A 72,089-nucleotide genomic window follows, 5' to 3' on the forward strand; every position below is an offset into this window, starting at 1 on the left:
AAAGGTCAGACAAAATGCTGAAAGGCATGAAAGAAGATGTTTCTACCCTTAGCCAGACTGTCACCTCCCATTCTGTTTCAATAAAGCAGTTGGAGACCCAAATGGATCATATATCGTCTCACCTCAATCCGAGACAGCAAGGGGGTTTGCCTAGTGATACTATGGCTAACCCCAAGAGTGAGGTTTGAAGGTGGACTTGCATCATGCCACGACGTTAACTAAGGCATTGTTTGGGAAGCAACCCAAAACCCCTTTAATTGCTTTCTTATTTCTTGATAAAATAATGGTGTTGATTGTGCAGATGGAGATGTGGAGAGTAAATGAAAAGTGCAAATTGGCGAGCAACAGGTCCAATCAATGGATCGCCGAATGGTTCAGCGACTCAGAACTAGACCACCGTTAGACTCAATACCATCCTGCATTAGAGTCTGTAAAACTCGGCGATCACAGGAACTTATTGGCGAACCCCCGACCGTGTCGGTGATCCTGATAGAGACCATCGTTTGGACCCCTTACAAACCAGAGGTCCTGTAAATTTTGGCAAAGAAGCTAAACAGTTAGCGTTCTACTGAGTGAGTAGGCGACCTGGACTACTGTCACTGAGTGTGCAAGAACTGGATGGTTTTTGCAAGCCAAATGTTTAAAAGTTTCAACTTCATTCACTTTTCCTCACTTTTTATCTTCCTAAACTCACACTTGCACTCTATTTTCAATATTCCTATACTTTTAGAGTATTTTAGTTATTGATTTGTGTTCGGGACTTGGATTACATTGCTGCCTAGCAAATCAATTACATTTTAGTCAGCACGAAAGGTTGATTCCCAAACTCTGAGCTCTTTCTATTGATTTTGGACTAAATGCAATGATATTACCTTGTTGATTTGTGTTGGGTTTCTCTGGTAGGATTAGAATATTTGTCTGCCTGTTAGATTTGCAAACTTTGCATGTACTAAGTCAAATAGTTGATTCTTGAAGGGTACGTTTTTAAACTGACTTAAAATTTGTGGGTTGAGCATGATTATCACTAGGTCTAAGCCTAATTTGGGTGGTGCATGCCTTAATTATGTTTTCAGAGGTCGCAGGGTCGAATTCGGGAAAGTGGGTCAAAAGCAGACATGTTGGGTCATTTGGCGAGTTGGGTCAAGCTCGTCGAACCACTCGGCGGTTCGACTACAATCCTCATCTCTCCTTTAATTAAAAGCTAATTATGATGTTACATTCTATAATTTTCAGCGAGACGCATGACGTCACTGAAAGCATTCGACGTTTCACCGAAAGACTTCTGGTTCGCCTTTTGTCTGCATCCTTGTATTCTCTACGCACTGCACTAGGCAAACCGCCTAAGTAATTGCACGCTTCGCCAACTATTTTGGTGAAGCGATCCCGCAATTAAACTGCATTGTTTTTCTTTTGTCTAAATACTTTCTAACTTTTTCTCGAAGATTTGCAGAAATGGCTAGACCAAAAGTAGCGGGAAGAGATATGACACCCCGACAAACAAGAGCAAAAAATTTTAGGAAAAATACAAAGGCAACAAATCCCCCCAAAATGGATAATGAGGGCAAGAAGCCCAGTGGCAACAAGGGAACAAAACCCCAAGACCCCACTATTCCCTCGTGGAAATGCGGATTCTTCACAGCCATCCACTTTTTTTTGGCGGCTCATGACTTGGACAATCTTAGTAAGTAAACTGCCACTGAATCTTCTGAAGAAGCTCCGAGGGCCATTATCAAATTTCGGGCTGACACATCGGGCACTGATGCCAGACAGATGGAGTGACGGTGTAGACAGGATTTTTACCTCCCTCTCTGGCTTTCTTTATTTTTAAAGTCTGGATATTTTGTGTTAATTGCATTTGAGGATAAATTGCTTTTATTTGTGGTGGGGTGAGTCCCACCTTTTGTGTGCTATTTGTGACCCATGTTTTTGCTTATGTATTTGGGCTTTGAGCTATTATTGTGTTAAATACTGCTTTATGTGGATGTTTGAGCTTGTGGCTCCTTTTGTTTTAAATTGCAAAACGATTTTGACCCTTCCAAAAAATTTTGAATTTTTCACACATTCTCGCCACCCAGCTCTTGAATTTGGCTATTTTTTTGCAAAAATTTGAGTCTTGGTTCCAATCAATACCGATGACTTGAATAGTGCTTACAATCGAACGAACATGAATGTGTGGCTATGATGAGGCCAAATGAAGTTGCATAGACAATATGTGAACTTTTTTCATCTCGTTATGACTAACCTAGTATCGAATTGAGTCTCTTGTGATGATCATTGCACACTAGCAAAATTGTGGATTCTTGTTTGACTTATAGTGTCGATGTCTAGTGTGATGAGCTTACTTGTGAACTATGCATGGTAGATCCTAGAATTTGCCCCGCTGGTCCAGTCAACTAAGTGATGATATCTCTTGATATGATCTTAGGCAACTTCGAAGAGTGTTAACCAATTTGACATATACCTCTTTTGTGACCTACCTTGTGAGCATGTGACTCTCTCTTGAACACCCCTTGAGCCTTACCTTTCTTTGGAAGAAACTTGATGAAAACTAGACCTTTCTTAATCCATTACCCATAATTCTCATGAAGTTATGGTTAGTTTAAATAGCCAACTTAGGCCAAAAGCCTAAGTTGGGGGTGTGGCGAAAAGAGAAGGCAAATCAAGAAGTGCAAGAAAGTCCCTCCTACCTATGCTTTTGAGGAAAATGGAACCCTTCCATATAATAATAAAAAAAGACAAAAAAGGAAAAGAAAAAGAATGAAAAGAAAAGTTGTGGAATAGAGTTGAAAAATGAAAGGGGTTTCCATACAATTCATGGAAAGTAAATAATAGGATGACTTATAAGCACTAATGAAAATGATGAAGGAAAAAGGGAAGCAAGTGTTGTGAGCACCACATCTCATGAGGATGAAAGTCACTTAGCCTAAATGACCATACATTTGCACTCAGCCCCATTACAAGCCTTGAAAAAGACCTTTTTTTATCTTGAGTGAGCTGAAGCAAATGTTGATTGGAAAATACGGGTAAACCAATGGGTAAAATTATGCATTATGTTCTTCTTTGTTAGTGTGAGAGTTGCATCTGATTCCAGAGCTTTAAATTGTGAAACCATTATGTGAATATGGAATCATTCTTTGTGTGAGGGCATTTGAACACTATAGTTGAGCTTGAACTTGCATTTGAAGCAAGTATTCTGAGCATGAGACTCGTTGATATTAGTGAGTCACAACTTGAATCTTTAAGTGCACATTTGATCTTTGCATAAGTAAATTGAGTCTTGGTGTGTGCATTCATGATTGAGCCTTGTGTAGCACTGTTCGACACACCCTTTTTGAATAGCTGAACTTGAGTTTGCTTGAGGACAAGCAAAAGTTTAAGTTGAGGGTGTTAATGAGTCCACAAATTAGACTCTTTCAGGGCTATATTTTAATAGAAATTGTGTCCTCAAATGCTTATTTTATCTCGATATCTGATGAAACCCTTAAGTTTCAGGTATTTTATGTTTTAAGGAAAGCATGGACACTACGTCGCAAAAAGGAACAAAAAGGCTGAAAAGAACGAAGAAATGAAGGCATGAGGATTGCCGAGTCCACTTGGCGAGGCGTCGAAGGGTCTTACTTCGCCTTTTGTTCTAGTGTGGTGAGCCCTAAAGAAAAGGATCAAGTCGGCAGAAAAAGGGAGCAGTCGGCGCATCACCAAGCAGTTCCGCGAAGTAGTACCATGCCGCCCAATGACCCAGAGCACGACGATGCTGAAGGTTGGTACAAGACAGCGATGAACTACACCAAAGGGCGAATCGCCGAGTTGATAGGCGATTCCGACTAATGACGCCAAACGACTGTAGCATAAATCTGTGATAAATATAAATACTAGTTAGAGTTTTAGTTTTAGTGTGGAACAATTATTATAATTTTCTCTTAGAGTTGAACAAGTGTGATAATTTTGAGAGAGAATAGTACTTTTTGAGGGTTTTGAAGACTTGAAGAAGAAGAGGGTTTCATCTCCAAGGATTTCGATTGGGGTCTCTTGGATTCTTCATTCGTGGCTTGTAACAAGACTTAAATCTTCATAATTTGAATGCAAGCTCATTTAGGTATAAATTTCTATCTCTTGATGTGTTGCTAAAACCCCAATTCTTGGGGTGTGATTTAGTGAATATGGGTTAAGATAATTATTGGGTCTTGCTTGCTGATAGTCTATTCATAGTTTAAATGTGATTTCGTTTAGTGGTTGTGGATGAATTTAATGAATTTGTAGTTGCAAATACAAGTCTATTTATGTGTTTTCGGCTTGCGAGAGAGAGAAGTCGTAAAACTAAAACCACTAAATTGATGGCCAGTGTGAGTGGGTCGACATGAGATTCAGCTCAAGAGAGTGAACCCTAGTCCCATGTCCACACACTCAGCTCGAGAGAGTGAGTGGGTTAAGGCGTAGACTGGTCTTCATGCGACAAGTGGGTGTTTGAGAGAAACGCATTTGAAATGGGGTAAGTTGCTCAAGAGAGAGCTTATCCCCCTTAAAGTCTAGCCTAGTCACAATTATTCTATGAATCTTCTATCGAAAGCATGTACCCAATAATCTAGATTAATCCGTATTCCCGTCACATCCCAAGGATCCCCTCTCATTATTTAGAAACTCTTATTTAGTTTGTTGTTTTTACTTATCAGTGACAAAACCCCCCATTGTTAATTGACACTCTTGTGTCGCCCCTTTAATTTACAATGTTTTTACTCGTTAATGTCTTTAGCTACGACTAGTTAGAACGAAATTTATTTTTTTCTATAAATTCTCAAAACCACTCTCTTGGGACGATCCCAACCCTTGGTTGGGTTATTATACTATTGCACGATCGTAGACACTTGCATCGAAAGTTGTGTCCTTGATTACGCAAACATCAATATTGTATATGACAATAAAATTTTGAGGTGTCTTTTATACTGTCAAATAATTGTTTCAGCAAATTTAGATTTACATTTTTTGAAATTATTTGGTTGTTCTATATTTGGAAATTTGTAAAGGGTTCATAATATGGATATTTATATTAAATTAAATACAGATGCATTGTTCATATGATTCCCTTGTTTTTCAATTAATTAGGTAGGCTTTATTAAGCTAAGGATTTTAGGAAACATCTTATCTCTCTATATTTTCTTCATAATTCACTTGTGAAATTACATTAAGTATATTATTGTTGTTACAATATTAGAGGATATTTAGTATTTATTTTTCGATGAGAAATTGTAACTATTTCTATAGGTTATCATGGTTTGGTATGATATTGTCACGACCCAGGGGTACCCCCTAGATGTAACACGGTGTACTCGACCCTGAAGGGGTCTCATACAAGCCTCATAGCATATCATGACATAAGAACATAGGAAAATAGTGTGGAATTTAAAACTTTTATTTACAATCAAAGTCTTTTATAAAATGAGAGGGAGTCTACAACACTATGTCTCAAACCATCTATAACACTTGAATACAATCTTTGGGACATGGCCCTTACAGAAGTTTAAAACATAAAAGAAAGACCTAAAGGGAAAAGTGGGTTTATACTCGAAGCTATGAGGACTCACCAAATCTTCAACTCCTTGTTCCTTAGAAACCTATCTTCCAAGAATGGAACTCAAGTCTCCAAACCCTACACTTTGTGAAAAAAGTAGAAGAAATATGGGTTAGCACAAAAATGTACCAAGTATGGAAGCCATGCATAAAAATCCTTAAAACATGCAAAAAGGGACATTTTAGTTGAAACCATGCTATATGCCAATTTTAAACATCATCTTTGAAATATTTGGAGAATGTAGCTCATAAGACAACTGTTGCACAATTCATCATAGCATAAAGGATATCATCATAATCACAAGCATAGTCTCCAACATAAACATAAGGCATATCCCAAGCTTCACAAGACATAATTCACACACATAGTTAACTACCAAGATCATCTCATCATAATAGACTCATCACATAAGTAACCCTAAGTTATACTCATGCAATGCATAGATAAGATCCCATAATCTCATCTACACTAAGTATCACTTTTAGGCCACCATGCTCATACTTATCATTCTTTGACCTCATCCATAGTTAATACTCATAGACAAGTAAACATTCATGTTCAATAACTCATATCAAGGAAAGCCACTCTTAGCAACAACCCATATCATAAGTGCATAAAGTCATGCATTTTCATAGCATAAGAAAGCCACACCATGACCCCTTTCATGGTCTACTTGTGCAATGCATAAGTGAAGTCCCATACCCCCACTCACACTAAGTAAAACTCATTAAGAAGTCATAAGTATAGTTCATGATCATGTTCATAATTCATGTAAAGCATGCATTAACTCATAAATCATCATATCATAAGAGAAACATACCACAATCACTCCTAAAGTCTACTTGTGAAATGCATAAGTGAAGTCCCATACCCCCACTCATACTAAGTAGAACCTTTTGAGGAACCATACTACATAACTCATGTTCTTGTTTATATTCTTGTTCATTGAGGGAAATTAGCCTTAATCGACATAGACCATGTGAGCTACATGAAATCTGGTGTACTGCCCCACACCAAAAAGAGGTGTCCTACTTGCCTAAGATAGAACTAAATGTATTAGCTTTTAGGTGGATCCACTAGCTAAAGACCTATGTGGGCACATAGTTATGGGATAGGGAGATTGCTTCTAGAAACCCCAAACCTATTGTATTGACGGGGGAGCTTCCATCTCATGAGATTATCTTTGGAGAACCCGGCCTTATTGACGGAAGGGCCTCTACCTCATTTTCCATATCCACTCGGTGCTAAGCATTATTTCCCAAAATTTCATGTTTAGTCTTGAATTGAATTTACATGCATGAAGGAGTGTCTAAACCCTCTACCCAACACAATTCATAAAATAGCTCATGGATTCAATTAGGTGAGAACTAACTTTCAATCTAGAATTATCAATATGTGAGGAATAATTTCACATTAAAATCATGTGTTTTCATGAGAATAGACTTTCAATCAACACAAGAAGATCATCATAGTCCTAGACATTTCATGCATAGTCATGTGTAAGGGTATGGGGATAATGATCTTTCAACAATAACACAATTATATAATAGTCATAGGATCTTCACTTTCTAAGTGAATCATGAGTTCATACCCAATTCTTATCAATCATGTACAAACCCTCATAATTTTCCCTCAAAGGGGTATGAATCAAACACAACCCAAACATCTAGAATTACTACATTAGATTAGGGGAATATCATGATTCAATAATACAATCAATACCTTAGTCACATCATAGTCATGTTCATAAATGGGGGGTGTGTGTGATTGTCCTTTCAATGATACAACAACAACATTATCATCATAGACACTTCACTCTCAAAGTGTTCATAAAACATGCACATAATATCACAACCATGCATAATTCTCATAACTTGCATTCAAGGATCATAGATCACATCAAATCAACATATCTAGCATTCATTATATTAGACATAGATATAGCCACAATTCAAGTAGTTCATTCATTGCATGCATAAGCTCATGTGCTCATATTGTAGGTCATGTGGGTAAAGTCCTTCCACAATAACACCATACATAATTCAACATGAATAATAGCTTCCTTCTTAAAGCCTCAACATTCATAGCTCCTTCATTTTAGCTTTTACTCTTTAAGCCTTAGAAGTCATCTTCATACTACAAGCATTACTCTCAAGAAATAGCTCACATGGTCATCATGTAAACCTAACTCTCAAGGTAAACTAACCACATGCTTCATTCTTAACCAATTATAGTCATATAGCATCAAGTAGACTCAATCTCAATACTACTCAACCATGATCCATCATATAAGCCCTAACCTAATTCATTCATGTCTACAAGTTTTACTCATAAGCAATTCATGTTTAGGTCATCCAATCTATGGCAATTCATAAAGAAGTTCATCAATCTTAGAAGGTCATATCTAAACCCTCAATTTGCCTTTTTCATGACATTACACTAGACTATATTAATTTCACCCTAGAATCTTAGGTTAATCAAGAATACATGTATAGTCATACTTAAATCATGTAATTACACCATAAACAATCATTATTTACTCAATTGGGCCATTATGCAACATTACCCACACTTAAGATCCAAGTTGAAAACATTGGGGATTTCATGGGTTCTTGGGGGAATTCATCATTAACCAGTAACAATTCATCAATTCAATCATAATTTATCATAATTCAACCATTTAAAATGTTTTGGAAGTGAACCCATGACTTAGATTGAAACCCTAGCTTTTGGGGAAAATTGGAAGTTTTGAAATCAAGTTTTGAAGGGACTCTATGGGTGAAAGCTACCCATAGATGAAAATCTACCATACCTTATGAATATTTCCTCACGAAATTGAAGAGAAAAGGCTGCTCCTTCACCTCTAGACTTGACCTTGTTCTTCTTCTTCAATGGAGTTTCTAGAGAGAGAATATTTGGAGAGGAGGTGGTTTCTATTTTTGGGTTTGGGAATTATGAGTTGTAAAAGGGTATTTAATATTTTAAAAAGCCTTAAATAAGTCTAAATAATCAATATAAACATATCCCTAACTTAACTAACCACCCTAGGAATTTACCAAGTTGCCCCTCCCTTAGCCGAGATTGGGCAGTCTACAGGTGCCACTCACGCCCACCTGACCCACGGACCGTGAGTGGAGTCACGCCCCGTCCTGCAGGTACGTGGGTGGTGGCTGCAACTCTTCATTTGGGTTCTTGACCTACGGGGCGTGGATGGACCTACGCTAGTAGGTCCCATCCGTAGGTCCTAAGTTTTTGATAACTTTTTGGTTCTTGGGGTTAGACTTTAGGGTCCTCCTCAAGGACCCTTGTTTGGTCCTTGGGGAGTCTTACCTTGATGTTTAACCCCTCAACCTAAGCTCGGGAAACCATTTTACAACATAAAACCCCACATCAATCTCAACAACACACTCATAAGGCTCTAGTTTCACCTACTAGTTTTCCGAGTCGTTACAGATATAGGTGCTCTAATTGTGGGGACATGTAGGAGGAGCAGACATGGAAAAGGTTCTTGCAGAAGCATCTTTTCAACTGAATATTCTCATCTATCACCCAAAATAATAATAAAAAAATTGTTGAATTATAAATAGATGTTTAAATGAAATATTATATCAATATTGTAATTGATTGATTTATTAGTTTCATTATTCATGCATATTAGAAGGTTTGGTTTTATTTTTTGGAAAATAATATTAATTTTTTTAATTATAATGTTAAGAAATATTGATTGTTGAATTCAAACTATTATATTTTCAAAACTTACTTCCAAATGAAAATGTGTTAACTATATGTTCAAATAATTTTAAGCGCGGAAGCTTATTTTGTTACTATTAGAATAGAATAGTTAACACGAATTTATCAATAAATTAACAAGAAGTCTTGACTAAAATTGTACTTAATAATTTTAAACTTAACAAGTATAAGGAGCTTTGAATTTAAAATTGTGTTAAGATTCGGATTCTCTTTTATTGACATATAGTCTTAGATAAATTTTAATATTTTACTTAATTAATATGTCATATTCCTCTTGCTAAAATATATTAAGTGGATATTTTAATTTTTAGAAGGGTTGTAAAAAATTTTATATACATGTTACTTTTAAAATCTTTAGTAAACTTATTGACTTGTGCTAAGTAGTTATATCAATCTATATACAACAATAAAGTTAGGAAGAGAAAAAGTGAGGGTGATATTTTTCTTTGGTCAAGAAATAGAATTATATTTTATTTTTTAGATTTTTTCTTATTTATGTGCTATATTAAAAGAACTAAAAAAATATTTAATTATGTTAATTATATTAAATAAGCAATGCAAAGAAATTAAAAAGACATTCTTAGAATATATGTTTAATATAAAACTTAATTGGTTTTTATTTTCATTAATTACTCCCACACAACTTTTTATTATCATGACCTATAAAAAAAATTAATAGTCATATTCATCATATTATTTGGTGTTTCATATTGTAGCTCTATGAATAAAATCATTATAATTTTTTATAGAAGATCACATAGCTTTTTAGGTTGTTCTATTTTTGGTGCTTATTATATTCATATTTTAATTTGATTTGAATAATAAGATGAAGGATGGTGATCAACTTGTGGGAGTGGACGTCTATAAGAACTCAGAAGACATGTGTACTGATTTCATATTTTTCCTTCTATTTCCTAATGAGTAGGGAATTAAGAATGATGTTGCATTTTTATTGGTATGATTTCTCTTTGTTTTGTATCTTATGTGAATTTCTTATTGCAATTTTTTTTGTTCAAAATAGTAAGAAAACTTATAACTTTATTGGAAGTCTATTAAGTACTAATGTAACGACCCGAGCCGTCATTATTTAGAAAAGGAAAAACGTCGGGAGAAACTAGGTCCCTCCTCCCGATAGAGCGGGATAAGTGCTGCTAAGGAGGCGGCGCTCCAGCAGGAAAAGGAGCGCCAGAGCGGAAAGGTCAAAGACAGAACTTAAATGACATGAAAGCTTATTTTCTCATTTTTCCAAAAAAAAAGGAGAGGATCACCCCCAAAAACCTTCAAAAGGCTACTCTACGCTTGGGAAAGAAGGAGGAAGAGAATTCTAGTGCTAGGATGTCGATAGTTTGAGGATTTCAGGTCAAAATCCACCATTTCGAGGTTCGAAAACTAGGATTGGAGTTATAATCTCGTCCAGCTGCTTGGCGCCCAGGTAGGCTAGGTTTTATTAATTGAGTAGTATTAAATTTGTGTTCACTGCGTAGTATATTGTTAATTGACGGTAGAATTCATGTGTAGGCCTTCGTGCACCAAGAAAATGGTGGTTATACATGTATGTCTAGTGGTTACGTGAGATGTGTATTACAGGGAGAAACCTCATCATGTGATCTAGGTATAAGTGATGGTTGATTTCTTGTTGTATGATATATGCTTGTAATTGCCCGTTGTATGCATACATGTATGAGAATAAGGAATATAAACCGAGGCTAATGCAATGAGTATATGTATATGAATAATTACATGCCATGAACCCATTACTTGATTGTATGATTATGAGTATTGTTCGTTATGGGTGTGATTATGATTATGGTTGTCCTGATTAGATCGGGTGACACGTTCTGACATATATACTGGAACAGGTGTCACGTTCCGACACATACATTGGATCGGGTGTCACGTTTCAACACACTAACAGTTTTGGCATGGGTTCCATGAGAGGACCATTGTGATTATTCGTTTATGTCTACTTGTCATTGATAATTAAAGACAGTATGTTGCTCTAAAATGATATATGATCTATGTATTCTGTTTATGTGTGTTATTAAGTCGTGTTTACCTGTTATATATATCTCGTTATTGAATGAACTATGAATGGTCAGTCCCAAATCGGGGTGTGTTATGGTGAGTAGAGGATGAGTTTCCAAGTGTTACCATGTATTCTGTTAGCGAGGTTATCAGTGTTCTTAAAAGTGAAAAGTGGGGAGGTGTTCGTGTCGTGAACGTTAAGTAGCTAGGTCTTACCTTGGAAGGGGATTCTTATTAAACAGTTAGCGAGCTTTGATAGAATGTACTATGGGGTCAAGGATTAAGTGGTGATATGGCAGAAGTAAGGGTATGTCGTGAGTGATCGGTCGGGTTAGTAGTGGTTACATCCGGAAACTCCTCAATGTGATAGAATGGTTAAGCTATGTTCAAGAAATAAGTGAGTAAGGGGGTTATAGTCATGTGTACAAGTATAGGTTAAAATATACGAAAATGGTAAGGGCAGGAAAATATAAAGGTGGAGAAATGAACGGTATTACTGCATGTTTCCTACTAGTTGATTCCTTATATTATGTGGTGGGTATAGGGTTGACCGATGATGCCTATCAGTACGTATGGTTTGTACTGATACTACTCTTGCTATGCCTTTTTGTCATAGTCTGGTTGTAGGGTCAGTGATGCTTCATAAGGTGAAGACGAAGACAATCTCCAACAGCTCCTAGTTTCCTACCATCTGGTGGGAGCTGCGTCATTTGTTAATATGTTAAATGCTTTGTAAATCTTAGAAGCTCTTGTACTTTACAAGTCTTAACTTGAATCATTGAAAAGCTCTTTATTTTATAAAATTTTCATAAATCTTATTTATTCTCAGGTTTTCTTAATTTTCTGCATGTCATTAACTGCTTGGGAATCGAGGGTCCTCCTACTTAGGAGTTAGAGTAGGTGCCCGCACGGCCCGATGGGTTGGGTCGTGACAAATTAGTATCAAAGCCCAGGTTACCGGTCTCCCAGTACAAGAGCAAATGTGAAATAGACTCTTGCGGATTGGTGTGTTGACGTCCACATCTAATCTTTTGGAAGCTATGAAACATTTTAGGAAGTCATTCCATTTCTTCTCTCCTTTCGTGCGAGTTGTCACTTGTGATATGAGTTGATTCCACTTGGTATCTCCCGATCCCAATTAGTATCTCAACAAAGTGGACTGGACATCGTAGTCACGGCTGAGAGGACACAAGCAAAGTAAATTGGAACTGAGAAGGTTCTAATATGTATCTGGCCTTAAGGGCAGTATAAAAGCATGGATGATCCGTAATGATCATCTATGGAGAGAACTAATCAATAATTTTGACTTGTTTGTGAGTTGTAGTTTGAAACTGTGAATGTGTGCATATTGTTGTCTAAAATAATTGTTGGTGTGAAAGGTGCAATTACTTGGATGCTATGATATGACTATGTGTACGGTATGCTTGTCTGGATTTCAATGTGTGCAATATACTACCCTAAATGTTCAAAACTGTGTGAGTCGTAATTGTCTGAGTTTTGTGAACTTGTTGTCGAAAAGAGAGTCGTCAGTGGGCTAGATCCAAGGGTCTAGATAAACTATGATGTGATTCGTAAGTAAAATCTGGATGTATGTTACTACCGACTATAACCATGTGAGTGTATGGGCACATGTTGGCATGTGCGTGTTTGTGGTGTTGGAGTAATGGAAAAGGGATTCTGGAGTATGTACCGTTGGGCTGACTCGAGGTAGGCAATGACTATCCTAGCTAAGAATATTATCCTAAATGCTTAGTTATAGCCGAGGAATCAATGAAAAACTTTAGAAAATGGGAAGAACCCCAGGAAATTGTTGACCTGGGTACTATTTCGTCGGAGCCGCTGGAACGGGATTATTTCCGCCAGATAGGGACAGGGCGAGACAGAATCTCAACCCTGTCTCCCCTATTTTTCCTAAGTCCCCCATATGGACCCCGAATCGTGCATGGACTAAATTTCACAATCTAATCAGTACTCAGCAATAGAACATGAAGTTATAAGCACCAAGCATTTAAATATTAGCTGTGAAAAATCAGCAAAAACCAGCATCCATGTGCTTACAAAAATGTAACAAAAAACAAAAGAAAAATAGAAATTTGTTCTTTACATGCCCAAGAGGGGAAAAACCAAATCAGGATCCCTGGGAATGGGAAGTGTCGCTACCGAACTCTAGGTACTCTGGGCCGTCTCGCTAACCCACGCCTCGCTCAACCAGGGGAACTCCCGAAAGTCCTCCAGCTCGAGCCTAAGAAGTTCCCTCTGGGGGGCGATGCAAGAGAAAATGATATTTATGGCCTTCCATATCCGGCCTATCAAACGATCCCTCTCTAGACCCTTCTTCCTCTCAAATAGCAGCTGGCGGCGGAGCATCTCAACCTTGAGGGCAGTGGAGGGTGGAACTGGAGTCGAGGAACTAGGGTAAGAACCTCTCAATCTCCTCCGGATGGCCGCCAGGTCCTTCTCCACATGAGCACCAGATAGTGGGGGCTGGAACTGGGTAGGGAGAGTACCGTCGGCCTCGTCATCTTCCCCTCCTTCATCATCCACCTCAGCAACCGCTTGACCGCTACTAGCCCTGTCAATCTTCCTCCTCTTACTCCCGAAGGTGGAAGCCTTCCTAATTAAAATAGGGTGAAAAGGGGATCCATGGAAAGTACCTCATCGTTGTCCAAGAGTGGCACCGCTGCCCGCTTGCACATCCTTATCACCAGTACAGGCAGGAAGAACTCCTTCTTGTTGCCCAGGTAGAACACCTTCCACTCAGAAATGATTTGTGCGCCCACATTCAGTCCAATTCCCTGTATAGCACAAGCCACCACCAAAGACCAGGGAAAGGTCACATCGGTGCAATAGTCCGACGGGCGGATCCTCCTAGAAACCAAGTGCAGCCACCTCGTAGTATCTGGTGACCAGTTAGTGCTGGAGATGCCCTCAGTGGTAGCCCGATAAATTCAGTCCCGGCGCATAGGCTCAACCTGTGTATCTCGAGCCCATCCCAAATCCATTTCCTACAGCTTGTCCTCGTACTCTACATTAGGAGCCTCTGGCACCTCGAGCACCTCATTGATGAATTGAGTTCTCAGGGGGATGTCAACTCCTCGGATGCAAATAGTAGAGTGAGGGTCATCGGAGCGAACAGTAGGAAGTATGGCGTAGAACTCCCTCACCTAGCCGGAGCGTGTAGTAGGGGGAGTCTCTATAAGCAGACTTCACTGAACTCCATCATTCAGGCATGAAAATCGAGGGCTTTCTCCTCTAATCCCAATGAAAGAAAACCCCTCTCGCACAAGAGTTTAGTGTTCTGATTATGGTGGTGCCTCTCCCGACTTGCAGCATCTGGAAACCAGGCGAAAGGTAGATTCTCTTCGTTAATACCAGCCATAGTAGACAAGCTTGCAAAATTTATGAAGGGTACATGTTAGAACTCCATGGAATTAGTGAATATCTGGCTAAGGAAAAAACAAAGATTTCTAATTGGAGTGGCAAGGGGCCACTGCCCTACTGAATCCTGCCACAACGGCCTAAATCCCCCCGAAGCGGGATGAAGGAGGCTGTCACAGTGGGATGGAGGCCGCTCTTCATCTGGGATGAACTCCAGGTGCTATCATGGCTCCCCTTCACCCCCAAAAACCTTGTTTTTAACAGAATTTCAACAAATCAGAGTCTATAAAGTACCCTAGTACCTAAATATGCAATTATTCGAGGAAAATAACCCCAAAATGTTGTTCAAAATTCAAGTTTTACACCAAGAAACTATTCAACTTCCCCCACCCATTCGGAACCATTTCGACCGGATTTTCACGAAATCCTTATGCTTAGAACGTTGTAGAGACGTTGTGAGCGTAAGAGAAGTATCCATGCTATGTTTTTCTTACAAATCAAGCAATTTATTTTAAATTCAAAAAGAAACTACCCTGAGGCCTTTCTAATCAGTCGTTTATCACCATGCAATAGTAGTTAAGTAACTAACGAAGTAAAGAGAGTAAGGAGCAAGAGCATTACCTTGACTTCAACGTTCGGAGCAAAGTGGTTGAGATATTTTCAAGAATTTTTGAGTTAGAGAAGGAGGAAATGGGGAAACCATTCCCCTTTTCCCCTTAAACTGTTTCTGATCCCCCACTACAGCGGAAGTATCCTCGCCTCAATGGGAACGATGTCGCTCTATAGGCTATGAAATTGGACGCATCTTTGTCTCTGTGTGTTGTTTCGTTTCCTTAACTGGTCCCTTGAGTAAAGACCATCTTCCGTACCTAGAATTTGAAAAATCACCCTTCTTCATAGTTACGTAAATGGGCCGTGCCATTAGTTTAATAATACTCCAAAAAAGGCGCATGTTTATCCCTTCGCTAGTCGTTCGAGGACGAACAAAGGGTAAATTGGTATCTATTGTAACAACCTGAACCATTGTTATTTAGGAAAGGAAAAATGTCGGAGAAACTGGGGCCCTCCTCCCGCCAGAGCGGAATAAGTGCCGCTAGGGCGGCGGCGCTCCAGCGGAACAAGGAGCGCTAGAGAGGGAAGGTCAGAGACAGAACTTAAATGACGTTAAACCTTATTTTCTCCTTTTTCCCAAAAAGAGGCGAGGATCACCCTAGAAACCCTCAAAAGGCTGCTCTAGGCTTGGGAAAGAAGGAGGAAGAGATTTCTAGCGCTAGGATGTCAATAACTAGAGGATTTCTGGTCAAAATACACCATCTCGAAGTCCGAAAACCAGGATTGGATCTATAATCCCGTGCAGCTGCTTGGCTCCCATGTAGGCTAAGTTTTATTAATTTAGTAGTCTTAAAGCTGTGTTCACTACATAGTATATTGTTAATTGATGGTAGAATTCATGCGTAGGCCTTCGTGCATAGAAAAAGGGGTGGTTATACATATATGCCTAGTGGTTACATGAGATGTGTATCATAGGGAGAAGCCCCGTCCTGTGATCTAGGTATAAGTGATGGTTGATTTCCTTTTGTGTGGTATATTGTTGTACCCTTGCATGTATGAAAATAAGGAATATAAACAGAGGCTAATGCAATGAGTATGTGTATATGAATAATTACATGTCATGAACCCATTACTTGCTTGTATGATTATGAGTATTGTTCATTATGGGTGTGATTGTGATTGTGGTTGTGTTGATTGGATCAGGTGTCACGTTCCGGCACATATACTAGAACGGGTGTCACGTTTCGATACATACATTGGATCGGGTGTCACGTTTTGACACACTAAAAATTTGGCCATGGGTTCCATAAGAGGACCATTTTAATTGTTCATTTATGTCTACTTGTCATTGATAATAGAAGATGGTATGTTGCTTTAAAATGATATATGATTTATGCATTATGTTTATGTGTGTTATTAAGTTGTGTTTACCTGTTATATATATCTCGTTACTGAATAAACTATGGATGGTCAGGCCCAAATCAGGGTGTGGTATGGTGAGTAGAGGTTGAGTTTCCAAGTGTTACCCTGTATTCCGTTAGCGAGGTTATCGATGTTATTAAAAGTGGAAAGTGGGGAGGTGTTCGTGTCGTGAACATTAAGTTGCTAGGTCTTACCTTGGAAGGGGACTATTATTGAACGGTTAGCGATCCTTGATAGAATGTACTATGGGGTCAAGGATTGAGTGGTGATGTGGCAGAAGTAAGGTTATGTCGTGACTGGTCGGTCGAGTTGGTAGTGGTTACATCCGAAAACTCCTCAATGTGATAGAATGGTTAAGATATGTTCAAGAAAGAAGCGAGTAAGGGGGTTATAGTAAAGTGTACTAGTATAGGTTAAAATATCCGAAAATGGTAAGGGAAGGAAAATATAAAGGTGGAGGAATGAACAGTCTTATTGCATGTTTCCTACTAGTCGATTCTTTATATTATGTGGTGGGTATCGGGTTGACCGATGATGCCTATCAGTACGTGTGGTTTGTACTGATACTACTCTTGCTATGCCTTTTTGGCATAGTCTGGTGTTGGGTCAGTGATGTTTCATAGGTGAAGATGAAGACAATCTCCAACAACTCCTAGTTTCCTTCAATGTGGTGGGAGCTGCGTCATTTGTTAATATGTTAAATGCCTTGTAAATCTTAGAAGCTCTTGTACCTATTTAGACTAGATCCCTGGGTGTTAATTACTTTGCAAGTCTTAACTTGAATCGTTGAAAAGCTCTTTATTTTATAAAATCTTCATAAATCTTATTTATTCTCCAGTTTTCTTAATTTTCCGCATGTCTTTAACTGCTTGGGAATCGAGGGTCCTCCTACTTAAGAGTTAGAGTGGGTGCCCGCACAGCCTAGTGGGTTGGGTCATGACAACTTACCAACCATTTTTCTCTTACATCAATATTACATTTAATAAAATTATCAAAATTTTATCACCATTTATAATCGCGCGAAGCGCAAACAAATTCACTAGTTTTAAGATAATCCTCAATTGAGCCCAATTTAATCTCCAATTTTAACCCTTTTAAAACTTTTTATTTGCATTGACGTAATGTATGTTCCTATATTGAATGTATGAATTACTATCTATTTTTAAAAATTTAGGATTTATCTATCCATTTGTAACATCTTTCTTAAAATTCTCTTAAGTTGAAATTCAAAATGTGTTTATAAAACTTAAATAACAATATAGTAAAATTATTGAGATTAAGCAGGTCAAATTAGTCAGGTCAAAACCCAACCCGTTTTAAGCCCATATGAGTCAAACCTATTTGAACCCAAAGTAAACTTGAGCGGGTCAAGACCCAACTCAATTTTTATTTCAACTCATTCTAATATCTTTAATTTCAACTCAACTCTCTCATTTGACACCTCTAGACTAATACATATACAATCTCGGTTTCTCTCATTCCAATTTAGTTTTGTTCTATTATTCTTCCTGTCCATTTAAGTTTGTTACTTTTAGTTATTTTATAACAATTTTCATTTTTTCATTTTCGCTATTGTTATTGCAAATTATTGGATCATTTGTGTGTTTTGGATTGTATTTCTTTTGTTTCCAAACGATATACTGTGTGTAGAGAGGGAAACTTTTGAGGCTAACAATTATATGCTATAGCCTTATTCCCTCTATTTTTCTCTGTCTCTCCATATGTTCACTGTTTTTTGGTAAGTCTACCCTTTTTTATTTATCTGCATGTTAGTTTTTACTTATATGCATTTATTTTGAAAAAAAAATTATTTGTATAAATAAATATTTGAAACTAAATGTAGACATAACGTATATATCTTTATCAATATACAATAAGAAAAAAATTATATTCAATTTTCAAAATTGTAGAAGAAAATGTGTTTTACAACCACGCATAAGTGCGGATCTTTTCACTAGCTATAACATAAAATAATATTCTCAACGTAATACAGAATATTGGTGTTTCATAATATGACCCCTTATCTCATTTCCTTCATCATCGTAGATGTTTGAATTACTATGTACATATGAATAGTTTATATTTAAAAAGATGTTAAAATATTTCTATTTTATAGATTGAAAAAAGATGTGTGTATGTGTGTGTATATATATATATATATATACTAGTTTTTTTGCACGTGTGTTACACATGATTACCAATTCAGAAAATATATATTATAGTAAATAGTATTGTTTATTTAAGCGAAAATTTGAATAATAAGTTTTGCACAAAATAATATTGCAGATTTTTTTGTGAATGTTTAATGTGGATCATTATATATATCTCTTATTCACGCGAACCTATGAAGATGGTCGATGAAAATTTTTATTAGCTAAATGCATATATTTATTTCAATTTGTCGAGGTTCAATCATGTAATTGGCCGTATCTCAATAATATTACCTTATAGACGATATTTGTTGTGCATTATTCTTGTCATCTAACCAGATGTGTTTGCACGTGTATTTCACGTTAAACTGTTCAAATGTCATATGAACATGTGAAGAGAACAACTATATTTTATTTTTTAGAACTAATTTAAAATAATATATTTTGAAGTTAGAATTAAATAATATATTTTAAAGTTAGAAGATCTTGTTAACTTGATAATACATTTGTGACATATATAAAACTTTAATTTAAATACAAATATCTATCCAAATATATATATATATATATATATATATATATATATATATATATATATATATATGAGCTTTTCTTCGTCTAAAATATTGTAATATTAAGAAATAGTAAATAAGTAAAACAAAAAGGCAATGTTTATATAGTAATAACTATTTTGAAGCAAACTTCCTAACATTATAAATCACATTGATAAATAAAGTCATTATTTTGTCTTGAACATCAAAAGAACAAATTGTGACCATTCTCTATCTCTTGAGAAGTTTAATAATTTTGAAAAAATATGTTCAAAAACATATATTTACATCACATGAGAAATTGTTAAAAAAAATAAAATAAATTTAGACTACATCATGTTAACTTTATATATTGGAACATTACATACTAATGTATTATATTATGCAAATTGATGGTCTTTCGATAGTGTCAATCTAGAAGTTCATCAGTCAACAACTCTGAGGAAACAAAACAAGGCAGTTTACTCAACTAGCAAAGATCACTATGAAAAGGGGAGGTAAAGACAACCCCGTTTTGACAATAATAATGACGGTGTGTTCCTTCACAAACAGTTAAAAAAGAAGAGAAAATGTGAAGGTACAAAATGCAACGTAGAGACACCAGATAAATATTGAGTGGAAGGAAAAGGATAGATACATTTCCTGTAATCCCCATAATAAAATTTCTCCTCTTTTTGCTTAATTCTTCTATTGTTGGTAGAACATTGAAGCATATCATCAAAGGGGAGTTAACACCACAACCATGTAATTAGCAAGTTACAAATGGACCACTATTAGCAATTGATTTAATTTTGATATGATATATTATTGCAGAAAAGGCAGCACCAGGCTGTCATACAACTAATGACACAAGTAATACACCGACGAAAATGTACATTTTCTTTTTTCACCAAAAACAATTTTTTTCTTTCCACTCACAAACTCGACACTGATCAGCATATACTAAGAGCAAAGGAATCACTTACAGCCTTATTCGAACTAACTCAATGACAATAAATCTCATGAAATCTTTTAAAATGCAAGAAGAAGAATAAGAGTAGAAGATTAAAAAAAATTGTGGTTGAAAAAAATGAGAGGAAGCCCCTATTTATAGTCAACAAAGGGTGGTATGAATAAGTATTTTTGTGTCTTATCGAAAAAGTCATGACCTTTTGAGAAGTCACAACTCTTTGGAAAAGTCACAACTTATTGAAAAAGTCACAATTCTTTGGAAAAGTCACAACTCATCGAAAAATCACAACCCTTGGAAAAATGTCACAACTTATCAGAAAAGTCACAACTCATCGAATAAGTCACAACCTAAGTTAGGAATATAATAGTAATTTAACATTTAAGTTAGGATTTCATGCTTTTAAGGTAATATAGATAAGACTATATAAATTTATTAATTTCGCACAGATGATTTCATTAGTATTGGAAATAGTCTGAATAATGCCAAGTAAGCCTGTTAAGGTTTAACGGTAAACAATTTCCTACTAAAAAGTGTTATATTCACGTTCCTAAATCACTCGAGATCTTTAATCATAGGTAAGAACTGATAGAGACGAATTTAAAATTTAAACTTAGTGAATTAAAAAATAATAATTTTCACAAATTATTGAATTGGAATCGTGGTAAATTTTCACATGTTAGGGTCAAAAAACTATTAGTTGGGTTTAATATAGGCGAGTAAATGAAGTTCAAATTATGTACCAAAAAAGAAAAAGTGGGTTCCTTTGGAAAAATTTTATCATGATAGAAGCACAACCAACAAAAGGTGTGTGAAGCTCCATTTACTTTTTGACACACGGATAACTGGGTCATGTACTTTAAACCTAAACTAAAATAACAAAAAGTAAAATAATATTTATAATTTATATATATCTTATCAGATATAATACAATTCAATGAATAATTATAAAAATATAATAAAAAATGACTGTAGGGTCCACATTGTATACTTGTTGAAAGCTCATTTAATCAATTCTTTGTAACGTTGTTTCTTAAAGCAAATCATGGTCTTGTTAATTTTATTAAAATTCAAAATTACATATTTTGATGTTCAAACTGAATGTGTATTTTTTTAATAAAAAATTAACATTTTCGTTGATGTTTAAAAAAAGTTGACATCCTCGTTGATGTTGAAAAGAAATAAAAAAAATTAGTTTTTCAGATCTTGATTCATTTTTTATATCTAGCCATTTTTAATTAAAATAACTTGTTATTTCACAAATTTAATAATAATCATACAATATTTTTTTAAAATTAAAATAAACAAAATGTACTTGAGAGAATATTTTAAATACTATTTTATTAAAAAAATTAATGATCAAATTGTAATGATGATAAAAATAAAATATAAACTATATTAAATTGTACATTCTACATCAACTGAAATTTTACACAAATTGAACTGAAAAAATGTTATTAGGATAACGATACTTTTTAAAAATTATTTCTTTGTGTAGTGATACTTTGTTTTAAACTATATCTCCACAATAATAATATAATTAACCTTTTTTTTTACTTTTCTTCAAAAGGTCTAAGGTAACAATCAACATTTAGATCGTAACAATTAAAATAAAATGACTACATTTTAAATTCACAATAATCATGAAAGAATTTTTTTTTTTAAAAAAAAACACAACATGAATACACAAAAAAAATATCATATCAAAATAAATTTGTCAAACCAGCATACAACTACAACAACAATAATATATTTGGTATAATCCCACAAAGTAATATAATATTAATAATGATTAAAATAAAAAGTAGCAAACACAAATTTTCTTGCATTTTTTATATTTGTTCACCTCAATTTATGTGTAAATATATTTTCTCTGTATTGTTAATTGTAGAAAGTTCTTGCTTTAAAGTAAAAAAGCACATAAATGGCCCACTTATCCATGTGTCAAAAAGTAAATAGAGCCTCACACACCTTTTGTTGGTTCCAACTCTACAATGATAAAAAAATTCACTTCGCAAGTGATATACTCACAACACAAACATTCTATTTTTCAATTTATTTGACACATGGACTGTGTCAAAAGCGATTGTTATTACCGAACACATAAAGAATAGCCTAGATCCGAACACCACTGCATTACTATTTCTCACGGAGACCAAATCAACACCATGTTACTACTTGGACGCTAAGTTTGTGTCAAACATCCAGTGTGCTATGAAATTATACCACATAAACGATCTGTGTATTATTCCGTGATATAGTTTACATTGATAATTATGACAATGTCTTCCTAGATCGCATCAAAGATATCATACATTTCTCGTCAACTTAAGAGCATACTATCACACAAAGCACTGTTCCAAACAATGGTGTTATTTCATTTCCAAATGAGAACAGAATCTGCTAGAATGTACATATAAAATGGAATAGAAGTCTAAAACCTACACCTCAGAAAAATCTTCCCCCATCTCCCTCCTGTTAAAACCCCCAAAGAAATCAACAAGAAATCAATTTGCTACTGTTGGAGGACTACACCAAAACTCATGCCTCCAAGCATCATGTACTTCTAAATGGAGCACATCACTGATGTACTGGAACTCCAATACAGTATTAACTTCTAGTCCTGGCATCTTAGGTATGATCTCTAACTTCTATAGATGCTGTTACAAATTTGTTTTGGTTCTTGCTACTTGTGTCATTTACCTGCCTTCCTGCATACTGTACATGTTAGTGTTACCTGTAAGTATTTACATTCACAAGTGCTGCCTTAACCTGCTACTGCTTCTTCTGCCACTATTACTACTCTTCATTCCACTACCCCAATCTTCATCGTCTTCATAGTCTTCATCATCACCACCCATCATTCGACCAGATTTCCTGTTTCTTCTTGGAGCAGGGCGTTTCCTTTTAATGTTCGCCGTGTAGATTGCATAGTCCACTGTATCTTCCTTCAAGGCATTCTTGAATTCCTACCAAAAAAGGAAAATAAAGATGAAATAAATGTCAAAAATGGAAGGTGGCCACTTCAGTTAAGCTGCAAATTGATCTCCTTTCCGGCATGAATAGTCATAATAGCTAAACAAGCAATAACTTGCTCATATATTAATTCCTGTTTCTTCCTACAAGTGCAAAAGAAATTCCCTTCTTGTTTTCAAGTAAAGAAATATTTATTGATATTGTCATGTGTCAGCCTGAAGAACTACAAAACTGAAGTGCAAAAGAAATCCCTCATGACCATAGTTAAAATATATGGGCAATATCACATTCTTAGAAAGGGGCGACCAATGTCACATGATCAGATAAATGTCAACTCCAGCTCATCTATTTGAATAAGCTAAATTACAAACTGCATGCCCTTGATATGCAATCACAATGTAACACCAGCAAGAAACAAATAAATGCATATACAAAATAGAGTGCAGAAATGAAAGAGAAGTCTCACATATTTAACCATGACAGCTTCAAAAGTATAGGGTGACAAATCATAAATGTGTGAATAATTTGTCAAGGCATAATATAGCAACACATAATGGAATATGTTTGTTCTCAAGATCAGAAAACTATCAGAGAGAATCAAATATGACCGTTGGTGGAGTAGACATATAGAATATGTTACTGCACTCAAATTACCTGGTATCTCCGGACAAAGTCTTCATAATTCTTTGGGTGCTCAATGTTAATTTCATTCACACTGAAAGGAAGACTTTGCTTTGAAAGACTTTCCCCAGGTTTTAGGGGATCATTTGGAGAATATGCCTGATGAAACCAACCAATATGAGATAAGTATCATGAGATGCCGCCAAGGGTTCATTTACATAGTCTCATGCACAACTAACAGCCAATTCAGAAAGCCAAACCTGGCAACGGGCATCATTTAGATCATACAGAATCTTGAGGTGCCTCTTTAGCCTCAGAAGCAACTGTAAAGCACCAGCTGCCAGACACTCCACCTGTATAATACTCATATTTGTTAAACAGAAGAATCCAAAAAGAGACTTAACCAAAAAAGAACTCATCAGCTATCAGTAGTGAAAGTTAGGAGGGACATGTGACCCCTATAAAAAAGACAACAGTTAAGCTTGTGACATAGCTCATGTGCTCTGCATGCAACACTACACCATGCTCATAAGACTCAGTTTGATGGAGAGAGCATACCTGGATCATCTGCAAATCAGCATTTGATATGCCATGTGGATTTAATGATGCCAAATGGGGCATATATGGCTCCACTGATCCATAATCTACACCAACATGGTCACCTTCTAACCCTTCCTCAATTTTTGTGCTGGCAACCATTGTTTCAGTCTGACACCTAATAGGTTGATTAGGCTCTGTTTGAATGCCCCCGCTTACATTTAATTTTTGATAGCCTGCTTGTAAAAATTGTAAAAATCCCTTCATATTTGCCTCCACCGTGCCAGCCCTAACTTGAATAATCCGATTTATAGAATAGATCAAATAAAGGGGCTCATCAGGCGACGTGAATGGAAGCGAAGCAAGAATTTCGGTGCAGTATCTGGAAGAGGAAAAATACAATTCAGGATCAATAGTCCAGATTAGTACAAACAAAGTAAATATTGAAACAGTAACCAACTTCAGGTTTAGTACTCCAGATTGGTGCATACATCAAAAATGGGCCCACCAAATCACCCCAGCTTGGCGTATCAAATTTGCGCACAACTGAGGCCATAAATTTGTTCCTTGAAATACGATTTCCACGGATGAGCTTGTAGATTCGAGATACCCCGAGCCTTGCATGGGTAAATGAGCCAGGCTCTGACTTTCCTGACATGATACCTGGAGCTTTGGATTGGGGTTTTAAACTTTGAGAATCACCTTTATTCATGGCTTGTATGAACATAAATGACATTTGTAGACCATCACCAAGACGGCTCTCAAAGAAGGATGGATACCTGGAAAAAAAAAAAAAAAAACCAGCAACGTTAACATAAACTCATCAATATCAAGAGGTAATTCTATAATTCTAACAACAAAGAGAGTGTACTTCTCATTCATGTTCATCAACAAATGATGAGCCAGCTTTGAGTTCACCTCCTGCGGATCTGTTTCAAGAGCTATCAAAGAGGGAACACAGGTAATAGGATGAACAAGACCTTGACGCAGTACAACTTCCACAATCTGTTTGAACAAAATCAGAGGTTGATTAGAGCAGGAATCTACCCTATAGTTCGAATGGGTAAAAGGATTGACATAACTTTGAGAATAAATATTCCATGCTTTAGAAATTAGCATCGCATACAATTTCCAAATAAATGAGGATCGCGTAGTCAGGTAAATGAACACCAGCAGTAAACTGACCGGCTCTTACACTAAAATGTCCTCTAAGTGGGAGTGAGTGCAATCCATAAGACCAGCTTAATTAATCATTTTTTACAGGAAAAGAAGATTAAAAAATTAGGGAATTACCTTAAGAGAAGACTGACGCACTTGTTCATTCACATCCAGGCATCTTTCTAAGATTTTAGCCCAATACAACTGCACTATTCCCCCACAAATGTTGGTATCACCAGCCCCTGCAGCAACAGGCACACTAGGGCCACCAACTGGTGTATTAGCAACTTCATTCTCGCTTGCATTATTTGTTCCCATTTGACTTTCAGCATCAAGAAGATACTCATACATGTTTTGCAGTGATTGCATCTGGCCGACAAATGATTCAGTATACAGCATATCTTAAGTGTGAAACAAGAAAAGAAGTTACCTTGAGCCGTGTATCAGTATTAGAAGAAAGTGTGGCCTCTAAAATTCTCCCTACATCCTTTTCCAGCATACATTCAGGGCGAGCAATAAAAACATAGCCCAGTGCCTGAAAGTTACATAATTGCATAGGTGATGATTATGACATACATGCAGGACTTGAAGGAAATAGGAAGTCTCACCTGCAATGAGCGGACCTTGATAACAAAGTCTTCGGCCTGAAGATATTTCTTAAATAGGTTGAGGCTGCTAGAAACATGTAAGTTGTTACTGGAAACAGATGCATGCAATAATGAGCTACTGTAACGTATTAGCAAACCCAGGCAGAAAAGAGACCGGCCCACTTGCTGAAAGTGCTGAAAAAGAAATAAAGTAAGCAATAATGCCATACAGATCTTATAACAAAATACGAAGAGAAACATCTGTTTTTTCCTAGTAATGACCAGAACGGGTTTCACATACCTGGTTGTTACTGAAACCTAGGGCATCAAGGCGTTTGAAGAATAACTGGATAAGGTGTTCAACAATAGTTGAGCCTCTTCCAGCAACATTACTTACAGAGCAGAGGCACCTGTAATTTTGTAAGCAAAAGCTTATAAGGAAAAAAGTGAAGCATGGAATATGAAGTTGTGAAAAATTTATGAAGGGAAATGGCTAGTCCCAATTTATAGAGAAGAGGGTATTAATGAAAGAGTAGATACTTGATGCAAGCATGGACAACTGTCAAGAAAGAATGCCGAACAATCATTTGCTTCAGATCTTGTTCAAGTTCTTCAGCAACACTTTGAGGAAGCTTCCTTAGTAAAGGCAAAACAGAATCAATCACAAAGATTATACTCTCCAAAAGCTGGGCTGCAACTCGATTATCAGCCTAACAGAAGCCATAAGAACAAAGTATATCATAAATTGTTTGGAGTATTTAACATTTACAAGTACAGCAAATGAAAAGGAGGAATCAGGTGGCCGTGCAGTAGCAGTGACTATAGTCAACAAGCAAGTACAGTGACAACCTGGATAAATAGCTTTAGTATAGAGGTACATCCACACACTAATGCATACACTCCAGACTGATATATTCAAAGCTCTTAGTAGGACATGGTCGAACCATCTCGTGCCACATCTCATTTTTATCCTCTATGTGTGTTACTTGAACCATATTAATAATCATTTCTAATCTAATCCAATTTTGAATGATTGTACAACATAGTTGAACCATCTCATGTGAACTCACTTTATCCTCTATGGTTGTTACTTGAACCATATTAATAATCATTTCTAATCACGTCCAACTTTGAATGATTGCACATTCATCTCAACATTGCATTTCCACGACACCTCTCTTCAGGATTTGTTGCACCCACATAACATTGTTGGTCTCACAATCGTGCTACGAGACTTTCCTTCAAAGTGCATTCCTGTAACACACTCCCACTTAAGTTACCTTATCTTGATTCTAAGGAATTCATCTTTCCCTGTCATTCTGTTTTCCAAGAAGATTAAGCCTGTACATTTAAACTATATGCATTTAGGCAGCATAATCTCATACAAATCAATTCAGTTTCGTTCATTCAATGAAGGCTAAACTTGCATTGCATATATTCTCTTGTCATAAAACTTTATTCTCTAGAGTGTTTCTCATTATCTCCATGAGTCCAAATTTGATAGAATCCCCACTACAATTTCGTCTAGTAGTGCAACATCTTTTGCAAATGGCATACATTACCTCACCCTATGTACAATCAGTTAAGTTATCAATAACTAAGGCAAACAAATATGGCTGAAAGAATATCTCTAGTGTAACCCACAATGATGGGGAACTCCCTTGTATCTCCTCCTATTCTCACACTTATGATCACTCACTTAGTTACTTGTACATACTCTTTCTGTTATTTTTATATATGAATTTGTTTCTTCTTTTTTTCCATCGATAATTTTTTCTTCTCAAGCACCCAAAAAAGAGTTTGTTCATACATCAATTATATACTTTTTTAGGTACTATCAACATTCAGCAAAATGTAACCTTTGTAGTAGATTTACCATGCATAAATCCCAATTAGTTTTCTGTCACCATTGCAACAACTGTATGTTTATGCTCTTATCATTCTTCCCAAAGATTCATTTGCATGAATCAAAAGTTCATTACCACTACAATTTACATAGTTTTGAATATCCATTGTGTTCTAATATTATCTGAACCAAGATATTCTGTCTTCACTCATTTGACAGTTTTCCACTTCTTAACATAAGATTCTATAGCTTGGTTTCAGAAAATAGTACAAAACATGGTTGGTATTAAATGATAAAACACCAGTCTTCCCTGTGCTTCTTTATAAACCAATCGATAGGTGCATTGTGCTTGAACGTTGAAACCCAAGAGCTATTTGTACGATACCTTTCAAGTTAGCACATAGACAAAAACACGCATTAACCAGTATTTTGTGCTTGAAACCCAAATGAGCCTCATGTACTATATCCATTTCAAGTTTGCTAATATACAAGCTTAGTAGTGCATGCACCAGACACATGCATGCACACAAAGTGCGCACCAAATTCCATCAGTAGAAAAGCAATTTTTTGTTCTTGGTTAAATAGAAAAGCAAATTTTCTCACATAGAAGAGAATAACCTAGAATCATTGTGGAGTGCCTTAAAAGCAATGTTGCTCAGACTCTTAAAAAATGTCAATAGGTGCGTGTCGGATTCGCCAAAAGTAGTGTGTTTTTGGAGAATCCGACACAGGTGCGGCATCAAAAGTGAAGAGTCCGCGCAACTAAGCTTAAAACCAAATAGATGCACAACCTGACTCTTCAAATAAGGTTGTAGCGTGATCACAAACTGGGAAGGATCAGAAGCTGGTGCACATAGAGTAGGATCAACAACACAAAAGGCATGCAAGAGCCTCATGTATGGTAGCATAAGCACCTCTCCTTCTCCCGTATTCATCTCTGTCACCTGGAAGAAGAAGATACTTGAACATTCTATTTACAAAAAAGAAGTCTAAACATTTAAGAGGCACCATCCTACAAATCAAATACCTGCAGTATTTTCTCAAGTAAGCACTTGCACATCAACTCACAGCGCCTACGGACTGAGGCAAGGGACGCGGGGTTGATACCGACAGCTTTAGCAGATTGTGAAAAGAAATCAAGGGCTAAGTTGCGTTTAATCACAGTTACAAGAAGTTGAAGACTGGGCATCCTTCTCAGCATCTGAACAATTTGCTCTGTTTTCTTAGCCACCTCAAGTGGAACAGAACTTCCATCTCCGAAATAATGATGTTGTGAACCAGAAGGTTCTTCAAACCAAAACTCATAAAATGTCTTGCAGACCAGGTCCTATATGTAAGAAAATAAAACAGAATCTAAGGATTCCTTGTATGCTTCTGGACTCTGACCAAATAAAATTTTGTCCACATCAAGATATAGAAAGGTGTCATTCTTTTCTGCTATACACAAAAGGTTGTCATATAAAATGGAACATGAAGTAATAATCTGAGGTTCTAATTTCACACTAATATAACCCAAGCTTTTACTTAACCTTCAACTGTTACTATATTAAAGATTTTTGTATATTTTCGATTGTATTTTTCCAAAGTAAATCTTCAATATTACACTTCTTCAGTCCTCAACTCTAAAATAAGTTTAAATACTTGAATCTTGTTAAATACCCAGTCCATCCAACTGGAGCCTTTGTGGGCAGGACTGGGCCCCTACCCCATGCAGAATGACTGGCTTGGGACTGGCCTATGAATCGCACCAAGAATCGTGTGCCTTGTTCTAAGTCAGCCACTTGTCAGGTCTAAAGTGTAACGATGATTATGGTCGATCATCATACGAACCTTGCACGTTCTACATTCATCTGGGGCAGATATTGTTATGGTCAGGGTGCTTGTATCACTATTTAACCAAGGAGAGGACAGAGGACCAAAGAGAATCAGCTCAAATGTTAAAATGGTAAGGAAATTGATTTGACTACTTCTACCTGTACACTGGATTCCTCATCATTTACTCGGGAAATAATTTCAACGCAAGCAGTAGTTAACTCTGAGAAGTTAGAATTTGAAGTGCACATGTCCCGTATGATTTTGATAGCACGCTTTCGCACGCTTACTCCAGTATCCTTTATTCTCTCCGCCAACTTCTCAAAGTACTGCACAACCAAAAGATGCGTTAGGAGGACAAATATAGCCATCCTGAAAAAGGTGTCACCACAAGCATGTTGGATCAATAGATCTAAATTCAATACCTTCAGACCAACATCAGGATATGAAGCAATATGCCTGCCTACAAGTTCCAACGCAGCTTCTCGGGCAGATATAGCAGAGTCACAAAACCTCCCTTCCACTGCTGTTTGGACGAGCTTATCACCCAAAACCTCTGGATCAGCCTCAACAATGATACTAACCTGCTCTCATTATGACACAAACAAGTAGAGCAGAAACTAAGTACTCCAGAAGTTGGAACAGAAGAAATCAAAATTTTAGAATGTCTATGCAACCCACTTACTGCTCGCAATGCCTTTGCACGAATGATTGGAGAGTTCTCCCGCAAACTTGCCTGTAAAGCATCTTATAATGAGTATAAAAATCTATGTGCTCGAGTAAAAGTGGGGAGGTGTTATTTTACCAACCAGAAGCACTTGCAGAATCTTGTCAAATCCTCTAGAGAAAGAACTATTTTGTCCCAATGCTAAAGTTATCTTTTTTGCCGACTCTCTTGTCATCAGCGAAGAAAGAGAACCAGAGTCACGCACAATTGCTTGTGACTTCAATCGTGCAACATAATACATGAACTTTTGCTCTGAATTAGGGTCATCTTTGTACCAAAGACAAAGATAGAACCTGCAATTGTTTTTCTTGGCAGGGTTATCAAAAACAGAAAGAAAAAAACTAACAGCATTAAAATATCAATTTCACAGAAGCACTGACCAGCGAGTAAATAGATGTAAATCATCCACAGTTGCAGCATCATGGAGATAATTCAGTAGTAGCTGCTGAACAATCTCCAAATTTGTGATTGCCTCAGTAACTTGTGATGTTTTTCCTGAGTTAGTACGGTTATTTTGCCCAGCATCATTGGACTGAGACTCGCATAGTGATTTCAGTACAAGAAGTTGCTTCTTGGAAAAACACATCTGGCAATAAAAGCCGCGATTCGGAATATCATGACCCCTGATTCCAGTACAGTTAAGATGAAATAGTCCCTGACAACCATGGCATTGAACAAGTGATTTTTCAATCCTGGTATCCGAACAAACAGAACATGCATCCTTGGGAGGATTCCGGTCAATCAATTCCCCACTTCTCAACTCCTTTACTATCCAGAATTTCTCCTCCCTACAGCGGACTGCATCTTGTTTCAGCCTTGCAGCAATTGTGCCAAGAAGGTCAATGGCCATCGAACGAACAGAAATATCTTTAGATTTCAACCCAGCATTTTGAAGGAGTAAAACACAAAGAACCTGCATATAAGTGTCTTTAATATATAGCCAATAAAGAGGATTCAGAAATATAACCACATCTCTAATACCTCCAGAAGAGGAGCAGAGGCTGGATATTCAGGCAAATTCAAAGTAGTTAACAGATCAATGACAAGATTCTCAATCATTGTCTTCAACTCAGCTGCCTCCTGATTTTTTGTGTTTGTTAGACGTTGAAGAACACGACTCCAGAAAAGACAGCAAGCTTCCGTGACTGATTCAAAAGATTTGGTAGGGTAACTGGCATCAATTGAAACTTCTAGAGAAGGACTGTCAGCTGATTCCCTCAAAACATCTGGAAGGTTTGAACTGCTGTGAACTATTTGAATTAAAAGAGCAGTGATGAACTGGATTTGCCTCTGCTCTTCATCGGGTAGAGGATAAGTTCTGGGCATGCGCTTAGAAGAGGGTAATTTCAAAAGAATCTGAAGTGCCTCATCCATTATAGAAACACGATGCTGTGTGTATGCATAAAATATCTGCAATCTCAACAACATATACACAACTAAGTTCCACAGTAGTTATGATTCATTTAAACTAAAAGGACAAACTTCAAGTAAATGAAGCTTCATTACCCCACTTATTAAGCTTATTGATTTCATTTGCAAAAGCTGGATGTTTTCAACCACAAATGTTGTGAAACAAGTCTTAATAAGTTGAATAATGCAACTGTCTGGTAGACGCTCTATAGTGCACAACTCCTTAAGAAAACCAAGAATCACATCAAGCTTCTGAAGTATATTACTAACAGCAGAAGAAACCCTACAAAGTTGATAATACCAGCATGAGGTTATAGGACCATTTCATATAAGAGACAAAAAACACATTATCAAGGACACCAATATACAATCATACTTGTTTGATGTTGATTTCCTTGGTTTCACACTCCTAGTAGATCTCTTCTTCCTATTTGGTGAAACAAAATCCCCATTGACCTCTTCATCTTCTTCACCTGGAAGCATAGATATACTCTAAGTAAAGGACTGGACTATGTCTAGCATATACAAAAATAGGTTTAATTTATAAGCCAATTAACAGAGACGAAACTGAACCCTTATACCTATCAGACAAATGGGAATCAGAATTCACAGTTTGAAAACTACAAGATAGAACAGTGTCATAGAAGAATAGAAAAAGAAGGGAGTATAGTAATTGATAAAGCTAAAATGTTTTACTACCCCAGTGATGATCCAAGCCATACTGAAGCAATAAACATTAGAACTATTCCACAGGTTAACCCCTTCATATCTTCGCAATTTTAGACTATAAGTCTACAACAACTAAGCCTTGGTCCCAAACAAGTTGGGCACAGGAACGAATGGTCACTATTCCATTTAAGCTCAACTCATGTCATCATTACACCAAATAAAAATAAAAGAGAAATAATAGGTTAAATATATTTAAATGGGAAAAGGGACTGAAAAATACTCCAACTTTGGTCGAAATTGTTGTTACGATACCAAACTTTGGAAAGGACCTTTTACCCCCTGTACTATTTAATAGTGTATTTTAAAGATATATATGCGCCTACGTGGACATCATAAATATTGCATCATTTTAAATAGTAATGTGTCCACGTGGGCACATATATGCCTTTAAAATACACTATTAAATAGTGCCGGGGGGTAAAAGGTCTTCCATAAAGTTTGGTATCGTAACAGCAATTTCGGCCAAAGTTGGAGTATTTTTCAAACCCTTTTCCCAAATAAATATAACAATAATGTAATAATATTAGAGGTCCTCTAAAAGACTAAAACCTATTCTCAACTAGTGGATATCATCTATCTGGATCTTTTTCCTTGGTTGTGCCCTATCTTTACCTAAGTTTACATTAATTCCAAGAAACTAAGCCAATTTTAGACTGATCTAATTAAATACTCATCAACACAAAACAATTCCAGAACCATCGGATAGTTGTCACTTTCTTAGAAAGATTTTTTTTTTTGAAAATGACTTTCTTAGAAAGATTGTGAACAGTGAAAGCAAAGATTGGAAAGGTAGATTGATGAGAGAAAAGTACCAGCAATAGTTATGGGCAGCATAGAAGTTCAAAATATGGACTGAAGGAGAGGTAAAATACTTCAGACTGAGGATTGATGGTTAGATCTAATTAAATATACTGTATCTCCATCCTTTTTTAAGTTAGGAAAACTTCAAAACTCCTTTCTAGAGTTCCCAACCTATTTTTCAGCTCTGCAGAAGATTCTTTAAACGATCTCCAATTAACACAAAGGCAAACAATTTAATTCTAGACACCACCGAGAAGTTTCAAAATCTTAAGATACCATTACACTAACATTAGCTTCAACTTTCCTACATTTAGTATTTTGTTCAACAAGAACGCCTATGGGTAAACACTTCTAAATTCTACTTCCTATGTATTCTGCAAGCTATAGAATCTCTCCATGTCATTTTTTAATTCAATCTGATTCTTTCGTTTACCTGACTTCGCAATCATCGAGAAGTCAATTTTCTAATGACTTCAATAAATGTTCAAATAGAGTCCTAGTACACTAATAATCAATAATCTAGTACTCAGAATTCTACCTTCAGGAATCCCTATCTCGGGTGGTTTGTGCAGTGCACGGTACACGGGATCACTACCAAAGATAACATCCATAACTTGGTGCCGGGAGAACTCCACGATTCTTTCAATGATCTGGTACCAAAGACCAAGGTCAGCTTAAAAGTTAACAAACTAAAAGGAGACGTGCAAAGATACCAACACAAGAATCAAAATGAAATCTGTATTTGTAATTTACAAGATATATTCAGTAAAGGAAAAAACAAAAAAGAATGAAGAGCATACTTCTTCTTTATACAATTGCTTAGGCATCCCATTGTAAGCCATTATAGCTAAAGCTGCATGAATGGACTCTAAAGCACAGAAAATCGATGACACAACCTCTGCATCCATCTGCATAATATGGGAAAACCAAAATCTTATTATTGACTATGGCCATGACAATGTTATTACTATCGTTAACAAATTTAGAAGTGTGGCATGTTGACAAGAGCCATGATTTCCAGACAGTGGCGTGACCCACTTCCCACCCATAGGTAACAAACAGAAAAAGGTCAGTTACAAGAAAATAATGGAAGCCAAAGTCGGTACTTGCAATCTTTAACTGGAAAGAGAAAATTATATAAGAAAACTAAAGAGGCATTATCTGTACTGTAAGTCTAAAGAATAACATGAAATGCATAATTGCTAACTTACATGTTCACAATCATTAATTGATAAACCTTCTGCTCGATGAATCTGGTGATCTAAGACCCTAAGAAATCTCACTAGATTATCAACTGGAATCGAATTCAGTGCTTTCTTTGCTCGGATAGATGTGATCTCCCTCAGAACAACTTTAAGATCTGCCAGAGACACTGCTAAAAATTCTCTTTCCTCCCGCTCATCACTAAAAATTTCTGCCCTGCCACAAAAATCTTCCAACATCTCACAAAAACCTGCTGCAACTGCATCTAATGACAGGAAATATTCCCAATTCATTGAATAGCCATCTAGAGGTAAGGAAAAAAAAAGTGCAGTGACGAAAAGGGAACCTTGACATTCAGAAGCATCAGGGCCACTTGATAGTAAGGTGCTCTCCCTTCCTTTCTTCTTGACTTTTGATTTCCTAGAAGATGCAGTAACATCCTGCAATCAATTGCTTGATTTTAGTTAACACAATGACTTAGCCACTGGATCGGCCGTTTTCAAACTTACACTAATAACATGGTCGTGCTGATAATTGGGGATCTCTACAGTGCCTTGTTGTGGAAGTTGGACAGCAGGTATACTCTCAAGAGAATTTGAATTAGCCTTGCGACTTCGTGCAGTCTCCTTAATGGGGCCTGAGAAACTTGAACAATGTGCTATATAGTAAACCCAAGTAACATCAAACACTTAATGAAACATATCACTCAAATGCAGAAATAGAGAAACACTTCTACAGAACCCAAGACAATAACATGTTCTAAAGTAAATCCCATGAATAGCTTTTCTCTGGATGCTGATTATCTGTTTACCAGTGTTGGAACAACCACAATTGGAATGTAAACTTTAGAAGACAATTCTTTGACTAGGAAATACAATGGCCAAGCTGCGTCATATTTTGGAAGAAGTGTCTTTGAATAGTGAAACTACAGATTCTCTGTTAGGAGGGACAAATACAGGAAGCTTTATCTGTTAAGTCTTGCTACATATGGCTAAGCAGAGAAGAAACAATTCCCAGAATTGGTTTGGATGAAAATATGCAAATCAAAAGCACCACCACACAAAGTGGCAGTTTTTGCGGGAATTGGCACATGACTCTTGCTTCATGAGGGGAATCACATTATGCGATAGATGCTACTTATGCAGCAATCAGGAACAAAAGGAAGCCACTTTTCCTACACTGTTGGGTTGCCAATCAACTTTGGAGTATGTTCCCAAGTCTGTTCAAAGTGAATTTTCTGATGCCTCACTCTGTAATGAGCTACTGCTATGTTGACGCTCAAAGGAAGAAACAAATCACTGAGAGTATTATGGAAGACTATACCAGTTGGCATGGATGGGTACTATGGAGAGAGGAACTCCAGATGCTTGACGGAAAGGCAACTACTGTACTGGACCTGAAATTCAGATGTTTATGTATGCTGGCACCATGGTGTAAGCTCCAAGATGTGGATGATAGATACAAAATGCTAGATTTCGTTACTTCATCATGGTACTAGAACCAACTTTTTACAGAGGTTTTCCCTCCTTTCTTTTGGGCAGGGGACTACTACTCTTATAAATCACCATCCTGGTGTCTGAGTCCTGATACTGTTAATAAGATCTCTCGCTTACTGATCAAAACAAAAAGGTAAATCCCAGGAGTAAAAGTTAAAATCAAAATCTTGTTACTGAGAAAGAATTCAAACAACCAAGCCAAAACTTTAAGGCAATGGGTGGATCTATATAAATCGTTTTGGAAACAGTTACACTTTCATGAGATACTAACATTCAATGGAAACGTGATGACTTCAGATGGGAGTCTATCATTATGAGCAAGGAAGCACGAAGTATCAAATTGATTTCAACATAGGATTTCAAACATTCTTGTCACCAAATACAACACAATTTTCTTCAAGTACAAACTCAAATCATCTAAAACAAGTAAACAACTTGACCAGAAACAAGATTTAGCCCTTGCAAGAGAATGAAGAAAAATATGGGTAAATATTAGTTGGTGCGACAAATCGGATTAGCAAAAGGATGCTTGTACCATAAGCACAGTCAAAATGTTATGTAATTCAAATAAGAGAAAAGACTTGTACTTCTGCACAGAATTCAATCGAGCCAATTGGACATGTAAAAATCCAACACATAAGATAGAAAACAATGAAATCAGCTTTATAGACCTTGTTTACCTGCATTTATTAGAGCAAAGGCTTCAGAGTTACATGTAAGAACTTCATTATGCAGGTCAAGGTGTCCCACAAAGCCATGAGATTGAGGACTTGCATCAGCTCTAAGGTTCCTGCATATAAGGATTGATAAAGTCAAAGATACACAGTGGAAAGTTTTTTCCTTCTATGGTCTACTTTTAAGGTGGGAAGGTGTGGAGTACACAAATTAGGGTAGAAGGTTACTACTCCCTCTGTCCCTAATTACTTGTCCATTTTGACAAATCAAGAAAGGACAAACTTTTTTACCTATTATACCCTCAATTAATTACTTTGAAAAAGGTAGAACTTTTTGAAAATCTTAAGTTTTTTTTTAGAAGGTTAACTGGTATTATAAGCAAAAGGAGTACACCAATAGTGTGCTCCTACATAATTACATCAAAAGTATGAAGGAACAGCCCAAAACAAAATCTATCACCTATATCCCTTATAAACTGTCTAAAAATAGGGTAATGTCCCCTATATCCTTAGGTACAGAGCGGATACACCAAAAGTAAGGTTGCTAAATAGTTCATCTTTATACTTTGGAAGGGAATGCTCTTGTTCTCAAAACATCTCTGGTTTCTCTCCTTCCAAATTGTCCACTAGATGCAAGCAGGGACAATCTTCCATCTCTCCTTGTGTCCTGGAGAAGATGGGATTTGGGCTTAAGTGGATCAACTGGATAAAATTTTGTATATCTTCAGTAAAATTCTCTGTTTTGATTAATGGTGCTCCAACAGGATTCTTTGGAGCTCAAAAAGGGGCCTCAGGCAGGGGGATCCTCTGTCCCCTTTCCTTTTTTGCTAGTTATGAAGGGACTCAACAACATGCTCAAATAGCTAATACAAATGGCTGGTTGAGAGGTTTTGATGTGGCCAGAGATGAAAGGGAAAGTTTAGAAGTGACTTATCACACTGATCTTTTGTGGGGCAGAAGAAGAACAACTCAGATATCTGAGAGTAATATTGGTCCTGTTTGAAGGAATCTCTGGGTTACATTAATTGGAGCAAGAGTTTTCTTTATCCCATTAATGAAGTAAATAACATGGAGACACTGAACACTATCCTAGGTGGACAAGTTGGGGCTCTCCCAACTACATACCTTGAGATGCCTTTGGGTGCTAAATCAATGTCAAAAGAGATATGGAACAATGTAATAGAGAAATGTGAGAAGAAACTGGCTAGATGGAAGGGGCAATACTTGTCTCTTGGAGGAAGAGTAACTCTTATCAACTCAGTTTTAGATGCTATGCCTACGTACATGATGTCTTTATTTCCCATTCCAGCAGGGGTTACTGACAGATTGGACAGGATCAGAAGGAAGTTCCTATGGCAGGGAAACAAGGACAGGAAAGGTTATAATCTGGTAAAGTGGACAGATCCTATAATAGAAAAAAAGTATGGGGTTCTGGGTATTAAAAATTTGTAGAATCATCGTAAGGCTCTCAGAATGAAGTGGTTATGGAAGTATGCTAATGACAAACAACTGCTATGGGGAAAGGGCATAAAAGCCAAGTATGAGGGAGAAAATAGATGGATGACAAAGGAAGTAATCTCCCCATATGGAGTGAATCTGTGGAGATCAATAAGGGGTCTTGTGGGATGACTTCAAGATCAATACCAAGGTTAAAGTCAAGAATGGGGAAAAGACAAGCTTTTGGGAAGATGACTGGCATGAAATGGGGGTTCTAAGGAATATCTATCCAGACATCCACAATTTAATGCTAAATCAGCAAAGAACAATTGCTGAATTGTGGAAGCCTGATGGGTGGGAAATCAATTTCAGAAGGCAAGTAAATGACTGGGAAATCACAAGAGTTGCAGAATTCTTAAACACTATTGGACAGTTTAAAGGAACACAAGAAGGGGAAGATGAGCTTTGGTGGAAGGGCAGGGACAAAGGAATATTCAAGGTTGGCAATGCATACAGATGGTTGAATAATCACAATCTGTAGAATGTCAACTGGCCTTGGAAAACTATATGGAAGGTGAACATACCCTACAAGGTAGCATGTTTCACTTGGCTCCTATCTAAGGAAGTTGTCCTTACACAAGATAATCTGATGAAAAAGGGGATAACTTTATGCCCCAGATGTGTTTTTTTGTGGAGACAAGCAGAGACTGTTAGACATTTGTTCCTCCACTGCAAGTTCACAGACCAGCTTTGGAGGCTATTCTTAAACCTTAAAGGTTTCTCTTGGTCTATGCCAGGAAAGGTTATAGAGACCCTGCAAAGCTGGGAAGAAGTTGGGGTTCAAGCAAGAAGCAGAAGTAGGTGGAGAATTATACCAGCCAGCATATGGTGGACAATTTGGAAGGAGAGAAATGCTAGGTGTTTTGAGAGCATAGAGAATAGTATAGAGCAGATCAAATTGAATTGTATCTTGATTCTATGTTTTTGGTGTAATCAGATATGGTCTAATGATCCTGTATCTATTATTGATGTGTTAGACTCATTATAGACACAGGATCATAGGTTCTGGAATTACTTGTAAATATGGCCCTAGTACAGCCCATGTACTGATCTGTTCATATCAATATACACAAAGTTACCAATTTCAAAAAAAAAAAAAAAATTCCCACTCAAGGACCTTCAAGTTTTTGGACGTCTCACATTTTCAGTCCAGCTAAAAAGACGCAGTTTTTAATAAGTATTCCTTTGCAGCCATCAAAAAAAGGGTTTAGAAAAAATAAATTCTACTTCATCTGCAACTAGTTCTCCCACCTTTTAACCTGGTCGTGAAATCTTTCTGGACAACATAAGTGGATGGGAAAATAGAGAAACTGAGTTGAGCAACCCAAACTAAATACAACTTGGCAAGAAGAAGAGTTGCTCAAACAAGGAAAATTAACTAACTTGATCATTTGCTCATAATTATCAAATGATACGGCAGAGCATCTTGATACTTCAGATAAAGAAAGCTTACAGATATAATAAACTACCTACAGACCAAATACCTTTCCGGCTATGCATGAATCCTAAAATGAGGTCAAAATTTGTTTGTTAAGTGACAGAACATGCAAGGCATTTGGTTTTTCATTTTTAGAATTAGGGTGTGTTTGGGTTGAAGGAAAATATTCTCCATGGAAAAAAATGTTCTCCATACCGAACACACCCTTAATATAGAAGAAAAGCACACTAGGAAGTTAAATATGAGGTCCATCAACTATTTGTAATGCAATTCCATTTCTGCCTATTGGCCAATTCCTGTAACTCCATTTCCTATTTTCTCTGATTGTAAAATGATCGATTTACCACAAAATATTTAAGAAATTGACATCACTTCCTAATTGCAACCCTGTAAGTTAGGATGTGAAAGTGCCAAACGCTCCAAAAGTTATATGAAGAACCTGAACTAATTAATTCCTTAAAAGGCGGAGTCGTTCAAACTTTGAGATTTTAGATGAATAATTCTAGAGGAGTGTCACATAGATCATTTTACAGCTACTGACAACGAAGATTGAAGAAATTCATCTGCACGTTAATTATCACTAGTCACACAAACTGAGTTTGTACATGATAGGCAATCAATTTATTACATATCCATCATCTGCAACACTTATAACACGTAATTCTATCAAGACAATGTGGCAAAGCCTAAAAAACCCCAAATTGATCAACCCATAGAATAGAATAGAATCAACTTGACTGAATTGGGCCAAATGAAAAAACACAACGTGTAATTCTACCAAGTCAATGCTGCAAGGCCTAAAATTAAGCAATTTCTCAAGCCAGAGAAAAGAAGAAGCGTTGAGCATGAGTAAAATTTAGACCAAAAATATCGTCAGAACATATGTATACAAGACTTGTATTGTGTAATTAAACTAGGTCAATATTCCAAAAAGTAAATAAATTTATCAAAAAGAAAAAAAATTACTCACAAATAAGAAACGTCTGTATTGTGAAGCAGATCAGCAATTTTGTTAGCGTGAATGAGTATGTCACTCCGATTCAACGATCTGGATTCACTCCGCTCGTCGAACAACCTAAGTTCGTGATCGAGTGCGCCGCAGAAGACAGGAAGTGACGGCAAAGGCAAAGACGGGGCAATTTCAGAGTGCACTGTATTCGACAAACTTATACCTTGAGGAACACCACTATTGCCACTTGAATTCGCCATTAGAATCAATCACCGCAAACACGGCTTTCACACAGTTATGTAACAGTCAAGTTGTAGAGAACTGAAAATCGGAGAAATTGAGATTTGAGAGTATGAATCTAAGGTTTTTTCAAATTTGAGGAAAAGCAGAAAGCCCTAATCGGATAAACAAATGGCGGGGAAAGAGAATAGTAGAAAATTTTGGGATTTTTTCAGCTCAAGTAGTAGTATACAAGAAGAAAAAATAGTCTAGATTGTCAAGTTACGAAAATACCCTTTCGGTGTACACATAAACGTTATTACTGTGTTTGGTACCATTTCTTTTCCTTTCACGGAATTTTTGTACTAATTTGTTGGCAAAAAGGACTTTTGCAGTAGTAAATTAGTAATTACAATATTAATATCCGTTCGATCAAAGGAAAAAGTACAGTGCAGATTTGGAAACAAAAATTGCTTGTGTTTGGATGGTCTTTACCCATTCTATCTATGGTTCGGTAACACCAAAAATCTTATTTTGTGTAATATATAGTTCATTTAGTTTGAGGCGAAATGGTCTGGTGAACCCTTCTACTTGTATCAGTTTGTATTATGAACCGTTCTACTTACCTCTTTGTCATCTGGACCCTTAAACTCAATTAAATTGAGACTTTTAAGTCCCTCCAATTATGTGTGTAGCTCACTCTCCTTTATATAATTGATATGTCATATTCACGTCAAATATATTAATGCCATATCATAATTATTTCATAATTATTTTTTAAAATTATTAACCAAAATTATTTAATATAAGGTAAAATAATAACATTTTAATTTATTTTGGCATTTTTTAAAGTGAAATTCCATACATCCAATTCTCCTTATTTTCACTGTTTCACGACCAAAATCGACCGGAGAAAGTCATCGTCGCCGTCGTCGCCATTTTTGCTAGCGAAATCACATATATTTTCTCCCTCACCCGTCTTCATCTCCGCCACACACCATCACTATTATTCTTTCCTCCTCCAACCTCCATAAAAACAACAACCTAAGCCACCGCACCGCCAATCTGGCCGAAAAACCTCTTCACCGCCATGACCGCACCCTCACCCGCCTCGTTCTCCTCTCCACTAGCCAGTGTCGCCTCTCTCTCACACTCTACTACGAAACAGTCGTGGCGTGCACCACTAGCGCCACTTCTCTCTCTCACTCCACTGTGATTCAATGGTCTCCAGCGAGCGTTGGTCCGCTTTCTCCCTCTGCAATGAATCATTGGCCAAGCTAAATAGATGTTAATAAATTGTGGAGAAGAAAAAAAGAAGTTTGGTCAGGCGATGAAAATGGCCAAAAAGAAGGGGTAGTGGGGGAAGAAAGGACTTTTTAATTAATTGTTTTTTTAAAAAAAATATTTCTTTTATAATTTTAATATATTTTTAACCTAGAAAAGTTATTCACTCGCCTTACAGTGCGTAAAGTCACACACTTTTGCCAACTCGGCCATCTTAAAGACATATAAGCTTGGTCAATGGTTAGAGAGATTTGTTAGATTGTGTTTTATTGAGTTTAAGGTCCAGATGACAAAGGGGTAAGTAGAAGGGTTCACAATACAAACTGATACAAGTATAAGGGTCCACCACACCATTTCGCCTAAGTTTGATCATGTCTTTAATTTATATTTTCTTTTCATTTTGTCTTTATTTACTTCCTCTGTTTCAAAAAAATGGTCTAGTTTCCTTTTTAGCCTATTTCAAAAAGAATGATCCATTTCTTTTTTTGACAACACTTTAACTTCAACTTTCCACGTGACATGTTTAAGACCACAAGATTAAAGGACATTTTGGTACATTTGACATAACTTTTATTTAGAACCACAAGATTAAAAAATATTTTTTCTTTTCTTAAACTTTGTTCTAAGTCAAACTAGGTCATCCTTTTTTAAACGAAGGAAGTACTTAATAATCTTATTTTGTTATTTCCTCTCTCTTTTTTATATTAGTTCTACTTCATACCCTACTTTTCTCAATAATTTATCATTTACATTGTTGATTTTTAACATTATGTAACGTAACGAAAGAACAATACAATATCTCCAATTATTATATTCATTAAAACATTACAGTACAATATGGTACGATACATCATAAGATAATATGTAACAACCATCCAAACATAGTGTTAAAATTTTTTAAGAAATTAAAGGATTGGGGAGGTTAAATTGTAGTAATGAGAACAATGACGATTAAGTTCACACTTTTCATGTTAGAAAACTTTCACCAATATTATTAAATAAATTATATGATTTAATGGTATGTATAAATTATGCAACTCTTATTTTTTGAAAAATATTTTTAAATCAAAATATGCTTAAAATGAATATAATCGGTAAAATTTCATATAATTGGATCAAGCTTGCTTGGATTTAAGGCATAATAATTATTATTTTATGTAAATTGATTATTCAAAAGTAAGTAGGTCAACATAATACCACAGTTATCTTATTTACACCGTGAACGTCAAACTATTTATCTTTAAAATTTATAGACATGATTCAAGGACACATATATTAAGATGATCAAAATACGAGGTTTGTATATACTAACTTATTTTGTAAATGCAAATAAGATTAAAAATAGTAAATACAATATTAAAGTAAAAAAATAAGATAGGCAAATAGAATGAGTCAGATCAGTCCAATATTAATAGTTGACGGTGTCACGAAAAAAGTTTGGTTTTATTACTCTTTAGAACTCGTGATCTTAGAAGATCACAAAATACGAATAGTGGAAATCATATGGTTTACAACAACTAAATGAAATTTTATTTATAATTAAATCCTGGGATCATCATTCGGAAAAAAATAGGCCCCACAAAGACCTATATTTACTTACGTATGTGTTTGTTACATAATGGCTGAGGAAGATAATGCAAAATCGATCAATTACGACAAACACTACTGGATATTGCGTTAAAAACAACTTGGTGAAATCATTTGGATAAGAAATATAAAAATGAATGTTTTTCAAATCAACTCATTTTTCCTCAAATTTAAGGAAAATGACTTTTCTTCAAAACTTAAAGAAAACATTTTCTAAAACTCTCTTCCAACTTCAAATTACAATGTTTTTTTTTGTTGAAAAAATTAATATATTTTGTCCCTACCCTCAAACCCCCCTCCCCAACCATACCCCTCCCCCAAAAAAAAAAAATTAAGCTTGTTTTTAAAAAATGTTTTTAACTTCAATTTTTTACCCCACCCTCACCCCTACCCAAAAAAAATTAAGCTTGTTTTTAAAAAATGTTTTTAACTTCAATTTTTTACCCCACCCTCACCCCTACCCCCTAGCCCCCTACCGCCCCCTGAAGTTTATCGTGACCGACGACACTAACCTACAATACGAGTGTCTACGATCGTCAATAATATAGTAACCCAACCAAGGGTTAGGGTCGTGTCCCAAGGGAGTGATTTTGAGAATTAGTAGAAAAATAAAATTAAGTTCAAACTAGTCGTAGCTAAAGACATTAACAATTAAAAACATTATAAATAAAAAGGGGGTGACACAAAAGTATCAATTAACAAATGGGGGTTTTGTCACAAGTGCAATAAAAACAACAAAATATAAGGAAAATCAAGTATAGGGAGAAGTTCTTGGGGTGTGACCGCAATACAAGTTGAGATAAATCATTGGGTACATTCTTTCGATAGGAAATTTGCAAGATAATAGTGACTAGGCTAAGCTTTAGATGGAAATAAGTTCCCTTTCGAGCAACTTACCCCGTTTCAAATGCGTTCCTCTCGAACACCCATTTGTCGCATGAAGGTCAACCTACACCTTACCCCACTCACTCTCTCAAGCTGAGTGTTAGGATATGGGACTAGGGCTCACCCTTTTGGGCTGAACCTCATGTCGACCCACTCCTTAGGCCATCAGTCTAGCGGTCTTGGTTTCGCGGCCTCCCTCTCGGGCAAGCCGAAAACACGTGGGTGGTTTTGTATTTGCAACTACAAACCCATTAAATTAAACCACAATCACTAGGTGAAATCACCATTAAAATACATCTATCATATCAGCAAGCAAGACCCAACAACAATATAACACATACTTGCTAAATCACACCCCAAGAATGAGAGTTTTTAACCACACATCAAGAAATAACAAAATACACCTAAAATGATACTAAAATCAAATGGGTATAAAGAATTAAACCTTGATTTAAGCAAAGGAAGAAGAATGGAGAAGACCCACTTTCAACTTGGGAAGATGAAATCCTTCTTTCTTCAAGTCTCCCAAAAACCCTCTCCAAACTTGAGAGAAAATATCCCAAAATGTACTATTCTATTGTGAAAATTAAACTAAATGTTCAACTCTCTAAAAATTAATAACAAGTTTAGTATTTATAGACTTCAGAAAATAGTGCTGGCGGATCTTTCAGTGAGGTTAGTCGGAATCGCCGATTGACTCGGTGATTCGTCCTTTGGTGTAGTTCGTCGTCGTCTTGCACTAGCCTTCAGCATGGTCGTGCTCCGTGTCATTGGGCGAGATAGTACTGCTCCTTTCATCGTCTTTTTGATCTTGCTCCTTTAGGACTTCGCGTACTGGAACAAAGGGCGGAGTGCGTCCCTTCGGCGAATCGCCAAGTGTGCTTGGCGATGCTCAGGCTTCAGCTTCTTTGTTCTTTTCAGCCTTTTTGTTCCTTTTTGCGCCTAAGTGTCCATGCTTCCACTAAAACTTCAAATACCTGAAACTTAAGAGTTTTCATCAGATATTGAGACAAAATAAGCATTTGGGGGGCACTATTCCTATCAAAATAAATCCCTAAATGAGTCCAATTTGTGGACTCATCAACACCCCCAACTTAAACTTTTGCTTGTCCTCAAGCAAACTCAAGTTCAGTCGTTCAACAAGGTGTCTCAAATAGTGCTACACAAGACTAAATCATGAATGCACACAACCAGACTTAAATTTACTTATGCAAGGATCAATTGTGTACTCAAAGATTCAAGTTGTGACACACCATTACCAAAGATTCTCATGCTCGCAATACTTACTACTTGTGCAATCAAGCTCAACAGAAAGTATCTAAGTGCCCTCACATAAAGAATGATTCCATATTCACACACAAAGGTTAATCAATTCAAGATCAGGAATCAGATGCAACGCTCACACTAAAAAAGAGGAATGCAATGCATGTTTTTACCCATAGGTTTGCCCTTATTTTCCAATCGACTTCCGATTCGGCCTACTCAAGATAAAAAAGGTCTTTCTAAGACTTGTAATGGGGATGAGTGCAAAGATATGGTCATTTAGGCTCGGTGACCTTTCATCCTCGTGAGATGTGGTGTTCTCAAGGCATGCCTTTCTTTTTCTTTATCAATTCTTTTTCTAGTGCTTCTAAGTCATCTTTTTATTCACCTCCATGGATTGCTTGGAAACCCGATTTCTTTGGTACTTTATTCCACAAATATGTTTTTTTTGGGTTTCCATTATTCTGCAACACTAGGGGTTAAGGGGATCTTTCCTTGCACTTCTTAACTTCTCCTTTTCCTTTTTACCACACCCCCAACTTAGGCTTTTGGCCTAAGTTGGCTATTCGCTAAACCACAAATCAAGAGGATTATAGGTAGTGGATCAAGTAAGGTCTAGGGTTCATCAAGGTTCTTTCAAAGAAAGGTAAGGGTCAAAGGGTGTTCAAAAGAGTTTCACACGCTCACGGGTATGCCACAAAAGAGGTATATGTCAAATTTAGCTCACACTCTTTAAAGTTGCCTAAGATCATTTCAAGAGCACACCTTTCTAAATCAATCAAACTAACAAGGCAAATTCTAGGTTTATTCATGCAAGGTTCAAGGCAAGCTAATCACAAAAGGCATCGACACTTAAGTCAAACAAGACCACACACTTTCGCTAGTGTGCAACAGTCATTACAAGAGAATTAATTCGATAAATGGCTAATCATAACGAGATGCAAAGAGTTTACATATTGTCTAGGCAACGTCATTTGGTCTCGTTGTAGCCGTAATTCATGTTCGTTGGATTGAGAGCACTATTCAAGTCATTGGTATTGATCAAAACCGAGACTCATTTTTTTACAAAAGAACAACCACATTCAACACATGAGAGGTGGCAGAAATGTGCGAAAAATTCAAAAAAAATTGGAAGGGTCAAAATCATTTTGCAATGAAAAAAAAGTGGAGCCACAAGCTCAAACATCCACAGAAAAGCAGTGTAGCAACAATTTTAAACAGAACAACCCAAATATATATACAAAGCACGAACACAAATAGCACACAAAAGGTGGGCCTCACCCCACCACAAATAAAAGCTGTTGTCCTAAAATGTGAATAAAAGTACCCAACACTAAAAATAAGTAAGACAAATAGAGAGGTAAAGAAGTGATCCTGGTTATGCGGTTGTTCCATTTGTCAGGGTGGCATGGTTCTTCTGCGACTTTTCTGTGTAGACCTTCCACCATTTTAGCATTAAAAAGACGGTGAGGTGGGGACGTTAAGTGAGTCGTTGAGTAATTCAGCAAGCTCTCCACAACATCGCTAAACCATCCAACACGCCTATTTTTAAACCATTTTCTCGAATGCTTCACAGCCACCTTGTTTCAGCTTTACTCTAGTGCCGTCCAATTTTTGCGTACTCGGCGATATCAGTCTGAATTTCCGAATCAGTTGGTGTGTCGCCGAGAATTTACTTGTTTCACCAAGTTTTATAGAATCTTCAGTCATTGGGAAGGTCCAAACAATGATTTTCATCGTGATCATCAACATGGCTGGCGATTCGCAAATAATCCTCCAAATCTCATCGAGTTTTACGGAGTTCAGTGTTGACGAGGTCTTGAGTCAAATGGCGGATAAGGTCGGATTCGCCAACCCCTTCGGCGACTTGCCGACAGGATCTATTGTTTGCCATCCTTCACTTTTTCAAACACCTCGCGTACTTTCACCTGCACAAACAACATACCATTCTATTACCAGGAAATAAGTACTGATAATAATAAAAATAAAGCAATTAAAGGGAATTTGGGTTGCCTCCCAAACAACGCCTTAGTTAACGTCGAGGCACGACACAACAGCGCCTTCAGACGCCTTCCAGATATACCACTTCGACAAATGAAATCTCTTGACAATCCCCAGATACAATTTTAGACGTTGATCGTTTACTGTAAATGGAGGTCCTTCCTGATCTTCAACTTCTATGGCACCATTGATGAACACTCGTATTACTCTAAACGGTCCAGACCATTTGGATTTGAGCTTTTCGAGGAAGAGTCTAAGTCGCGAGTTGTATAGCAAAACCCAATTTCCTACCTTGAAGTCCCACTTGAGTATCCGAGCATCATGCCATTTCTTCATCTTCTCTTTATAGATGACTGAACTTTCATATGATCTGAGTCTAAATTCATCCAGTTCGTTCAACTGCTCTACTCTCTCCCTTGAAGTTTTTGACAATAACAAATTAAAGCTTTCAATGCCCACAATGCCTTGTGTTCTAACTCGACGGGCAAATGACAAGCCTTACCATAAACCAACTGATATGGAGACATACCGATAGGTGTTTTATAAGCAGTCTGATATGCCCATAGTGCATCATCGAGTTTCCTAGACCAGTCAATTCATTGACATTACTGTCTTTGCCAAGATTCTTTTGATTTTCTGATTCGACACTTCGACTTGGCCACTTGTTTGGGGATGATATGGGGTTGCCACTTTGTGTTTCACCCCATATTTACTCAGTGCCATTGAGAACCATTTCTTGCAAAAGTGGGATCCCCTATCGCTAATGATTGCTTTCGGAGTGCCAAATCTTGCGAAGATGTAGCGTTTCAGAAATTGGATAACGTTTTTTCCTTCGTTGTTTGGAAGTGCGATGGCTTCCACCCATTTGGAAACATAATCTACAGCCAGTAAGATAAATTTATTTCCAAACGAGCTCACAAATGGGCACAAGAAATCGATCCCCCATACATCGAATAGCTCGACCTCTAAAATAGGAGTGAGAGGTAATTTGTGTCTTCTAGACACTCCGCCTTGTTGCTGACACTTAGAGCATTTCTTTGCAAACTCATATGCATCCTTGTAAAGTGACGGCCAATAGTATCCACTCGACCCCCCCACCCCCTACCGTTTGTTTTTAAAAAATATTTTCAACTTCAAATTTTTATTTTTTCACCCCTATCCTCGACCCCCCTCCCCCCCAAAAAAAAACTTAAGTTTGTTTTTAAAAAATATTTTCAATTTCAAAAATTATTTTCTACTCTGCTAAAAATAAAAGATATTTCTCAAAAACATGTTTCATTCACAAATCAAACACTAAAAATATAATCTTTTCCGGAAAATATTTTCTACTCACCAACCAAACATGAAGAAATAAGTCAAAAATCTACTTGTTTTCCAAGAAAACATTTTCCTTCTTACCAAACACACCCTAAGTGGAAAACGTTCTAATACCAATTGTTGAAAAACATATGCACAACGAAAGCATTAGAAATCATACGAATTATGAATAATAAAATAACACTTATGTTTATGCTAGAACATATACGAGTATGCTACAATACATAAATTGCTGAAATTTAATTTAAGAATTACTACTTATAGTGTTAATAGTTATCTTAAAGTAAATTTGCCTCTAGTTTTGCAGTCCTAAAGTGATCTCGTGTGAAATTGAAGGAACTTCCGATTTTTGAAATTGGTTTTACGGTTGACCAGTACGGGTCGTAGGTCCAAACCATATAAGTCATCCAGGAGTTATTCTTAAGGATATTTTGGTGTTTTCTTATGCATTTAATACATATACTATGTCATTTTGACTCTAATTCTAAGACCTATAACTATCTTCCACTCTTGATTCTACCCAAACCCTTTCATTCTGTCAAATCCCCAATTCTCATCCAAGTTCATCCTCTTCAAACTCTTTCAAGCTTCAGAAAAGAAATCTAGGGTTCAAGCTTCAAGTTTCATTTTTGCTCCATTGCTTTTGGGCTTTGTTTATCAAGGTATATGTGATTTCACTATTGGATTTCATTCATCCAATGGGTCCCAAAGGATTTCTCAGTTTCCAATTCATTTCCACCTAAATTGCTTATGGTTTCATGTGATCTCCATGGGTCTTAATTGATGCTGATTTAATTGTTTAATTTCAATCTTTCTATGCTTGTTTTGATTAAACTACATGATTTCCAATTGATTTTTATAAGTCTCATGTTAATTGGATCATCGGTGATATTGGTCTGATTTCAGGGGCTTAAATTTGATATATATTTATTTCTTTCTTCTTTATTTGATTGTACTGCAATCAGAAATAGTGTAATTGTTATTGATCAAAATTCATAAGTATTCGAGAAGAATATCATCCTTTTTGATAATGACAATTAATCCAACAAAAATGTATATGACAATGAGAGACATAATGAAGTATAACGAGACTTCCCTGAAGCTCCCCTGTTTGGTTGCAAAGATCCCCTGTTTGTATGCCGCATATCCCTGTTATTTTTGTGGGACAAAAATCTCCCCCTTTGGCATAATAAAAAACACGCATATATACAACATAGACATGCTGTAACTTATAGGATTTGAGAAGAATTTTTTTTTTTCAGTTTTAAGAAATCTGGTGCCATCCACGGCCCGTGGAACGACCCACGGACTATAGGTCAGGTCGTTGGTTGGCCAGTCAGTTTCTCCAAAAATGTCAAGTTCCAGTACTCTTTTAGCGGTTCACCCGGATGGTTCATCGTCCAATGCATGAGCCATAAATAGGTTTCGTAGGTGAGTCCCAAACTTAGTGAGATTTTGAGGTTGAAAGTTGAGGACCACGGTTGGGACCCACAACTCGTTGATTGGGCCACGGCCCGTGGGTGGGTCCCATCATTGGAGATCCTGATTTTTTATTCTTTGACACTAAATGACGAATGAACAGGAACCATAGACCGTATGTTGTCACCGTCGATGGTGTCGACAATTATTTTTCTAGTGGCTTTTGGGTCTTTTCCTAATTATTCTTGCCTAATAATATGTCGTTTGCCCTTCACCTAAAGACCTATATAAGTGTTTTAACCCCCAAATTTCCCCAATTGAAATCATTCTCTCAAATTTACAAAAGAAGAACAAGTCTTCCTCTTAAAATACTTCTCTTTCTAGAAAGCTTGAAGAAGAAGGGATCAATTTAAGGTTTCGAGCCAAGTCTCCAATTCCACCATTTAAGTCAAGATATTGGCATTGAGGTATGATAGTTTTAATCCATGGAGGCATTTTCTCCATGGAGTTCCCAAATTCTCCAATTTATGAAGATAGAATTCCCCAATTGAGTTAGAGTTTTCTTCCATGTCATGGGTTCCTTTAATTATGGATTTATTTGATTGTTTTATGATCTATCAAGAATGAATTGACATAATCACACGTTTTTATGATGAATTTCCATGAACCCATGTTTACCCATGTTTTCAAGATTATGAGGATTTAAAGTGGGTTTTGAACTATGAAAGGTGAATTATGGAATTATGCATGTTCTTATGAAGTTGATGTAAATTTTTTAAGGATGCTTTGAGAGTGAAGTATTAATGATGTTATTAATGTTGTATTGTTGAAAGGATTTCTCATATACACATGAAATTCTGATTGTGAAAGGTTTTTCTCACATAATAAGGGTTCTTAGGGTTGAAAGGTCTTCTCACCTAAAATGAACCAATGTTAAGGAGCTATTCTAATGTTGAGGCAAGAGACGATTATCCATGTCACATGATGTAAGAACAAAAGGTGATTGCCCATGTTCCTTTAAAGGATAAGATGAATATGATTAAGAACTATTCTGTGGAAGTTAAGCTTGAAACCGAGTGGACAAGTGGCGATTACCCGTGTCCCATAAACTATGTGCCAACATAGGATTGTCTAGATATACATTAGTTAGTGGATCCACATAAGCTAGAAGTTCATGGTTCTTACTTTGGCAATGAGGACAACCTCTTTTCGGTGTGGGGAAGACATTGGATTCCATGATAATAACTGTCATGGTCATATATGTCAGTTAAGGATACTTCCCACAAGTAAGCTATGATGAACTAAGGTTACTTCAAGAAAGTATCTCATACATGTTTAAGATGATGACTATGTGCATTGACCATGTTTTATGACTCATGTTTTCTAACTCTTTTATCTCATGTTTTAGCTTGTTCATTGCATCTCATGAAAGTTTCTCTTTTAAGTATGTTCTCCAATGTTTTATACATGGCTATCATACTCAGTACATATTTTGTACTAATTCATACTCTTGTCTACATTTCCCCAAATGTAGGGTCCGATAGTCAGGGTTCCAGTTTCGTGGCTAGAGTTTGTTGAGGAGATTTTGAGCTTTGGTGAGTCCTCATGTTTTGAGGGACATACATTTATAGTATTCAGTCTTTCCTTACTTCCAGTTTTGAAACATGATGTACGGGCTACACCCAGATTCATTCTTATGTACTAGATGTCTTTGAGACGATGTTTATATTTCCGCTATGCTCTATAAGACTTTGATATATTGAACTGTCTTTTGGATCTCTTTATTCTATTCTTGTATGATGAAAGCTAAGTGGCTTGTATGGGGCCTCTCGGGGTCTTATACTCCATGTTACACTTAGGGGCTACCTTGGGTCGTGACACATGTTGTCACAACCCAAATTACACCTTAGACGTGACATGAAATATATAAGACCCCGAGAGGTCCTACAAAGCCACTTAGCATACATCATACAAGATAATAGAAACAAAAGAGTTTAAAAGGTAGCATATCATACAAAAGAGTTTGACAAAAGCGGAAGTCTAAACATAAGTCACAAAGCCATCTATTACGTCATAACAAAAGTGATTGAGACGTAAACCATACATCACATACAAAGTCAGGAAATGGAAATGACATGAAAGCAATAGAAGACTCTTAGCCCTCAGATCATAAGGACTCACCAATCGTCAAAAAGCCTAAAAGAATCAGCTAGCCATGAGTATGGGGAATAAAAGCGTCAGACCCTACACTAGTGAAGCAATGTAGGCATAAGTACACATTAATACATGGAATGTACTAAGTATGAGATAATATGCATAAACATAGGCATTATAACATAAGTAACTTAAAACGAGCTAGTAGGCATGATCAAAATGAGACATTTAAAAGCTTTAAAGAAGAGATGACATGAAAATTATGAAAACATGGTCAAGTATATTAACATAAAGGACATAAGAAAAGATTTGGAAAAACATAATTATTTTGTGGGATATTAGCTTTAACCGATAATAAGACCATGAGAGTTATATCATGAAATTTGGTATACCACTCATACTGAAAAGAAGGGGAAACTACTTACCATGGTAAAATCCATACATATCATGATTTTCTAAAGTGAATCCACTAGCTAGGTCATTTATGACAATCCTATGGGGTTACGTAGTTTGGGACTAGAGGTTGCTACTAGAGACTACCCTATTTGAGCTACCACCTCAAAGCCCTCTCGGTGCTAAGTCTAAATCTCAACGGAATGGATAAAATTCAAATATCATTTTAACATAGGAAAGACAATGATCAATACCAATCCACATATTTCAAGATTAAAACATAGAATAACTCTTTAAACATAATTCAACATAGAAGAGAAAACCTTTCACTAATGTGAATTCATTTGTGAGAAATACCTTTCATAATCATGATCATCATAGTAAGTGAGAAATCCTTTCACAATAACATCCATATTTCCTTTCAAAGTATCATTAACATTTATAATAACTTTATGAAAACATGCAAATCTTCATAACTTTATGATTCATAGTTCATAGGTTCATCATAGAATCATGGTTGAAAAGCATAATTTAGGCATGGGTAAATGCAATTTCAACTAATATCATAGATTAAAATAAAATAATGCATTAAAGACTCAATTAAATCATAATTGAATGAAACCCGCATTCATTGAATTGAAACCCTAATTTGATCAATTGAAAATTGAACTGGGAAATTGAAATACTTAGGAACCCCCCATGGAGGAAAGTACTCCATGGGTGAATACACACACCATGATCCTTTAAGCCCAATAAAATGAAGAATTTAGAGACTTGAATGGAACCCTAACATTTCTTTTTCTTCCTTAGACTTGAGAGAATTGAGAGGATGAATTGGGTCAAGTTTAGGAAATTTAGGAGAATGAGTTGAAATGGGTAAGTTTGAGGCTTAAAACGTTTATATAGGGTTTAGGGTAGTAGGTAAAATGACTTAGTTTTAGGTCATATAATTTAGGAAAGGATCCAAAATCCCTTTAAAAATAATTGTCGAGCCTCACCTACAGTCCGTAGGTCCTTCTACGGACTGTACTATTCAACCGTAGATAGGTTCAGAAACTATTATTTTGGAGCAAATTTTGATGCAACTCATGTATGACTCGTAGTTCTTCCTATGATCCGTACATGCCAACCATAAAAACCAACTTTACCCCTTAAAATTTTACTAAGTCTGGGATTCACCTATAAGACCAACCCACGACTCGTATAATGGTTGACGGACCATCACGGTGACCCGTAAAAAGGGTATTGGGACTTGGTTTTAGAAAATTATTTTTTCCACTTCCTACGGTTGCTATCTAGGACTCGTAGATCTCCGACGGTCCATAGATGGTACCTGTAAATCAAACTTCAGTTCAGAAATTTATTTTCCTCATTTTTCCAAGTTTCGAGGTGTTACAATATCTCCCCCTTGAGATGAGGGTGACAAAGGTATTTGAATTTATCAACTTTCGTTAATAAAATGTGAGTGCGATGGAGTATGCCTTGAAGTTCATGAAATTGTCTAGATATACTCCTGCTATGGTTGCCAATCCTAGGGCAATGATGAGTAGGTTTTTGTTGGGAGTGTCTGAGATGGTGGTTAAAGAATGTCGTACTGCCATGCTCATTAATGATATGGAAATTTCTTGTCTTATGGTTCATGCTCAACAAATAGAAGAGGAGAAACTTAAGGAAAGATCTAGGGAGGCAAAGAAGGCAAGGACCGGTGATGGTGACTTTTCATGTTTGAGGTCCAATGGACATGGTCGTTCGAAGTTTCCACAAAGTTTTTTCGGTCAAGGCTCCATCAATGCTCTGGATCCTAAATTCAACAAAGATAGGGTGTCTAACCCTATGCCTCAAGGAGGAAATGGTTGTAGATCTTCATTGTTTACTTGTGCTAGATATGGAAGAAAGCATGAGGGTAAATGCCTAGTCGATTCCATGTTTTGGTTGTAACAAGACGGATCTTAAGATATGGGATTTTCCCTCAGTTGCAAAGAATGAATGTGATAATCATCGATGGGCTGAACCAAACCCTTCGTCAGTTCCTAGTGGGAGTTAGTAGCAAAACATATTTTATGCGCTTCAAACTCGTCATGAGCAAGAGGGTTCTCCCGATGTGGTTACCGGTATGTTGAAAATATTTAATCTTGATGTTTCTGCTTTGCTTGATCCTGGTGCTACCTTGTGTTTTGCGATGCCATATGTGGCTAAGAGGTTTAATGTTCTTCTAGATGTGTTAATAGACTCTTTTTCTGTGTGTACTCCTATTGGTGAATCTATTGTGGTATAGAGAGTCTATATAAGTTGTCCCATCTCCTTTGTAATACCCCGGGAATTCTATGACTTAAGTTAGAGCCTCACCTTATTAATAATGACTTAAAAATAGTTAAAATGATGTTTCTAAACCTTAAGTAATGTAATTGACTTGTTTTGGAAGAGTAAAAGTCTAAACGTCAAGAAACGACCACGACGTCCGGAAATTAGAGAAAAATGTGTTCTAGTGTGTCCTTAGGTTCTTGGCAGGTTTGGGAGTGTCGTATGATGGTATAATCTTGTAAAAAGGTTTAAATTAGGTAAATATATGTTTATGGGGTCAAAACCTTCGAATACGAAGCCCCGGGCCACCCTAAGGGTCCCCGAGGAGGACCCCAACCTTGGCCAAGCAAGCTTGCAAATTGCACTTAGAGGGAAGAAGTGCGCGTCGCGGACTAGCTCCCCCAAGGAGCAAAACTTTAGTTCGCGACGCGGTCGTGTCACAGACTCTACTGTCTTGAAATTTAATTCCAAATTTCTTCAGTGAACAGCTCCGCGTCGCGGACTTGTTCCGTGACGAAAATACAGAAATTAGAAATCGATTTTTACTTCATTAAAGAGTCCAACTAAGTGAGGGGTATTTAGGGTACTTTAGGGGACGTGTATATATTGGTTTTTAAGTCAATTTACCTCACTTTATCTCTCAAACACAAAACCCCAAAGATCTAAACCTAAAGTTCCTCCTTCTCTCTACTCTCTCTCTCTTCTTAAGAACTCCATTGAAGAAGATTGGAGCTTCAAGAAGAAGACCAACTCTCCAAGGGCTCAACTAGGATTTTCGTGGTTAATTCATCTATAAGGTATGGTTTCTTATCACTCTTGGGATCCCTTTCCCCAAGATGCCCCTTCAAGATGAATTTCAAAATCTCCAATTTCTAGGTTTCAATCCAAAAAACGTAGGCGTTCTTTCTAAAGTGAAATTGATGTTATAAACTGACTTTAATTGATGTTATATGAACAATTATGAATGAATTTATGTTGTTTTGGTGGTTTCTTGAAGAATTCTCCATGAGACCCATGCTTCTCCTTCTTTTCCTAATTCTAACCCTAGTTTGTGTTGGATATTGATTGAAGGCTATGAATTGAATGTGATGTTATGTAATTCATTTTTGTATGATGATTCAACCCTAGGTTATATATAATTTTTATGAAATTAGGGTTAGGTCTTTGAATGAAGCCTTGAAGGCTATGAAGGGAATATGTCAGTTGCTAATATTGATGTTGATTATCTTATTACTTCATGAATTACCTTGTATTATGTATTGGTTATGAATTGCGGGTAATTGAAGTATGGATGTCCCACGAAGGGCAAGAAAGTATGAAGGTTGGTTTTTCTTTGAACTCAAGTATGAAAGGTGAATTGCTTAGATTGTAATGATGCTATACCTAATGTGTTGTTGTGGTGTTGATGACCTAGTTTCCTCATCCTTAACCCTCTACACTTGAATTAGCTATGAAGTATGTATGTATGTTATAGTATGATTGCTATATGATTGAAAGGTAGTTTTCATGATTATAATGTAATGTAAGTGAAAGGTTTAGTCACTTGCTAAATGTTTCTAAAGTGAAAGGATTGTTGAGTACTTATGAATACATATGAGCTATTACGGTAATATGTCTACATAAGAGTCTAGGAAAGGCTAATGTGAACTTATGTGATGACTAAAAATGATTACAGAAGGGAATTAGATGCTTAGCACCGAAAGGTCATGTAAATGAGATGGGGTCTCACGTTTAGTAAGTCCTGCTCCCCACATGGGTTTCCTCACGTTTAGCAAGTTCGGATTATCCACGGTATGTGTTGTCTCATGAGATGGAAACCCCCACATTTAGTAAGTTAGGGTTTCTAGAAGTAATCTCCTTGACCCTTAACTATGTGCCTACATAGGACTCTAGCTTAGTGGATCCACCTAGATAGCTATGTACGAATGGTTACACCTTAGGCAAGTGTTAACCCTCTCTTTTCGGTGTGGGAGTAGAACACCGGATTCCATGGAGCTCTCATGGTCTATGTTGGTTATTGCAATATTTCCCTAATGTAAAAGTAAATGAAGGTATGAAAGGTGTGAACTCTTACTAGGGATTTTTCTACATAGTGTAAGGGAGGGTATGGGACTTCTCTTCACATTGCACTTGTGGAATCCTAAGAGATGTTATAGTAGTGTTCTCTTATATTTTGATGATTATGACTTATGTATGTTGAAGCATGTTATGTATGTCATTATGATTGGTAAGTTATGATGAAATATGATCTTATGAATGTATTCATGAAGTATGTTGCTTAATTTGATACTTGGCTTTGAATAGGGTTATGGGGTACTATTTTTTCATTGCATTATTATTGCTTGGGTTGTCTACATGTTGAGATGATATTATGTTGGGTTGGACTATGATGTTAATTTGTGTGCATATTGGATTTACTTGGTAAAAAACATGTATTGACTAAATGTCCTTTTTTGCATGTTTCAATGGTTTTTATACATGTAGCCATACTTAGTACATGTGTTGTACTAACCCCTATTTTCTCCCTTTCCCAAACATTTAGGTTCGGCCGTTGAGGATTCAAGCTTACTTCTCAAGACACTTGGAGTTGCTTCCCCAAGTTGGTGAGTCCTCAAGTCTGAGGACTAGACCCTATGATCTAGCTTCTATGTTTGGTTCTTTTCTTATGTTGAAAGACATTGTTGTACTTCCTATTTTCAAGACTTCTTATTGATGTAAGGGTTAAGTCCCATTTTCGTTACTTCTATGTCTAGATTGTGCATTGTGACGAAGTTAGATTCTATTTTTCATATATGAAGTGAAGTTGAACTTCCAAAATAAAAGTTTTCAATTTTCCGTGACTTTCTTCTATGATACATGTTATGACGAATGCTAAGGGCTTGTATAAGACCTCTTCGAGGTCGAATACGCCGGTAATGACTAAGGGGTGCTCTCGGGTCGTTACATCCTTATCCCACAAAGTAACTCATGTCGATCTTGGAGAGCCTTATATGTTAGATTTTGATGTTATTCTTGGTGTGGATTGGCTCCATTCTTGTTATGCTTCTATTGATTGTAGGACCTGAGTGGTCAAGTTTTAATTTCTTAATGATCCCGTCCTAGAGTAGACAGTGGAAATTCTATGCCTAAGGGTCATTTTGTTTATTATCTTAAAGCTAGAAAAATGATTTCAAAGGGTTGCATATATCATCTTGTTCGTCTTAGGGATATAGATTTCGAAACCCCTACTCTTGTGTCGGTCCCCATTGTTAATGAGTTTCCAGAAGTATTTTTCGATGATTTACCCAGTGTTCCTCCCGAAAGGGAAATAGACTTCGGTATTAACCTCTTCCAGATACACAACCAATCTCTAGGTGGAGGTAAATAGCAAAGTCTATTTCCCTTTCAGGATGGAACACTAGGTAGATCATCGGGAAACACTTCCAGAAACTCATTAATAACATGAACCGACTCAAAGATAGGGGTTTCAGAATCCATATCCCTAACCCGAACAAGATGATATACACAACCTTTAGAAATCATCTTTCTAGCTTTAAGACAAGAAACAAACTGGCCATTAGGCATAAAATTTCCCCCTTTCCACTTTAGGACGGGCTCATTAGGAAATTGAAACTTTACCACTCGGGTCCTACAATCAACAGAAGCATAAAAAGAATGGAGCCAGTCCATACTAAGAATAACATCAAACCTCATAGCCACATAAGGTATCACAAAAGATAAGGTAACACATGGATCAAACAAAGCATAAACATCAAGATGAAAGACTTTCAACATACCGATAACCATATCAGGAGAACTCTTTTGATCATGATGAGTTTGAAGTGCATAAAATTGATTTTGTTTGGAGCACTTGAACCCGAACCACTAGACGGAGCTTGCCTACCATCTTTTCCCTTGTCATGTCTATATGGATAATCCCTCAAGTGGTGACCACTCTTTCCACAACCAAAAATGTTATCATTACCCCTCAAGCATTTTCTCGGATGACTCTTGCAACACTTTTGACATGCGGGAATCGAATAACCATTTCCATCACCATTTCCTCATTGAGGCTTAGGATTAGACACTTTTTCCTTGTTGAACTTCAGAGCTGGATCATTAGAGGAACCTTTACCGGAAAACCTCTATCGGACCTTAGAACGACCATGTTCATCGAACCTCGAATATGAAAAATCACCATCACCGATCTTTCCCCTCTTTGCCTCACTAGACTTTTCCTCCAGTTTCTTCTCTTCGATTTGTTGAGCATGAATCATTAAACGAGAAATTTTCATTTCCTTAATGAGCATGGTGGTATGACATTTCTTAACCACCATTTCGGACACACCCGAGATGAACTTATGCTTCTTTGCCCTAGAGTTGACAAGCATAGTAGGAGCATACCTATACAATTATGTGAACTTAAAGGCATACTCCTACACATTGATATTTCCTTGAACAAGGATAATGAATTCAAGTACCTTTGCCTCCCTCATTTCAAGGGGAAAAAACCTATCAAAGAAATCACCTTTAAAATTTTCCCAATCAAGAGTACCCGCATCAACTACCATCTCTTACTTCCATTAGTTAAACCAAACATGAGCAACACCCTTAAGTTGATAAGCGACCAATTCCACTTTTTCCACTGGCGTCACTTTCATGATCATCAACACCTTGTATAACTCATCAATGAACTCTTGAGGATCTTCCTCAACCTTGGAACCATGAAACTCTAGATGATTCATCCAAGTGAAGTCCTTGACTCTGGTTACCGCTGTACCCACATTTGGGTTCACGGGGACCACAACCTCCCTATTGTCTTAGGCCATCATGGCTTGAGGCAATACTTGGAAAATAGCCCTAAACTCCGCATTAGTCACTTGTTCAACCACATGATTAGCCGGAACTTGTAGAGATTCTTAAGGGGCTTCTCGTTCCATATTCTCACCCACATTCCTTCCAACGTATGCTCATCGAGGGGCCATACTTGAAAAAACATCAGATAGGGATTAAGAGGGAGAAATATATAGTTAAACTCTATCACACGACTTTAGGGTGATGAAAGAAGTGGAGTTTCCTAAACATCTTATAGTCTCTCATTCATAAATGTGGTGCGCTTCACACTCATGAATATGATTATACACGACGTGTCTTATGAGACATCCTAGAACCTTTCTAAACCATGTGCTCTGAATACCAAGTTTGTCACGACCCAAAGTACAACCAAGACATGATATGATGTATAAAACCACTGTAATACCCCGTATCCGAATAAGGGTAATGAACAAGAAATTCAGAACCTACAGGTGCCATCCATGAGGACCGACCCACGGATCGTAGGTGTGGTCTGTGGTTGGAGCCCGTAAAATACGAATTTCTGACCAAGATCGACGGTCCACCAGGACAGGCTGTGGGACGGGCCGTGGGTCAGACCACGGTCCATCAACTGGGTTCGTGGATGGGTGCCTTAGGAACTATTCACGCAAAAACCACAGTTAGACCTACAGACTGTAGGTGGATCCACAACCCGTGGTCCAGTGGTCGTAGGTCAGGGCCAAAATCTCTGACCACCAACCATGGTTTACCAGGACAGACCGTAGGTCCGTCGGTTGGTAAGTCGGTGGTAGTTGATAGTTAACTCAGGGGTAATTGGGTCTTTTCCTAATTAATTTGTTCTTATACTATGTCATTTTTCCTATATTTAGAACCCCCTATATAAGTCTTGTTACCCCAAATTCACCCCATTTAATTCATTCTACCTAAATCCCAAAAGAAAACTAACTCCTCTAAAATATTCTCTCTCTAGAACTTGAAAAAAAAGATTTCTCATAGGGTTTCAAGCTAAGCATCCAAATTCTCTATTTAATCTTAGCATTGGGCTTTGTTGGTAAGGTATGATGGCTTTCATCCATGGACACCTTGCATCCATGAAGTTCCTTAAAAAATTCAATTTCTAAAGAAAGATAAAAATCCCCCATTGTTAGGGTTTGATTCAAAAGTCATGAGTTCCTTTCAAACTTGATTCTAATGGTTGAACTATATTACTATAAGAATGAATTGATGATTTCCTATGGTTTTTATGATTTATTCCCAAGAACCCATGAAATCCCCATATTTCTCAATTGTGATCTTATAATGTGGGTCTTTGTTGATGAAAGAGGAATTTTATGAATTGATGCAAGAAGTGATAGAATCACATGATTTATAATGAAATCCATGTCTACTGATTGAATTCTAAATGTGATAGTTGAAAGTAGGTTATGAACCTTTAAAAGGTAAAGTATGAGGTTATGCATGTTTTTATGAAATCCAAGTAAATGCTTTAGGGACACTTGAGAGTAAAGTATCAATGATTACGATAATGTTTTTGTGTTGATTGAAAAGACATTCTCATGAACACATAATGAACATGATGTGAAGGTTTTCTCACATAATGAAGATTCTAAGGTAGAAAAGCTTTCTCACCTATTTGAATCTAAGATTTACATGTGGACATAGACAGTGAAATGTTTTCTCACGCATGATCTAATGAGCTATCCTAATGAATTAACTTGGATTGATTGTCAAGTACATCCTTCCACGATACATGAGTTAAGTAAGATTTAATAATTAGTCAATGGGATTTATGCTTAGCACTGAGTGGATATTGAAATGAGATGGAAGTCTTTTACGTCAATTGAGTCCGGGATTCCTATGTATGTTCCATGAGATGGAAACCTTTTCTGTTAGTAGAGTCTGGGTTTCTAGTAGCAATATCCGTATCCCATAAAATATGTGCCCCCATTGGTTATCTAGCTAGTGGATCCACCTAAGCTAAGAGTTCATGGTCCTACCTTAGGCAAGTAGGACAACCTTTTTCGGTGTGGATAACACCGAGTGATCATGTTATTGCTCACATGGTCTCATGTTGGCAATTATTGTACATGAGTGCAAATGTTTTAAAGATGATGTTGACTTATGTTGTCCATGTTTATGACTTATGATTCCTAATCCTTTATGATGATGTTTAAACTTGGTAAATTGCATGCTTTGAAATGAAATGTCCCTTTTTGCATGTTTTAAATGTATTGATGTATATTTATCATACTTAGTGCATTTTTGTACTAATGCATACTCTTGCCTACATTTTTTCCCCAAATGTAGGGTTAGACAGGGTTTCCATTCTACTTGCTAGAGCTTGGACTTTTATTTCTTTCCGAGCTTGGTGAGGCCTTATGGTTAGAGGACAGACTTCTCCTTATTGTAGTTTCCATTTCTTGTATTTCCTTTTTTGGACATGATGTACGGGCTAGGCCTAATTTCATTCAATATTGTAATGGATGGCTATGATGAGACAAGTGTCTAGACTTCCGCTTTCTTTTATGAAAAACTTTTTAGACTTGAAATGTGTTTTACTCTTAATTGTTCTATTTCCTATGTTATGAGGAGTAAGTGACTTGTATGGAGTCCTTCGGGGTTCTATACACGATGATACATCTACGGGGTACCCTTGGGTCGTGACAAACTTGGTATGAGAGCACAAGGTTTAGAATGATCCCAGGATGGTGTTTCATAAGCCACATCTTGTAGAGTCTTGTTTATGAGTGTGAAGCGTGCCACATTTATGAATGAGTGGCTACAAGATGTTTCAGAAATTTTACCTCTTAGTTACTTTTAAGTCGTTCCTTAGAGTTTAACTTAAAAAATTCTCTCTCCTAATCCTTGCCTTATGTATTTTAGGATATGACTATTAGAAGGGCTGCTAAAAGGATGAAGGGTGACAATGTCGAACAAGGAGCTCCTCCCCAAGCTCCGATAAATCCTTTGGCTGAGAATATGACTAAGCGGAGGTTAGGTCAGTTTTTCAAATATTGGCCCAAGCTAGGACATCACAAGCCAATCGAGAGGTATTAGCTCCCATGAACCTAAATACGGGTACGACGACTTCGAGAGTGAGGAATTTTATGAGGATAAACCCTCCAGAATTTTATGTTTCCAAAGTTAAGGAAGACCCTCAAGAGTTTGTCGATGAGGTCTATAAGGTACTTGCTATTAGAACCCATATGGTCATTACGAGTTCGTTGTAATGTCATCTGGGTTGACTAATGCTCCGGTGGCATTCATGGATTTGATGAATAGGGTGTTTATATAATACCTTGATATGTTCGTAATCGTGTTTATTGATGATATTTTGATCTATTCAAGGAGTGAGAATTAACATATTGTCCATTTCAGGGCTGTGTTGCAAATTCTTAAGGACCAACAAGTTTTTGCAAAGTTTAGCAAGTGTGAATTTTGGTTAAGGTCCGTAGCTTTCCTTGGTCATATTGTATCAAACAAAGGTATTGAGGTAGATCTTAAGAAGACAGATGTGGTCAAAAGTTGGCCTAGACCTATGTCTCCTTCAGACATTAGAAGCTTTTTGGGTTTTTTCGATTACTATAGAAGGTTTGTTGAGGGATTTTCCTCCATTGCTTCTCCTTTGACGGCTTTGACTCAAAAGAAGGCAAAGTTTGTGTGGTCGGAAGCTTGTGAGAAAAGTTTCCAAGAGTTGAAAGATAGACTTACTTTCGCTCCGGTGTTGACCTTACCAGAATGTACATATAGTTTTGTGGTGTATTGTGATGCCTCTAGAGTCGGATTAGGATGTGTGCTTATGCAAAATTGTAAGGTGATTGTCTATGCTTTAAGGCAACTTAAAGTCCATGAGAAGAATTATCCTACCCATGACCTTGAGTTAGTGGTGGTTGTTTTTGCCTTAAAAATATGGAGGCATTATTTGTATGGGGTTCATGTTGATGTTTTCACTGATCACAAAAGTCTACAATATGTGTTTAGTCAAAAGGACTTGAATCTTCACCAAAGAAGGTGGCTAGAACTCTTGAAGGATTATGACATGAGTGTCCTTTATCACCCCAGGAAAGCTAATGAGGTAGCGGATGCTCTTAGTAGATTATCAATGGGTAGTGTGGCTTATGTAGGTGAAAAAAAGAAAGAGTTGGTTTGTGATGTTCATAGGTTGGCCCGATTAGGTGTTAAACTAGTGGATTTTACCAAGGGTGGTGTCATGGTCCATAATGGTTCCTAATCGTCTTTTGCGATGGATGCGAAGGCTAAGCAAGGTCTTGATCCTATTATGGTTGAGTTGAAAGAGGCGGTGCTTAAGAAATCTGTTGAGGCTTTCTCCCAAGGGGGAGATGGTGTGCTTAAATATCAAGGCCATTTATATGTTTTGAATGACGATGACTTGAGGGAATGAATCCTAGAAGAAACCCATAGTTCTCGGTATTCTATTCACCAAGGAGCACTAAGATGTACCGTGATCTACGGGAACTCTATTGGTGGAATGGTATGAAGAAAGATATTGCAGAATTTGTGGCCAAGTGTCCTAATTGTCAACAAGTGAAAGTTGAGCACGAAAGGCCGGGAGGTTTTTCCCAAGACATTGCTATTCCTACTTGGAAGTGGGAAGACTTGAATATGGACTTTATAGTTTGTTTGCGTTGCACCCGGTGACAACATGATTCAATATGGGTAATAGTAGATCGAATGACGAAATCGGCTCATTTCCTTCCCGTCAAGATTTCATATTTGGTGGAGGACTCTGCCAAGATGTACTTTAGAGAGATGTTAAGATTGTATGGTGTGACTTTGTCTGTCATTTCTAATCGTGGTACCCAATTCACTTCTCAATTTTGGAAGTCATTTTAAAAGGGTCTTGGTACCAAGGTTAAGCTTAGCACGACTTTTCATCCCCAAACTGATGGGCAAGCGGAGCGTACTATCCAAACTTTGGAAGACATGTTGAGGGCTTGTGTGATCGATTTTTAAGGGTAATTGGGATGACCATTTTCCATTGATGGAATTTTCCTATAATAATATCTACCATTCAAGTATAGGTATGGATCCGTTTGAGGCTCTTTATGGTAGGAGGTGTAGATTTCCTATAGGTTTGTTTGAGGTGGGTGAAGTTGCTTTGATATGTCCAAAGCTAGTTTATAAATATATTGAGAAAGTCATGCTTATTAGAGAAAGGTTGAAAACAACTCAAAGTCGACAAAAGTCATATGTCGATGTTAGAAGAAGGGATCTTGAGTTTGAGGTTCATGATTGAGTTTACTTGAAAATCTCACCCATGAAGAGTGTAATAAGGTATGGTAAGAAAGAGAAGCTTAGTCCCTGATATGTAGACCCATATCAAATTTTGAGACGTGTTGGTAAGGTTACCTATGAGTTAGATTTGCCAAATGAGTTGGCTCGGTGCATCCAGTTTTCCATGTCTCTATGCTTAAGAAATGTGTTGGAGATCTGACATCCATAATTTCCCTAGAAGTGTTGGGACTTGATGAAAGTCTCTCTTACGAGAAAGTTCCGATTGAGATTTTGGACCGACAAGTTAAGAAGTTAAGGAATAAGAAACTTTCTTCTGTAAAAGTGTTGTGGAGGAATCATTTAGTTGAAGGTTCTACTTGGGAGGCCGAGGCCGATATGATGTCCCGATATCCTCATCTCTTTCCTTCTACTCCTACTCTAGCTTGAGGTAATGAGTTCCTCTTGGTTTGTTCTATGTTTTGGAGTCATGTGTGTTTTATGTGTCCCGTGATCTCCTTAAGTTATGCATGTTCATGAATGCTTATGTTTAGAAAGAAAATGAATTATATGATTGAATTCCCTCATATTGTTGTGCATTAAGTATGTGTTTCCTATATGTTTCATGAGAGAATTGTTGAACATGTTTTAGTTATGCTTTTTGAGTGTAAATTACATATTGACTTCATGAGATTGTGTTGAGCATGATTTTGAGTTTGGAGAAGGTAGTTCCTCCTAGAACATGAGAAATGTTGAAAGTTTCATGCATAATGGGTTGTTAGATGTGGTTCATACTTCCTTGTGATGCATTGAATGTGATTAGTATGGAGTTGATGTTTCCTCCTTTGTTTTGTGCATTGTTATGATGTTGCATGCATGATGGGTTGCTAGTCTTGAGTCTTGACTCCCGTAAGGTGTATAGAGTGTCATTCGAGGACGAATGGTCCCAAGGGGGAGATATTGTAACACATTGTATTCGAATAGGGTAATGAACCAGAAATTCAAAACCTACAGGTGCCATCCACGAGGACCACCGACGATTCATAGGTGGACCCACGAATTGTAGGTTTGGTCCGTGGTTGGAGCCCCTAAAATAGGAATTTCTGACCAGGATTGATGGTCCACCAGGACGGGCCGTGGGTCAAACCACGGTCTGTTGACTGGGGTCCGTGGATGGGTGCCTCAGGAACAGTCCAAGCAAGGATCACGGTTGGACCTACAGACCGTAGGTGAGTCCACGGCCCGTGGTCCAGTGGCCGTAGGTCAAGGCCAAAATCTCTAACCACCAACCACGGTTCACCAGGACGGACCCTAGATCCATCCACTGTCAGTCGACTGGGTCCGTCGGTTGGTAAGTCGATGGAAGCTGACAATTAACTCAAGGGTAGTTGGGTCTTTTTCCTAATTAATTAGTTCCTACACTATGTCATTTTTCCTACATTTAGAACCCCTATATAAGTCTTTTTACCCTTAATTCATTCTACCTAAATCCCTAAAGAAAACCAACTCCTCTCACATATTCTCTCTCTAGAACTTGAAGAAGAAGAAGATTTCCCCTAGGGTTTCAAGCTAAGGATCAAAATTCTCCATTGAATCTTAGCATTGGGCTTTGTTGTTAAGGTATGATAGCTTTCATCCATGGACATCTTGCATCCATGGAGTTCCTTCAAAAAATCAATTTTTTAAAAAAAGAAATCCCCCATTGTTAGGGTTTGATTCAAAAGTCATGGGTTCCTTTCAAACTTGATTCTAATGGTTGAATTATGTTATTATAAGTATGAATTGATGATTTCCTATGGTTTTTATGATGTATTCCCAAGAACCCATGAAATCCCCATATTTCTCAATTGTTATCTTATAATGTGGTCTTTGTTGATAAAAGAGGAATTTTATAAATTGATGCATGAAGTGATAGAATCACATGATTTATAATGAAATACATGTCTAATTCTTGAATTCTAGATGTGATGGTTGAATGTAGGTTATGAACCTTAAAAAGGTAAAGTATGAGGTTATGCATGTTTTTATGAAATCCAAGTAAATGCTTTAGGGACACTTGAAACTAAAGTGTTAATGATTATGATAATGTTGTTGTGTTAATTGAAAGGACATTCTCTTGAACACATAATGAACATGATGTGAAGTGTTTGCTCATATAATGAGATTCTAAGGTTGAAAGGCTTTCTCACCTAATTGAATCTATGATTTACTTGTGGACATGGATGGTGAAAGGTTTTCTCACGCATGATCTAATGAGCTATCCTAATGAACTAACTTGGATTGATTGTCAAAGACATCCTTCCATGAGACATGAGTTAAGTAAGACTTAATAAGTACTCCGTGGGATTTATGCTTAGCACCGAGTGGATATTGAAATGAGATGGAAGTCTTTTACGTCAGTTGAGTCCAGGCTTCCCATGTATGTCTCATGAGATGAAAACCTTTTACGTTAGTTGAGTTAGGGTTTCTGATAGCAATCTTCGTATCCCATAAACTATGTGTCCCCATATGTTATCTAGATAGTGAAGCCACCTAAGCTAAGAGTTCATGGTCTTACCTTAGGCAAGTAGGACAACCCTTTTCAGTGTGGGTAACCCCGGGTGATCATGTTATAGCTCACATGGTCTCATGTCGGTTAAGGATTATCTCCCAAAACAAGAACGTGAATAAAGAACTAAGATTAATTCAAGAAGTATTGTATATGAGTGCAAAGGTTTTAAATATGATGTTGATTTATGTTGTCCATGTATATGACTTATGATTCCTAATCCTTTATGATGATGTTTAAACTTGGTAAATTGCATGCTTTGAAATGAAATGTCCCTTTTTGCATGTTTTAAATGTTTTTATGCATAATTATCATACTTAGTGCATTTTTGTACTAACACATACTATTGCCTACATTTTACCCAAATGTAGGGTCCAACAGACATGGATTCCATTCTAGTGTCTAGATCTTGGACTTTGATTTCTTTCTGAGCTTGAAGAGTCCTCATGGTTCGAGGAAGGACTTCTCCTTATTGTAGTTTCCATTTCTTGTGTTTCCTTTATGGACATGATGTATGGGCTAGGCCCAATTTCATTCAATATTGTAATAGATGGCTATGATGAGACAAATGTCTAGACTTCCGCTTTCTTTTATGAAAAACTTTTTAGACTTGAAATGTGTTTTACTCTTAATTGTTCTATTTCTTATTTTGTGAAGACTAAGTGGCTTGTATGGAGTCCTTCAAGGTTCTACATGCCATGTTACATCTAGGGGGTACCTGGGTCTTGACGACCCCGAAAGGCCCTACACAAACTACTTAGCATACATCATACAAGATAATAGAAATAAAAGAGTTTAAAATATAGTATTTCATACAAAGAGTCTTGACAAAAGCGAAAGTATAATCATAAGTCTCAAAGCCATCTATTGCATCATAAAGAAAGTGATTGGGACATAAACCATACATCACATACAAAGTAAAAAAAAATGGAAATAACATTAAAGCAATAAAATACTCTTGGCCCTTGAATCATGAGGACTCACCAATCTTCAAAAGCCCAATAGAATCAACTAGCTACGAGTATGGGGAATAAGAGTGTTAGACCCTACCTTACTGAAACAATGTAGGCACAAGTATGCATTAGTTCATTTAATATACTAAGTATGAGGTAATATGCATAAACATAAGCATGATAACATAAGTAACTTAAAACAAGTAGGCATGATCATAATGGGACATTTAAAAGCTTTAAAGAATAGATGACATAAAAATCATGAAAGCATGGTAAAGTATATTATATTAACATAAAGGACGTAAGAAAAGTTTTGAATAAAACATAGTCATTTTGTGGGATATTAGCTTTAACCGACAATAAGGCCATGAGAGCTAGTCATGACCCAAGGTAGCCCGTAGGTGTAGCATGGTGTGCAAGACCCCGAAAGGCCCCATACAAGCCACTTAGCATACATCATACAAGATAATGATGTTTAAAAGATTTAAAATATATTTTCAATAAATAAGAGTTTTACAGAGAAAAGCGAAAATCTAAACATCGTCTCAAATCCAACTAGTACATAAGAAGAAATTGGGACATAACCCGTACATCTAGTTCAAAACTAAAATGAAAAGACATAATGAAATAAAGGCTTGGTCCTCAAAACATGAGTCCTGACCAATCTTCATTCTTCAACTACTAAGATATCGAGATCCTAGCCACATAGGTTCGAATCGGAATCGTCGGACCGTACATTTTAGGATAAGAAATGTAGGCAAGAGTTGCGTTAGTACAAAAATGCACTAAGTATGATAGTCATGCATAAAAGTATGAAATCATGCTAATAAGGACCGTAGACACTTAGTTTTTGACCGAACTTAAGTCTTAGACCATTTTTAGTACATAAATATTGCTTTTACATATAAATTAAATATTTTTCTTTTATCTTAAATATTTGAAAACTTAAAAAATAGAGTTGCATTATTAGTGTAAGTTTTGTTATAAAGAAAAAAAAATGAAAAAAAATTATATTTTCTTTTAATTTAGATTTAATAAATAAACTAGTTATTTCTTAATTGTACTTTTAATTAGTCATTTAATATTTTTTATATTTCATTAGTTCAAAAAATTTAATATTTTATTATTATAATATTATATATATTTAATTTGTAAAAAATACCCATTATCCTCTCCTAAACTACCCCCACTACCCCAACCCACCTATACTACACCCCATTACCTCACCCCATTACCTCAATTCCTCAACTCCACTCACCACCCTTACATCCCACACTACCAAAGACATCAACAACATACACCCAAATATATATACAAAACACATAATAATAAAGACACACACATCAGACGCATAACACACAAAAAGAAAAGCACAATAGCACACAACAATTTTTTTTTCTTTCTCCAAAACACACACGGTAAAAAACCAAGAAGAAACACAACAAAAATACAACACACATTCACATGAAAAAAAATATTTGTGGGTGTTCTAATCGAGCTTCAGTCAAGATTTTATGGTATTCAATTTTATTTTTGCGGTATCTAACTCTAACTTATATTTTTTCTTTATCTATGGAATGTGATATAATTTTATGATACTTTTTTTTTATATAGTTTTGTTTGATTCATAATTTGATTGAAATAAAATTGGAATTAAATATATTTGTTGTTATTTATTGTTGTACAATTTTGATGCTTTGAATAAGTTTCTAGTTAATGTCATGTAGAATTTCATTGAATATGGAAAATTATTTAAGGATTTAGAGTTAGTGCATTGAATTTTGTTTTCTTTAAAATAACAATTTTTGGCTTAAGATGGGTTGAATCATTAATTGAATTACTATTGCTATACAACTTCTATTGGTGTTAACATTTCCAAATTTTAATCTAAAGGAGCTTATATCATAAGTCATATCATTTTTTAGAAACATTAAAAGAAACTCAAGGATGCGGTTACACACCTTGGCTGAAATATTTTAATAATTAACTTTCATTAATTTATATCAAGATGTGTAAATAGAAATTTTTAGATGTGAGGTACTCAAGAGGAAAAGGCAGTTATGCCTCTAAATGTCAAGATTAAGAATGTGGTTACGCATCTAGGTTCAGACTAATAAAAATTCAACAATAATAAAAAAAGAAAGCAAACCATGACCTGTAGACACAATATATCCAAAAAATAGTAAAAATAAGTATAAGTCAATAAAAGCGACCGTGCTAGAACCACGGGACTCGAGGGATGCCTAATACCTTCCCCTCGATCAACGAAATTCCTTACCCAAATTTCTAGTTCGCAGACCAAATAAAGAGTCATTTCCTTTTGATTAGGGGTTAAACAAAAAGGTGACTTGGAACACCATAAATCAATTCCAAGTGGCGACTTTGAAAAATTAAAATAATTTCTAAATCAATAACGTCACTTAAATTGGAAAAATCCTTCCGCTGTGCGTAAAAAAAATGTGTGACATCTCTGACGACTTCACTGGGGACTAACCAGAATTCGAGCTTTGTTATATTGAATTTTACTTGATTTTATTATTTTATGTTTTGGACATATTGTGTATGCTGGCCTAATGTGCTACTTGTTGCTCATATATTGATTGGATATTGTTGAACTATATTATAAATTGTCTTCTCTAGTTCACCCTATTAGTTTCTAAAAAAACACTTCACACACATTCTCAGGAATGCAGTTATGCATCCTACTTCCTCTTGAGATAAAGCTGGAGTGTCTTGACACCCAGTGAAGGATTTTTAATCGCACATGCTAGGCGGGGTTGGACCAACAATGAAGTCGGAATAGCGCTACTACCGATAAGTTGCCCCTTCCTGGCTCGAGTTGTCCACTCGGGTAAGCCAGTTTAGACACTAATCTCTTTATATTAAGCTTATTAAACATGATATACAAACATGGTTA

General features: G+C 36.6%; 1 protein-coding gene across 4 annotated transcripts; it reads right to left on the reverse strand.

The window, feature by feature from the left end:
* Positions 1 to 22,941: 22,941 nt before the first annotated feature.
* Positions 22,942 to 41,215, reverse strand: LOC125828324 (sister chromatid cohesion protein SCC2). Of its 4 annotated transcripts, none has more exons than XM_049507640.1 (28): positions 40,823 to 41,213; positions 36,924 to 37,033; positions 35,257 to 35,384; positions 35,094 to 35,187; positions 34,756 to 35,006; positions 34,345 to 34,452; positions 34,083 to 34,194; positions 32,391 to 32,487; positions 32,111 to 32,297; positions 31,586 to 32,014; positions 30,985 to 31,517; positions 30,687 to 30,897; positions 30,563 to 30,613; positions 30,303 to 30,461; positions 30,039 to 30,206; positions 29,093 to 29,392; positions 28,857 to 29,009; positions 26,760 to 26,929; positions 26,521 to 26,629; positions 26,241 to 26,414; positions 26,063 to 26,167; positions 25,768 to 26,001; positions 25,346 to 25,479; positions 24,966 to 25,253; positions 24,496 to 24,856; positions 24,198 to 24,290; positions 23,971 to 24,096; positions 22,942 to 23,309 (listed from the first exon to the last, which is right to left on the reverse strand). In XM_049507640.1, exons 1-28 carry the CDS (start codon positions 41,059 to 41,061, stop codon positions 23,094 to 23,096), a joined length of 5,340 nt encoding a protein of 1,779 aa, XP_049363597.1. In that variant the 5' UTR covers positions 41,062 to 41,213; the 3' UTR covers positions 22,942 to 23,093. The 4 variants fall into 4 exon arrangements, with proteins under 4 accessions (XP_049363597.1, XP_049363596.1, XP_049363598.1 ...); XM_049507639.1 differs by having other exon boundaries at positions 34,756 to 35,012; XM_049507641.1 differs by having other exon boundaries at positions 34,756 to 35,012; positions 35,257 to 35,392; positions 40,823 to 40,952.
* Between the last annotated feature and the right edge of the window lie 30,874 nt (positions 41,216 to 72,089).

This window comes from Solanum verrucosum, unplaced genomic scaffold, assembly GCF_900185275.1.
Source record: "Solanum verrucosum unplaced genomic scaffold, falcon-dt-bn FXZP01000048.1, whole genome shotgun sequence".
In the NCBI taxonomy this organism is placed as follows: domain Eukaryota; kingdom Viridiplantae; phylum Streptophyta; class Magnoliopsida; order Solanales; family Solanaceae; genus Solanum; species Solanum verrucosum.

Excerpts from the sequence above, each read along its gene's own strand:
- LOC125828324 (XM_049507639.1), bottom strand. The coding sequence starts at position 41,061 with ATGGCGAATTCAAGTGGCAATAGTGGTGTTCCTCAAGGTATAAGTTTG. Across the intron at positions 32,298-32,390 it reads AGGAAATCAACATCAAACAA|GGTTTCTTCTGCTGTTAGTA; the intron begins GTATGATTGTAT and ends TCAACTTTGTAG. Across the intron at positions 30,462-30,562 it reads GTGCAAAGGCATTGCGAGCA|GTTAGTATCATTGTTGAGGC; the intron begins GTAAGTGGGTTG and ends TAATGAGAGCAG.